We start from the raw sequence: 72,089 nt of genomic DNA on the forward strand, positions 1-72,089 counted from the left end.
CCATTCTTTACTAGGTTGGAAACTCCCCTCACTTAGTTCTGCAACAAATCGCTTCTCTGTGCAGCATTTGTGTTCAAGGTGCAGTATGACCGACAATATTCGATTGTTTTCAAGTAAAATTTTTCTATTAAGTCGTGAAATTAATTTGCATTTATGCTTCTCAGTGAAAGGGGAAAATATACTAATTATTTTTTGCAGAACATTAAAATAAATGTATTATTTTTTTCTATATAAATTACACAGTTGACTGTACTGGGAGATACGCATATTTCGAGACAAGAGACGGGAATCAGAAATGAACCAAAATTTATAACTCTTGGTGAGACTTAGATTTTGCTAAGCCTTGTCAATATTAATTTCATCTTTGTTTTGAATACGAGGGTTGCTCCGAAAGTAATGTCTCCAATTTTCCTATCATTGCAGGTGACAGTGTAGGTGGTTGTTGGTGATACAGTAGTGAAGATACATCCTGAAAATATACCTGGTAGTTCGTTTGAGGCATTACTTTCAGAGCAATCCTCGTATTTGCGAAATACACTTTAATTTTCTTGAATCGTCCCTATTTTGAAGTTGTTCTTTGTGAACTTAGCATGCCTTACATAAGTTAGAGTGTATGCAGTGACAACCCTATATTAAAGACGCTTATCATGTATCTAGCAACGAATGTTGTTGAATGTTTTATTTTTTATAAAAATTACATCGTTCTTCTGCTACTTTAGCTAATCGCAACGATGAGGATGAGTAATGCTTAGATTAAACTGGTGAAAGGACACTCACAATAAAACATCCATGATCCAAGCAATTTCTATAACTTACGATTGATTGATTGACTTGGTGTTTTAAGTCCACTTTATGCACAGTAAGGCTAATCGAGACTGTACCTACAGTTTAAAGTTGTATCCGAACCACTAACTGCCTCCACCGGGTATCGAACCTGAGACCACTTTATTACAAGGCGACGACAACAATAACTTACGAGCTCGACCACCGAGCCAGCAGTGTAATTGTCTGTCAGATGTTTTGAAGAGTATTTATGGAATAATTTGTAATTTCGTAAAGTTTGTTGGGTTTTATGTGCAGATAAGCCGATCGGCACAGACCTGCGGTTGAAAAAAGGGATCCAAACCAGAACCCACACACTACAAGGCGAGGAGAACCGAAGTTTTAATTATGCACATTAATTATTGCAAGAAATGCCAATGACAAGATGTGTACTGTTACAAAACTCTTTACATTTTAATCATAAATAATTTTAATGACAAAAGTGACAGTACTGCTGAAAAGTACTCTAGAATAGAAGACAAACTCAGTACACTTCAATGTGGTAGCCCTGTATGTCTAGGCATAGCGCCCACCTCTCTGCTCCAACATAGAGGGCGTGATATCCCCAATTGCTGTGTCAGTTGCTCTATGGTGTTGATATTTACTTGCTACACCTTAGAGTTAAAAAAACAATATTGGGGAGTCACATATGAGAGCGAGCCGACCAAAGTCTTGGTGAGCCACGGCCGATCAACCATTGGGGAAGGTGCCAGCAAGATAGTCCAGAACGATTCTGCCGAAATGGGGTGGTGCATCATCTTGCTGGAAAAGAACAGTGTATTTTATCCAATCCTGAATGCCATTCATTAGTGATAAAACGAAATTGTAAGGAGACTTTTCAATTACCCTGTATATGAATCACCAGGTCTTCAATAAATCGGTTACAAAGAGGAAAGACTTCACCTTGGAGACAAAAACGGGAAAAGTCTTTCGCGGTGCTTTTTATCCCGAGGGAACCTACTGTCCTTCCCAGCAACATTTAGGCACTTGCACTCGATTCCAACCGGTTGTCCTTGTTGAATTTTATTATTCCATTTTAATTTGCGTGGAGCTTTCCGTTTGATCCGGGACTTTCGGTTCCAGGAGGTTTTTTACCTTTCATCCTTCTCCTTTATACCTTTTCGTTGCGCACTTCTTCTGCTTTCAGCCCTCTTCCGTTTCTCCACGAACAGCGCCTTTGTTTTTTTTTTCTCTCAGCTGGATTAGGTTCTTCCCCTCGAGATTCTCAGTATTGGTTCTGGACAATCGACAAGTATAGGAATCAATTTAACATACAGGATGAGAGGGTCTTCTGTTGGTTTCCGAAAAAGAGCAACGCCCCGTGTAAGATAATGGTAGAGTCTGCGTTGGAAACCGGGTGGGGATGTATGATATGTAGGTATACACTTGCAATTTTTAAATTAGTTTTGGATGCAAGAGGCATGGGTGGAGTTGTTGCCATGCATCATTGTTCTCATCGTTGCTAAGAGTATTTCTCACCAACCTTCTTCCATTACCAAACACGCCCAATCGCCAACTTTGTATTTGGACTTATTAGTACACAGGTGAGTAGGCGGTGCGTCATGTAGTACTTTAACGTATAGGGATTTTCCAAACTTGTCGACTTCCGTGACAGAATGGTTACCACAGTGCGTTACGACTGCAGGAGTCTCGGGTTCGAATCCTGTCTGTGCAGGGATATTATTTTTGAGTGGCATCCACAATTTCATCATATTCAGTTTCATCTTTGCGATTAACGAAAAGTGGCAGAAAAGCGAAGTAAAGTAAATCAAACCAATAAACAATGTTTCAAAATTTATAATCCCAATTCAATTGTAACAATATACATGTTGAGATATTGAAGAGTGTTATTCCTCCTCATCCAAATTTGGTAATGCATCCTTAATAGTGGAATGGCAATCATGTGGTCTAAAGTTTAATCCCCAGTAGAGGTCACATTGAACAATGATTCGGATTCCACTTAGAATTGTAGGACCACTCCAGTTATCCTCTTTATAACTCATGAGACCACGGATTTTAGGGTTTTAACATATTTTATCCTTTTCAGGTAAATAAGAAATAACAAGTTATGTCGGCGTTTCATAAAGAAACGAAACAACTGACTAAGTTTTATAGTGCCTAAAATAACCTATTTTGCTTGTTAGAACCTATTTTAGGTTTATGTGCTTAAATTAAACCTTTCTTTAGGTTTTTATATATTTTTTAGGTTTTACAGGATTTACAGAGGTATTTACTAGGTTTGGTGGCGAAATAATTCAATGACTGGCGTGTTCGAAACATGTTTTCTGTTGATTTCCGTCTCTCCAAGTATATGATCTTTATCAAAGCTTTAAACAAAACAAAAATGTCTGACGTCACTGTTACCTGCAGACAGTGGCGGCGAAAGGAAACAGTTCCCCCCTATTTTTTACCTCTTAATGCTTGCCAACTAAGATAAATTAAACTTGCCCTCCTCCCCATTCTCAGTTTTGGCACCCAATCATCTCTACTGCCTGCACAGTCCCAATTGCAAACTTCTGATCTGCATGGCCTTGCTCACTTTCGCGTCAGTTTGGTCCTTTTTGGCATTCACACCTTGCGAAGTAATATTTCAGCATTCAAATTAGCACAACTGACTATGTTTCTGTTGAAAGATAACTTTCAGCACCTGAAATGATCCTCACAGACAAATGGTGGAGTTTGAGTGTGGATAACGCAAAGAGATTCATGGTGGTCACTAGGACCATGATAAAATTCAAGTATAATGTTTGGTTTTCAAGGTGAACATTCGAAAAATTCAAGGATACAAGCAGATGTTTTCTCTATTCCAACATTACGCATTACCGACTCTCACCCTCCCTTCCACACAAAAATATTGACAATATATAGGGTTTGTATGATTCCAATGTAACAAAAAATTTAAATAATCAACTTCAAGATATATTATTTTGTAATAACCTTCCGTTTGTCAGATAGATTGTTCTGTAAAAGACACTAACAAAGTAAACGGGTTGAGAAAATTTTGTTTCATTTTCTGTGTAGCTTTCTTTTTCATCCTCAAAAAAATGAAGAAAATAAAAGCTAAACTGAGAGAAACTTACCTCAGGGCATTTACAAACATGTTTAAATTTAATGCGATATCGATTAATAAAAGTTGCAATTTTCACGTCTACGGAGTAAAAATGGAATAGAGAAAACATACATACGTAATTCATTTTTCATATCAACGAGTGACTTTTTCTAACGGCACAAGTGCAGTATTATAATAATTTGTAGATAATTTTGAAAATGATATAAAGAAATGAAAATTAGTATTTGGTTATTACGGTTCTTGTGAAATTTTGTTTATAACGATTGTATCTAATCAGTATTTTTCAGGACTTTTGTGCCAAATTAACTCTTTTTGCAACCTACGTATTTCAGGATTTTTCGAGCCTAATTTAAGGTTTTTCGAACCTAATTTAAGGTTTGTAGAACCTAACTTCTGATTTTTAGGACCTATTTTCGGATATTTAGAGCCTATTTTAGGAACATAAAAGCATATTTTTAGAGCCTAAAAATCCGAGGTCTACTCATGATTCAATGTGCTAAACGCAAAAGTTGGTATTTTTAAACGTTCTCACAAAGATTACGTATAGAACCAATACTAATACTTAAATTAAATATGTATATCCATAGATGTGTGGTGATGTATATACAGTCGGATAGGCTCATACTGAAGTAAACCTCTATTCAATTCTATTTTATATGCTGATGCTTCTTTATTGATTGCTTGATTAGTTTTATTTTTCCTCGCTTTTTGTTCCACCTTTGGCTAATTTGCGAAGATGGGAATGAGAGATTATATGATGAAATTAATGGAAACATACAAACATCCATATCTAGGCCTGGATTCGAACCCGTGACCCCTGACGTCGTAGCGCGTTGTGCTGACCTCTCCTCCACGGGGGCCGGTTCTCTGGTGTTTCTTGAACTGAAAACAATCTGGTGAAGAATGCTTCTAGCAGATGGTTATTTCGATTGTGATATATGTGGGTTTTCTATTTAGTTTTCTGTGTTCATAAATTTATAAAATCGGCAAAGTTAGTATTTTGTACATTATAAACATATTTTGCACGTTACCCTATTTCGATACCCGCTAAAGTTGAAAAGCTTCTTTTTGTTACTTAAAGGCTTCTAAATGTTTAGGCAAGATTCTTTCAAATATAATTCCATAATCTATTTGCGAATAAAACAAAGTGCGATACAAATGAATTTCGGAATATGTAATCAGAGTGTGATTTATAACCCTCAGTAAGTCAAATTTTGATTGAATTATTATTTTCAGATTTTCCATTAAAAATATTTCTTTGTTTAAAGTTTTGCTAAAAATGTATTATAATTGGGGATTTTTGCCGAATCTTTTTAAAAAAATAATACAGTAAATATCTACAGTACAGGATCTAGAATCAGGTCATAAATTATATTGAATTGAATTGACGTTATTGTTAGGCGGTGTTCGGCTGTTGCTAATCTACAATCTAACCCGCAAAAGAGTACAACTTAATGATGATAAAATTAAAGATTACGAAGAAATTTAGGACAGGACAACATGATGAAGCAAAATGATAAGACAATAGAAACAATAAGAGCAGTAATTAGACAATAAGAGTACTTCAGGTGAAGAAAATGACATGGAAAACATTTGTTAATTGTCACGGAGATTTGAGGTTATTTATTTGTGGATTTATTTTGCTTCTCATTGTTCATTTATGATTCATGAAGCATGAAATCCGACGTCCTCTGAGATGCAAAGAGATGGTAATCGCTCGGATCAAGGTCCCGGTTGTATGGTGGATGTTCGAGATTATGCCACCGAAAACCCACCCGGACGTCACGTGTGTTGTGAGCCGTGTTGTCATGAAGCAGAACGACTCCTGTGGTGAGAAATCCGGGCCTCTTTTTCCGAATTGCTGTTCATACGCGCAGCCGGTTTCACTCGGATGATGTGCAGCACCAAGTAATGGTTGGGCTCCGACAACAGGGCCACGAGTTCTACGAGACAGACATTATGAACGAAATGAAGCGATGGAATAAATGCTTGATCTGGAGAGGAGGCTATGTTGAGAAGTAGGCATGAAGTATCCTTTCACGTGAGTACGTATCTATTCGTCTTATAAATATATACTGGAATTTATAGGCTTTGTATTATTATTTTTTGATCATCCCTCGTATATAACAACATCACATGTATGGTAAATAAAGTAATGAAGAGAGAGAGAGAGGGAGAGAGAGAAGATTAGCTAACACAAAAAAGTTACTGCCCAAGCTTATGAACATCAAGATAATTTTCTCCCTTCTGCCACTCAAGAAACATTATTTGCCGTTTAAGACATTCATCTTTTAATCTGTAGCTTCTAGATGTTCCCTTGGGAACCAAGTCCGTCATGGGACTCTGCGGGGAATGACAAGAGCGATTTTCCCCGTTTTAGTACCAAACCCAGGGCCCCCTAGGTCCGCACTCGGGACGTTGGCCTTCTCTGCCGTACAGAATCAACAAATGACTTCTACGCCTCCCCTGAGAGGTGATCTGCGAGCGAAAATCGTAAATATGTCAAAATTTTCCCCAGATACGAGATGTCCTGATTTGCTTTAAAAAATGAAACATAAAAGCATTGCGAGAGGAGCCGCATGTTGAGTCTTGCATCCCAATATTTGGCACTTTTTGGTACCTTGTAAATACCAAGCCATGGTGAAAAAAAGTACAACATATCAAATAGTAAGTTATTACACTGTTGTTTTATTGTGACGTTTTGGTGATTTATGAGGAAAGGCGAACAGATTTTGTTTCAGTTTGGGAATCATAAATACAGAATACTAAGAACGTAACTTTACGTTTACTAGTCATGATTCCAAGAGATAATATTTCGTTATAATTACTATAAATAATCATTACCACAAACCTAAAAGTAAACGTATTATTTAATGTAAAAATTGTATAAAACTGTAGCCTCTCGCAAACATATACATGTAACAAATATTCTACATGCACTAAAATTCATCTAATTTTATCAATATTATTGTTACGTGTGTCGCTAAAATGTATAAAATATTTTATAAAAGTTCTTCCCAAAAATCTAAATTATTCTGAAGTCTTAAAACATAATTGTACACAGAGGCGGTTCAAATCATGTTTATATTTTCAGAATGCGCGCGATAACACTTTAGATATAATGTTTAAGTAAATATTATTTAATTGTCAACCCGCTGTTTGAGAGAATATGTAGTCCAGATATTGAGTAACAAATTAACAATAATAATATTAATAAAAAATAATAAGAATTAACGTATGTGGAAAATTGAAGCAGCCATATAAACTAATGATGCGATGAAAGGCACAAGTGTAAGTAATTACATAAATTTTAATTAATGTCGATATAAACATTTCAGTTTATCCTCTTGAATCATTTTAACACCTCATTTGAAAGGTCAGGGAATTTTCTGTCGTAAGCGAGGTAATGGTGTCATTTCCTACCATCTGATGCTATGCTGTATTCAGCATATTTTCTTTCGTTTCATACATGTCAAACTTCCATTCTTACAATCATATGATTATTGTACATTTTCATTTACATGTTCAGTAATGTTTTGTAGGTACTTAAAATTTCACATTTGGAGTTTGATGAATGTTGAATTACCTGTTTTTTTCCCATTACCCTTAATTTTCTGTTGATGTCTATGAGATCATAAGTTTCGATAAACGTCAAACCTAGAATGCAGCAATGACACACATGGTTGAATCAATTCATGCATTGTGAGGCATAAATTAAATTTGATGCACTTTCCTTAACATTTTTAATTTACAAGAAGACAATATTTTCATTATCGTTTCACTGATATAGAATTTTATAATAAATCATAATATGTAATATATAATGTATATATAATATATATACAAAGAAGAATATATTTCCCTATATGTAAAATCTCTATAGCAAATTCGGTATATCTTGCAATCTATACAATCATATATTGTATTTTATAGCTTTCAGTATATAGCTTGACTAACAGATTTTACACTGGTCATAGAGTAGTTGGTTAGAGCACCGGATTTGTAGTAAACAACAATTTTGTCGTAGGTTCGATCCTCGTCACCGACAAAAAGAAATGTTCATCCGAAGAAGAGAAAAGAGGTGCTCTTTCGAAACGTAGTGTTAGAAAATTTTAAAGCGCTAGACAATGGATAATGTCCAATTAACATTGCATGCTAAAAACCTGTATAACGAGAAGATAACATGATGGAAGCTGATACATATTTCTTTTACATACAATTTAAAACTTTGAAATGTTGAAAATACATTCTTAAGCATATGTGACAGTGGCGAAAACATTAAGAAACATTAGAAAAGATAATTGAAATTAATCCAATGTCTGTAGTCAAAAAGTCATAAAGCAAGAAATACAAAATTTTATTTAGTGAATGTAGAATATTTCTACTTACAGAGTTATGCTTATTATTATTTTGTTTCGATGTTGTTCTTTTCTCTAGAAGATGTAAATCTAAGAGTTTATTCTTTCATGTCAACAGGTATCATAATGTAATAAAACGATAATAATACAAATATTTATTTCATGCTTATTACCATTTTAAAGCTGATAATTGTTCAATATACGATTTCATTCGTAGGTCGAAGACGAACTTACAAATGTAGAACTTCCGAGAACAAAGAAGGGGAAGGGAATACCCCTCTTCATTTCGATCACAATTCATTGTTCAATGAAATTTGTTAAATAAAAATAAATCTCATAGAAGATTTAGTGAAACATGCAATTCGTTTCTATGTTTTAACGGGTTGATTGTTTTCTTTACTTTAAAGTTTTCTGAAATGTGAAATTATGACTGGAATATACAGATAATTCTGATCCTTGCATAACTTTATAGCAAGCACATAGTTTGATTTGCTGTTTTAAGTCCACTTTATGCACAGTAAGGCTAATCGGGACTGGACCTGCAGTTTAAAGTGGGATCCGAACCACTTTTGGCTCCACCGGGTATCGAACCCGGGACCCCTTGATTACAAGGCAATGACGCTACCACTGCGCCATGGGAAGGCCCTCAAGCACATAGCTATAATTACAAACGTATTTCGCACATTCCACAATGCAATCTCCGCATACCTTTTATGGAACGTAATTGGTTCGTGCAGTCACTAATAACTGATTCTGTGAATACATTATGGGCTTGTTAGCATAATGTTGACAAATAGCGATTGACAGGACAAGGGTCAATATGCAAGGGTAATTAGGTGTTACAGGCTTATAACAATAGACACACGGGGGAGCTATTGTTCCTGTCACTATGCATTGACGCAGCAAGGTGTCTCCATAAATTGAGGCAACCTGTTGTATGTCGGTGGCGATTCCTCCACATATTTCAATAACAAATTCTTAAGATCTTCGTGGTTGCAGTTGTGTTGGCGGATCCTATACTTTCAAGACTCTTTTTACTTCGAATACTAATAGATTCGGATAACATAGGATTCCAGATATTGGATCCAGGATTCTGAATATGTCTCCTTCTTAAAAATAGTCATCAAATTAAAGATAGTTTTCTCCACCTTACTTCTAAGGATTAGAAGTGGAGATATGTAGATGTGTCTCCAGATAGAGTTCTTCGAAGGAGTACATATAAATAACATTGAAAACAGGATCATTGGAATTACATTCCTCTGGTTCTCATACGGCGATATACTGAATCAACATTCAGAATGTTCCTTTGCGTGGATTCTCGGAGCACCTAACTTCATATCTCAAGGAAATATATACTATTTACTGTCAGTGGATCCCACGTGGTTAACTTCTTTCTACTGTAGAATCATCACAGCTGGATGTCTTATTTCCGAAGGATAAGGGGGAAAAACTTTATTCATTTATGCATATATTTGCCAACATTGCTCTTGTATCAAATAATAATAAATGCTTTCGCGGTAATATCGAGCATTTATTCCTATTTGTTTTAATATAGTCTATGCTGTTCCTTGTCCCCATATCTGAGGCATGACTCTGTGCTTCTGTGTGCATTGCTCACTGTTATTAATACTGCGCACGTTTCATTACATGTCATTACACTAGTTGTCCTTCTTGCATGCCAGAACATTGTACAGGATGAAATGAACCACCTTCAATGGGATAAGAGAATTCAAGATCAGAATCCATTAATTAAAAATGAACCTCCAAGAACTCTTACAATATCCTATATATTCTCTTTGTTCCATAGCAGAATACAATTCCCCTCGGTACTGAATTTAAGCATGTCTTCTGTAAAATACCTCGAAAATTACTACAATCGTAATCGGATAATTTTAAGCAGTAAGAAATGTCTACAGAGCTTTAAGGAATTAGAGTCTCTTTGCTAAGGCGAAATGCTGAAATATTTCTATGTGTAGTAAGCTTAAGTTAATGAATGGCTTTCAGCGAGAGGACAAAGGTATTATGCAAGTAATTAAAAGATACAAGCGTATTGAAATATTTTACTCCAAAATTTAATTGCAGTCACAAAGGGCGAAGGTGGTAATTGGGCAATGAATTTAATGTACAGAGAAATAGGGGTTTTGGGGCGGGAGAGAAATTGCTAAATGATTCAAGATATTCATATAACTTCTCTAATTTTTCTTCATAAATTGGTCCTGTTTTGTCTCTTAACATCTTGCTATTTCATTAACGGGATTATATTGGAGCTAGGTGTGGAAGGGATTACAAGGTGCGTAAAAATAGTCGACAAACAATCATCATATATATGCTGACCAAGGCAGAAAATTTATTTTATTTTAAAACATAAACTAAACGTAACGTTTCAACCTTCTAGCAAGGTCTTCTTCAGACTCTGTACCCAGTACAAATGAAAAAGAGAAAAAATGTGATATTTAAACACAGGAGAGAAATAGGCCATGACACAGAGTGGGATGAGGCTAAGCAGATAGGAAGGGAGAAGAGAATGCTAGTAAGAAAATGGAAGGAGGCCAAGGAAATAGAGAAGAAAGGAGAAGAAGACACAATGAACTCGAATGGGGGACTGAAGATAAACAAAGAATAGAAGAAGGTGTTAGAAAGAGTGGAAAGGACCAGAGCGAAAGAGGAAAGAAGAAGGAAGAGGAATGAAGAAAGAAATAAGAACGTGAGATAACGAGTCCAACAACTTTCCAGATGAAAGGAAATGTTTATCCAAATCGCCTGTCAGGTGAAGGTACAGTTGACAAGGAAAGGCCACCTGCTGGAATGTTCTAGAGAGAAAACAACTTTCAAATAATCTTGTGTCGGGAGGGGAGTATTTTCTGTGTATATATATCTTCCTGTTTTGTACCTTTTTTCATTTGTAATGGGTACAGAGTATGAAGAAGACCTTGCTAGAAGGTTGAAACGTTACGTTTAGTTTTGTTTTAAAATAAAATAAATTTTCTGCCTTGGTCAGCATATTGAGTTTTTCATATCATGGAAACAAGGCTTAATGGTGTTAATATATATATATATATATATATATATATATATATATATATATATGTACATACACACACAGACACACACACATACACAGAGTTGTAGTCCCAAAATTTATGCAGGATATACGCTAGTTCATGTAACTTTAAGCGGTAACTATGTTTCCATTATCTTTAGTTTATGTATTTCCAGTAAACTGGACAAGCTTCGATACCCGGTGGAGGCATATAGTGGTTATGATCCCACTTTAAACTGTAGGTCCAGTCCCAATTAGCCTTTCTGTGCATAAAGTGGACTTAAACACCAACTCAATGAATCAATCAATCAGTGAACTGGATGGATATTTAGCTTATGGAAAAATAATATCATTGATGGTAGACTACTGAAGAAGAAGAAGATGATGATGATATAGCCATATTTGGCATAAAAGAGATATATTGCAATTGAGAAGACATTTTATAAATAAAAAAATATAAAACGCCTATTTTAATTATAGCATTTAAACAGTAGTATTTTATAGGCTACAGTACAGCATATTCTTGGTTTTCCGTTTTTGTTGACAACGCTTTTGTGAAATATCAGTTTGTATACTGTTCATAACTTTAAAAATACTGATAATCAAATGAAATATGAGAAAAACTGCAAAAGCCCTACCCTGTGGCCGAGTGGTTAGCACATCGTGCTGCGACGCCAAGGGTCCCGGGTTCGAATCCCGGTCGGGTTTGGTTGTTTGTGAATGTCCATTCATCAATTTCATCATTTCATCACTCATCCCCATCTTCGCAAATTAGCCAAGAGGCACAAAACGCGAAGTAAAATAAACTAAATCAATCAATCAATCAACCAAAAACTGCAAAAGATACAATTAATATAAAATAATCTTCTGCCACTCTGCTTGTAAACATTGCAAGGTGCTTCTTTTGATACTTCACCACAATTGTCCTCATTTAGTGGTGGACAAGGCTCCACATTGTCTAATAATATTGGCAGGAAGATCTGCTTCATTGTGTGAATCAAAGTGCAAAACGGAAAGTACAGTCACCTGAAATAGAAATGGACACCTAGATCCTGAAATGTACAATTCACTGTAAAGCGCTTTCGATGTTGCATAAATCTATGACGATGGTAGAAGTCGCCATACATTTAGGTCGTGACTGCTTTTATTTTAAAAAGCCAGCACGTGGAGGCACTTTAGTCCAAAATAGATCAGTCAAAGTGTTAAAGTACTCTAGTGCATTGTTTCTCAACCGCCGGACCTTAGTATCAACTTTACTGAGCCTCGAAAGGTTCTGATGAAAATGATTGACAAATAACACAATCCCAATATCATATTTGAGTTTTGAGTTCTCGCTTTTTAAGTTCATTTTTTGCAGAAATAGACTAATCAAGACAGGACCTAAAGTTTAAAGTGGGACCCGCGCCACTATGTGCCTCCACTGGGTATCAAACACGAGATCACTGAATTACAAGGAGAAGACGTTACCGCTTCGTCGTTCATATTTTTTATATTTGTCAACAATTCAACACGTAATCCAACTACGTATCTTTACTCTATTTGATTATGTCAAAATTTATTTATTAATATTTAATTTCATAGGTTATGTTAATGTATCCATAAAATCTTAAACACTGGAAAGGTATTTACGAGGAAAATTCTTTGGCTAAGGCCATTGACTTAGAAAACTACCGGGACATAGTTTCACAAAAGTAGAAAACCATTTCTCTAGTGTTTAGCTCTTTGCTTTATCCAAGCTGGTAAGTATAACGTATATAGTTTGAGGTCATTGCATATTATTTCTCCGTTTCTCATGCACAACATGCTTCTCCCGAGTTTCAATGGGGTTACAACAGTTGCCATCGTCAATAATTGTTGACTCAAACAATCATTTCAAACGTTTTATCAAATATCATCTCATGTAATTCGCTAAATTTAGTCCAATTTCATTTCTAAATCTCCGAAATGTTCTCTGCATACGTATTTTAGACATAGCTTTTAAGAAATCATAAGAATATGGAGTACTCACAAGAGTGAGAAAATCGGTTTTTCTTAACGGTTCGCCAATTTCCACAAAATATAATATGAAATCACCAGTTCTGAAAGGTATACAGTTCCTATATTGCACAGTATTAGAATATTTTAAATTTAGGACAATTATCGGGGCTTACATTTGATGACATGCCCCCTTGACCCTCTATCCTTCTAAATCAGGCACTATACTCGTGACGAAAGTAATGCACTAATGTAATTTAATTTCGTAAGGCTTGGCCTCCTCGATGGCGCAGTGGTAGCGTTGTTGCCTTGTAACCAAGGGGTCCCGGGTTTGATTTCCGGTGGAGGCACATAGTGGTTCGGATTCCACTTTAAACTGTAGGTCCAGTCTCGATTAGCCTTAATGTGCATAAAGTGGACTTAAAACACCAAATCAATCAATCAATTACCTAACATTAAGTGTTGAAATCGCACACACACACACACAAACACAAACAAAGATATATATATATATATATATATATATATATATATATATATATAAATCAAATAAGGTAAAAGGAAACACTCACCGGACAGTAGGAAAATTCAAAATTTTCGCTAATTTATAGCATCATCGCACCGATGAATTTTCCTACTGTCCGGTTAGTGTTTCCTTTTACCTTATTTGATTTTTACTTAGCCCTTTTGGCCCTCCTTGCTTTTATCCATTATATATATATATATATATATATATATATATATATATATATATATATATATATAGACAGTCTTGTTCCAGTCACTAAGAACAGACATGCGGGGTGGGGTGACCGTCCAGACTTGTACTCGCCATGGAACCAAGGAGCCTAGGAGGAGCCAGTCAGCCAGCGGCAGTTGGGTCAGGTAAGTACAGAGAGAGAGAGTGCTCACCTAGTTTTCCTCTTTCCCTTCGCCAGCAGCAATACGTACACCGCCGTTTCATTTTGAGCTACATTCCCGGTGATCTGCTATCCCTGGTGGCATCTTTGTGTCACGCAACAATATATATATATATATATATATATATATATATATATATATATATGGTGGACCAAAAGTCTCAATACATACGAAAATAAAATTTTGTTTTTAAGTTTCCATATTTATTTATTTTTAGCATGTTCTTTTCTAATGTGTGTTCATCAAGAGTGGGAGAAACGTATTGGAAACCAATGTTAACCACGTCGAGCATGTTATGTAAATACATTGTTTCTTATCACAACATATTTATTTTACCTAAGCCCCGCGACAGGTTAAGTTTGCAGCGGGTTTAATGTATTAATCCACACGATAACGGTGCTAAGAATCTTCCGTACCAGTCTTGCCTCAACCGCAGAGATGTTCATATCGTAGACAGTGAGAAAATGGACAGCATTGCAGCGGAACTATTTTCTGCTCGCAAGTTTGTGTCTATACATGCGAAAAGTTGCTGAAAACTTAACCTGACTAATCGGGACTGGACCTACAGTTTAAAGTGGGATCCGAATCACTGTGTCATGAGCCTCCACCAGGAGGCTCAATAACGTATTTTTGTTTGGTGCTGTAATAACAAATAGCTTTAATACAGTGCTGTTGTAATTAACATGCACAAGTATTTATAATATAGAAGTGTATAAAATATCTTTCACGAATAATGATACCATTATAAATATCATTGAGCATTTTTTCCATATTTCAAAATAATACTCATAACAAACTTACACACAGCTAAAGTAAATTTACTTCACAAACTTTTGCATTGGTAAAAGAGTATGAACTTGAATCTCGCTTTGTAGAAAATAAATAATCTGGATACTGCTTATTGAAAAAGAAATAAACAAAAATTTTCAATACTTTTTTTCAAAAACAAAGTGAATATTGTTACAAATATTTGTTCCTGATGATCAAGGACCCGCAGAATTTTTCTCAGGAGGGGCAGAGTCACAGAAACCTCAATTATTGTTGTTATTATTATTATTATTATTGCTATTATTACTGCTAATATTGTTTTTATTCTTGTTATTAAATGTAACTCTATTTTAATGATGATGATAATAATAATAATAATGGTAGAGGTTGTATAATAATAATAGTAGTAGTAGTTGCTGTAACTTACAACCTGTAAGTCACAGAAGACGATACCTGTTGTTTTAAAATATCTCTGCAATTTCACCATTCGAATTACATTAAATCTTTCCAGAATTCTCAAGGGGGCAAGTGACTTCCCTGCCACCCCCCCCCCCCCCACGGCGCGGGCGCCCATCATAATTTTATATTCGTGTCATTGATCTTGCTTTTATAGCTGGTATTGCATATTTTTAGCAGAGGCTTACGTTAATGAGATAAACTTTTAAATTAAAAATCTCGCATCTCGTTGGAAGAATTCTTCTCTTTATCTTCTTCCATAAATTTTGACGAACAAACACCAAATTGAAATTCGAGCTTCTCAGAGAGTGTTGGAGCTTAATTGGATAGAGAACGTTCATTAATTAGTTGAATAAAGTAGACTTAGCAATCAATACGTGCCATCGAAATTGGCTGCATCTACAATAATAAACTGTATGTAACTTCGTAACTTTGCTGCTTGCTTGTATTTTATGAAATTCTTAAATGATAATAATTGCCCTTGTCAATTAAAAGTAAAATCAATAGCGTTTTATCATACGATCTCCTTAACTTCATTTCCTTAATTGATTGATTGTTTAGTTTGGTGTATTAAGTTCACTTTATTCACAGTACCGCTAATCAGGACTGGACCTACAGTTTAAAGTGGGATCCGAGCCACTATGTGTCTCCACCGGTAACCGAACCCGGGACACCTTGATTACAAGGCGACGACACAACCACTGCGCCATCGGAGAGGACCTTCATTTCCTTCATTTCGATGCAATATCCTTATTGTGATAAAACTTTAATGCACGCGAGGAACTTAAATACAAATCCAACTCTATATCCAGGTACCTGCGTTATAGCTCTTGTAGTATAATCTTACGGCGAACTGCTCTCATGCTGGCAAGGGAAGTGGGGAGCGGGGAATACAAAGCAGACCAACCAGACAACAGCAGTGGTGCATAGAGTTGTCACCACCCTAGTATTATCTCATATAATTTAGATTTTGGTCTATAACACTAGTTCTCTACAATTATATATACTATGGGTTGACAATTTGACTACTTTACTTATTAAAATATTTTCGCAGAATCAGAGGCCTTTGTGGGAAGTACGAAAAATAAATGTTATTTTTATTAATTTATTGAGGAAACACAACGGCTATAAATTTTAGTTCTACAACATTTGCAACTTCAACAATATAAAATTTTCCAACAACAAATCTAGCGTAACATGTCATATATAAATCTGATTGACATTAATCATTCAACTTACAAATATAACCACATTTCAACTAGGCCAAGACAAATGTACCAGAATCAGATTGTGTTTCCAATTACGTATTAGGGTTGGTTCAATGTACTATATTATTCTTAAGTGGAAAATATCTTATCAATCAACAAATTGAAATAGGGCAATTCTAAATCTAATTGAATACTACTGGACATGATTAGTGGATATCGGTTAACTCTGAAACGACCATTTGCGTAATGATAGCATTAAACATAACATAAACAAAATAGTGCTCCAAAGAAACTAATTAACTAACTGAAGTAATATAAATCTTTAGATTAATCTTAAATATATTGATAATACTACCTGTTGGATCGAGAAATAAAAGACTCGCTGCTAATATCCTTTGGCTATATTCTCAAGAACATGTACAGAACACAGTAAAAAACATGACAATCTTCATACTTTTTCTGCGCGGGATGACAGTAATATAACACAGCATAGAACAAGCAAAATACTGCACAGGCTATTGCCCGGAAAACAGAGTAAACAATATTGCCAGGTGCCAACTCACATAATATCTAACATCCTCCCACCTGAGTTGGCATATCAAACAATAATAGTTTCTTAGGTAATTTTATCTCTTATAAATTTATGGAGATTTTTGTGATTGTCTACACTGGTGGCACAATTGTCCACATAAAAGGAACCTCGTAATTTTAAAATAGTATCTTCTGTATAAGCTAAGTCTTCCTTCCCAAAATGACAACTCTGCAATGCTTGATCCAAATGATGTTCAATAACAGCACCCAACAGAAATGGACTGCTCGTAACACCAAACACTACACGAGTATGTCTGAATTCTTGAACCGTTCCAGTATTAATATCATGCCACCAGAGAAATCTCAGGTAGTCTCTATCTTTAGGGTGTACAGCAATTTGTAAAAAAGCTCGTTTAATATCTGCTATAACTCCAATTTTTCCTTTCCGAAAATGTAGTAAAATATCAGCAATAAGAGCAATCAAGTTGGGTCCAGGTTCTAAACATTGGTTCAAAGACGGTTGTCCTTTTACTTTAGCAGAAGCATCAAACACTGGTCTAATTTTTGTCGTGTTACTGCTCTCTTTCACTACATGTCGATGGGGTAAGTAATGGCCAAAATTCTCTGTTTCCCCTCTGGAACTACCTCATTGACTCCCTTGGACAACCATTCTTGTAGCACTCCATCGTAACTCTGCAACAGATGTTCTTGTTTCAACTTCTGTGTAGTTGACCAAAGTCGTTTTTCTGCTAGATCTTTATTGGTGGGGAGAGGCGAACAATCTTCCTTCCATGGTAACTGTACTTCATATCTTCCTTCAGCATTGAATGTCAGTGTCTGCAAAAATTGTTCTTTGACAGCCCGTGTGTGTTCTTCCGCAGACTTCTTGGCAATGGGATCCTTGATTCCTATGGTATCCAGTTCCCACAGATCAGCTACGGCTTCACCGACATATAAATTCGATACCAACAAAGCTGTATCTGATTTTCTGTTTTCACCTGGAACTTTACCCATAAGTGTCCATCCCAGCTGATTTTCCACAGCCACTAAACCACACTTTAATTTCACAACATGGCCAGTCAGTAATTTACCACAAACATCCGCACCAATAAGAATTTCAACTGGACCTTTCATCTTACCAGTATCTGTTAACCTTATTTGACTTTTGTTCAGCTCATTTAACCAAACACCTGGTGTTACATAAGGAATCTCACCACATATTGTATCTTGATCAAGAACATCAAATGTGCACGAATATTCTCTCTCAATGCTACATACCATAACATTATAAACATTATGATTACAAGGACTAGACATGGTACCACCAAATAGCGAATGTATCAAACTTTGTTTGCCAATGGAGCTATAACCCATATCTGTTACAAGAGATTTGGATATATACGATTTTTGTGAACCTGTGTCAATAAGAATTCTCACATTCCTGCTCCTACTGTAGTTACCTTTCAAATCTACTACCAATGTCTGCATGAATACATGCGGATTTTCAAGTTGGTTTATCAGTGTATTGTTTACCTCAGCATTTGATTCTTTGCCTTCAGAATAATGGTCAGAATCATTATCTTTGTCTGAAATATTAGGACACATCAATACAACATGCTTTTTCTTGCAAACAATACATTTCAAATTGGCCTTGCACTTCTTCGAAAAATGACCAAATTTTAAACATGCAAAACAATGCTTTTTATCTTTTAGAACCTTCTGTCTTTCAGAGAGAGACATTTTCTGGGCTTTAAAGCAATCGTATGAACTGTGCTTACCACCACAGAACACACAACTTTCCTCCCTACCACCACTGACACTCAACAAATCTGTCGCACTGGGGATAATAGGCTGACGCCGTGGAGAACACCTTTTCTTCCGAACTTTCACTGCTGCACCATCCAATTCAAACCCAGCTGCTGCAAGGTTGATTCGTTCTTCTCCTTCCACTTCAGATCGCAGGAATGACATCAAGGACTGCAGTCTTCCGGTCGGTGTTGTCTCATTATTTTCCTCAGTAGCAGACAATGTTCTTCTCTGCCACACACGCATCAAATCCTCTGGGAGACTGGACTCCACCAATGGAAACAGCATTGCTGCATATTTGTCGCTGGTAACACCCATCGATTCTAATGCTCGAAGTTGGGACTCCAGTGTGTCATACAAAGTGCTCAAACAATTTTTTTCTTGACGGTTCAACACCTTTTGTAACACCAATTTTAGCAGTTCACGCACGTACACTTCCACGAGCATATCATCGCGACCAAAACGTGATTTCATGGACTGCACAACTTTCGGGTAATTTTCTTTTGTTGGTGGAAAACTGTTCACAAGCTGGCGTGCACGAGAACCTTCAATTGTCGCTTGTATCAAATACTGAAACTTGTCCTCTGCAGGAATTGTATCATATTCATCGATCTTCTTGAATTGTCCCCAAAAATGTAACCACTCTTTCAAGTCCCCTCCAAACTTCTTCAGTTCGATTTTAGGTAACTTGAATCTTCGATTCTTTACTTCCGAAAACGACTCGCCTTGACAGCAGTTTCCTTCCGACAACTTCAAAAAGTTCGACACTTCAATACGTCGCTTGTTGAACGAACACTGATAATCATCCGACACTGACTGTTCTTTCCCTAACTCATTTTCACTAGCACCAGATTCCAACATCAAATCAAAAACACTTGCCTTATTTTCAAGCAACTGGATATTTGCTTGAATAACATTCCTGTCCGGAGTTTGCATCGCTAACTCATTTGCAATCTTCTCCGAAACACGTGTAAAAGCTGACCTAGCCACTGCACGGCTTTTCTTGAGACGATCAATGTCCGTTGACATTTTTCCGATATTTGCACTTACTTCTTCTCCGGTCCAACACAGAAAGAAAGACAGGTCCTGTCACGGTCGCCAATAAATGTTGGATCGAGAAATAAAAGACTCGCTGCTAATATCCTTTGGCTATATTCTCAAGAACATGTACAGAACACAGTAAAAAACATGACAATCTTCATACTTTTTCTGCGCGGGATGACAGTAATATAACACAGCATAGAACAAGGAAAATACTGCACAGGCTATTGCCTGGAAAACAGAGTAAACAATATTGCCAGGTGCCAACTCACATAATATCTAACATCCTCCCACCTGAGTTGGCATATCAAACAATAATAGTTTCTTAGGTAATTTTATCTCTCTCCCACTACGTGTGGTACAAGGTTTGGTTTCAGTGGGAGGGAGAATGTTTTTCTGATGTTTCTTTTTGGTTTGTGGTTTAGGTAATGAACTCTTTATTGCTTCAGCTTTGTTGGTATCGAATTTATATGTTGGTGAAGCCGTAGCTGATCTGTGGGAACTGGATACCATAGGAATCAAGGATCCCATTGCCAAGAAGTCTGCGGAAGAACACACACGGGCTGTCAAAGAACAATTTTTGCAGACACTGACATTCAATGCTGAAGGAAGATATGAAGTACAGTTACCATGGAAGGAAGATTGTTCGCCTCTCCCCACCAATAAAGATCTAGCAGAAAAACGACTTTGGTCAACTACACAGAAGTTGAAACAAGAACATCTGTTGCAGAGTTACGATGGAGTGCTACAAGAATGGTTGTCCGAGGGAGTTATTGAGGTGGTTCCAGAGGATGAAACAGAGAATTTTGGCCATTACTTACCCCATCGACATGTAGTGAAAGAGAGCAGTAACACGACAAAAATTAGACCAGTGTTTGATGCTTCTGCTAAAGTAAAAGGACAACAGTCTTTGAACCAATGTTTAGAACCTGGACCCAACTTGATTGCTCTTATTGCTGATATTTTACTACATTTTCGGAAAGGAAAAATTGGAGTTATAGCAGATATTAAACGAGCTTTTTTACAAATTGCTGTACACCCTAAAGATAGAGACTACCTGAGATTTCTCTGGTGGCACGATATTAATACTGGAACGGTTCAAGAATTCAGACATACTCGTGTAGTGTTTGGTGTTACGAGCAGTCCATTTCTGTTGGGTGCTGTTATTGAACATCATTGGGATCAAGCATTGCAGAGTTGTCATTTTGGGAAGGAAGACTTAGCTTATACAGAAGATACTATTTTAAAATTACGAGGTTCCTTTTATGTGGACAATTGTGCCACCAGTGTAGACAATCACAAAAATCTCCATAAATTTATAAGAGAATCACGTGCAGTTATGGCTGAAGCAGGTTTTGACCTTAGAGGGTGGGAGTATTCAGTCCCTCAAAGGGTTGATGAGGACATTAGCCCTACTTCAGTGTTAGGACTCAGTTGGAATCCTCAAGCCGATACATTTACAGTTAATTTTGACATTGAAGATGTTGAGCTCAAGACAGTTTCGAAACGTGTGATATTATCTGCAGCACACCGTATATTTGATCCTATAGGTTTTACTTGTCCCGTGACTCTTCTACCAAAATTGTTACTTCAGCAGACTTGGGCAGAGGGGCTCGGATGGGATGAGCAAGTTAGTGAAGAAATAGAACACAGTTCTTAAACTGGGTACGAGAATTGCCGATGTTGAAAGAGGTAAGGATACCCAGAAGTTTCATGGGCTGGGATTATGAATCCAATGAACTTAACTCTATGAGCATTCACGTGTTCTGTGATGCTAGCAAAGTGGCATATGCATCAGCAGTTTTCATGAGGGTTGACACAAGGAGAGGTGTTAGCGTACAATTGATTGAGGCAAAGGCACGAGTGGCTCCAAAGAATAGTACAATTCCTCGGCTAGAATTGCTTGCCGCAATGGTGGGGGCAAGGCTAGCAACCAGGATTCGAGAACATTTGAATTTAAAAGATAACTCCATTATCTTTTGGACTGATTCTTCTACGGTGCTGACTTGGATTCGACGAGAAGGAGTTTGGGGAGTATTTGTTGGGAACAGAGTTAAAGAAATTAGAAAACTGTCTGATCCCAGTGCATGGAAATATGTACCCAGTGAAATGAATCCAGCTGATTTTCCTTCAAGAGGTTGTGATGCAAGGCAGTTGTTGAGATCCTTATGGTGGGAGGGACCTCATTGGTTGAAAGGAGATCCGTGTGAGTGGCCACCGATGGAGTTTCTTATCAACAAGGAGGAAATTGACAGAGAAAGAAGGAACGTGCTACCTTCATCAACGATGCTTAGTATGAAAGCTCAAGATGCTGAGTCTAGATGGTATTACAGATATTTCTCTAACTATAACCAAGTGATTAGACTCATTGGATGGATCAAAAGATTTTTGTATAATAGTAAAAATTCGAAGAATCATAGATCTGGAGATCTTGGTGTTCGCGAACTTCAGTAAGCAGAAAATGCAGTATTAAGACTAATACAACAAGAAGCATTCCGAGCAATGGATGACAAATCCCTTTCCTCTTTGTGCACATATGAGGGCAAGGACAAGATTATTCGTTTGAAAACCAAAATTATTGCCAGAGAAGATACTGAAAATTTCAGGCTTCCCATAGTTCTTCCAGCACAACATGCAGTCGTTAAATTGCTGATAATGTATTGGCACAAGAAAGCATGTCATGCAGGTGTAAACATATTACTAAGTATTTTAAGAGAGAACTTCTGGATCCTTCGTGGTAGAAGAGCTGTACGTTCAGTGCTCTCGAAATGTGTTACTTGCAGGAGACACACAGCCAAACCAATCCAAGCTCTTCCAGCACCATTGCCAGCTGATCGAGTTAGAGATGCTAATGTATTTGAAGTAACAGGTGTGGACTTTGCAGGACCTGTTTATCTTAAAGATGGCAAAAAGGCTTGGATATGCCTTTTTACATGTGCAGTATATAGAGCCATTCACTTAGAGTTAGTTACTTCTCTATCAACTGGGATTTTTATCCAGGCTTTTAGACGATTCGTGTCAAGGAGAGGCAGACCCTCTGTAATCTACAGTGATAATGGTACCAATTTCAGAGGAACTGAGAATGCATTTATGACACTCGATTGGAAGAAAGTTGAAGAATATTCCACAGCTCAGCGAATCCAGTGGAAGTTCATTCCACCCAGTGCAGCCTGGTGGGGTGGTTTTTGGGAGAGATTGGTTTGTGTCCTGAAGGGTGTGTTGAAACGAACACTCGGAAAATCAGTTTTGTACTACGAAGAAATGACAACAATCCTCTGTGACTGTGAAGCCATAATTAATTCACGTCCACTTACCTACATGTATGAAAGTGAGACAGAATTAGTTCCTCTAACACCTGCTATGTTTTTACAAGAAATCAGGGAGACGGGTGTACCTGATTGTGACCATGTGAATTCTTCAATGCTCAACAATCGTCTCCGTTACTGTCAGAAGTTGAGACAAGATATCAGGCATCGTTTCAGGAATGAGTATCTTGGACAGTTAACGCAAAAGGCCATAAACAAAGCATGTGGATCTGTCAGAGTAGGAGATATTGTGTTGATTGGTTTTGACAATATGAAAATATATAATTGGCCATTGGGTTGTGTAACTGAGATTCTTCCAGGTAAGGATCAAGTGACAACATTGGTACGTCTGAAAACTTGCCATGGTGAACTACTTCGTCCTGTCCAGAGATTGTATCCATTGGAGGTGACTGCAGTGGAGGGTGAAGCAATGAAGAGTTCATTACCTAAACCACAAACCAAAAAGAAACATCAGAAAGACATTCTCCCTCCCACTGAAACCAAACCTTGTACCACACGTAGTGGGAAAGAGATAAAATTACCTAAGAAACTATTATTGTTTGATATGCCAACTCACATAATATCTAACACTACCAGTATACAGATGATGACTTGAGAAGACCGATTCCATCAATTCAACGTAGAATTGCGAGATGCGAACCCAACCGCTGCCAGAGTAAGAGAGAGATCCCCCTTTCCCCGGACACATGAACTATGACGTATTGCTTCCCCCAAAAGAGAAACAAACGAATAGCGAATAGCACATAATCTTATTCATATTCCTTTGGCAAGAGAGGAATAAAGTTACAAAGTTACGACTCGGAGAGAGAAAGTGAACCTCATTCTACAGGCTGCTGCATTTCTTATGGCGCTGGATTGGTCGCTTCCCGCTCCTCACTTTCCTTGCCAGCATGTAGGGTGCTCGCCGTAAGACTGGACAAGAGCTATAGTCAGTTAAATGGTTTTGCAATTCTTCCAGCATAGCTTTGAGATGTAGAGAGAAAGAAAGGGTACTGTTCGTAATGTGTTACGTGAAAAGAAACATTTCCGTATTGCTGCATATTTCATTTTAATGGTTTGTGTTGAAGTTTATTTCGTTTACTCAATGGGTTGCGAGTGGTTTCTATTTAACATTGCGATACCGATTCAATACTGAATGCACAGGTGGAAATGAAAGGGAATTGATAGTATTGGTAAGAACTCGTAGTTACCTGACTCTAACGGGGAAAGTATTACGGATCTTATAAAATTCCGATAAAGTTCATTCAGAGTAAATATTGAATTTTTTTATGTTGACAGTATAAACAAGAGCAAATGGTATTAAATTGTCACTCTCGGTTAAATCGTTTGAAAGGGTTCGGATTGAAACTGCCTTTACATGTGTAACTTTATTTACACAGAATGAACGTTGAATGGAAGATAAAGAACGTTGTTTTGTTTCAAATCGAGATATTTACATTATATATTTCGAGTTATCGATTGTCTCGTTTGTTAGACGTATTTCTCAAGGTTTGTTTTAAGTCTGTTCTCTGCGCAGATAGGCTAACCAAGACTGAACCTTAAGTTTATAATTGGACCAATATGCAATGTGTCTTCACCAAAGATCGAAGCAGGGACACCTGAATAGAAAGTGCTCGTTTGACATATTTATAATCATATTCACATTTTTTAAGTGCAGAAACAAGTCACTATTGCTTCGAAATTTCTCTTTTTTTTAACTATAGTTGTTAGATCAGCGCATTTAATTAATTGTTAACGATTCATTAGATATATATGAATAGCTCAAGTTTGATTCGTACAACTGTGTAACAATCCCATGAAATTATACATATTTCCAAGTTTAATTTAGGAATACAATATTTTAATATTTGGATATCTTGAATATTTCTGCTAAGAACAACAATTTCAATAGGTAATATCGACTGGAAATAAATTCTGATCACATCTTTCTTATGTTTGTTTTGTTTTCTTAACAAAGGAGTAATACCTTTCTTATTGTGCACATGTAGTCTATCTTATTCCTATGTTATACTTAATATACGGCAAACGTAGCATAACTCTTAAAATAGTGAGAGTTTGATTGATTCCATTGAAGTTACGTACTTTCAACTCACCGTGGGGTCCTTTTGTTTAAGGGTTCATAGAATGTATTGGACATGTAAAAGTAGTCATCGATATTTTCAAACTCTTTAACGTATACAGTCTTAACTATAGGATATTACAACATTCCTAATTATGTAAATTATAAAATGCATGGAATTAGCAAGAATGGTTAAGTTGGTAATGTTTGTGTACATAATGGACACTCTTCTCCTCTCCTCTCATCTCCTCCCCTCTCCTCTCCTCTCATTTCCTATTCTCTACGATCCTATTTTTCCTTTTCCTTCCTCTCCTCTCCTCTCCTCTCCTCTCCTCTCCTCTCCTCTCCTATCCTCTCCTCTCCTCTCCTCTCCTCTCCTCCCTATCTCCACTCGTCTCCTCTCCTCTCCTCTCCTCTCTTCTCTTCTTCTCTCCTATCCTCTCGTCTCTTCTCCTAACCTCTTCTATCCTCTTCTCCCCTCTCCTCACCCCTCTCTCTCCAACCCTTTCTCCCTTTCTCTCTCTCCCTCTGTGTTACTTCCCATCTATCTTTCCCTATTAATATATATCCTCTCTCTTTCTACGTCTTTAAATCTCTATATCATTTTCATTTTCTCTCTCTTTATCTTTATTTCCTTCTACATCTCTCTCTCCAATATGTTCTCTTTCTATCTCTCCCTTTTACTCTTAGAGTATAGAAGATAGGAGAGAGCGTCAACCGAAGCCAAAATAGCTTGCGGCAACCATGATGGTTGGTGCGTCAACTTGTTAACATTGAACGAGAGGAAATTTCGTCGGGAACAATTAGGCTGGTTGTTATGCTTCTTAATGTTTAAATCGTCAGAAACAATAACCGAAAGTATTTAGTAACTAATTTTGACGAAACAAAAACAGATCTAGATCGTTATATATGCTGGGGTGTGTTCAAATACCGCATTAAGTAATGCTTTATTATATCTCGTTAGTACACCAGAATGAGTTTAATGAAATAACAATAGAATCAAAATAGCAGTAGCATTATAACTTCAGTAGTGTAATTGGCTATAATATAAACTCGAGAAATGATGAACCCCCCTCAGGCAGATTTGGCTACACTTAAAACTAGCTCAAGATGTGCATATGAGCTTATTGCTCAAGTGTGGTACTCTGTCTAGTAGGTGAAACCGGCGACTCTGGGCCGGTCTTTTGACCTACTTTCTCACCTTAATGGATTTCTCTCGTAAGGCACGAGCAGTGTTGCCAACTCCTCACTCGAAAAATCACCAAGGTTTTTGTTTTTGGGTATAACCTAACCTACAATGAGAGAAAAATGGATAGAAAAAGCTCTGGCGTTATTTTTTAAGCTACTTTTTATGCTAATCTCGTTTTTTGACCTACATTTGAAATGACTTACGATATTTTCCTATAAGGCCGCTTTTTTTTACTATAAACCCCCCCCCCTCAGTGTAATCTACTACGACCTGCTAATAGGCTTCTACTCTCGGCGTAATCCGTTTTACGGGGTAAACTAACCTACAATAAAAGAAAATTAGACAGAAGAAAAACTCTGGCATCAGTTTTTAAGCTATTTTTTTACCTTCTACAAATTTTGCTCTTATGCTACCTCGTTTTTTGACCTACATTTGAAATGACTTACGATATTTTCCTATAAGGCCGCCTCTTTTTTACTGTAAGGCCCCCCCCCCTCAGTGTAATCTACTACGACCTGCTAATAGGCTTCTACTCTCGGCGTAATCCGTTTTACGGGGTAAACTAACCTACAATAAAAGAAAATTAGAGGGGAGAAAAACTCCGGCATCAGTTTTTTAAGCTATTTTTTATGCTAAACTCGTTTTTTGACTTATATTTGAAATGACTTACGATATTTTCCTATAAGGCCGCTTTTTTTACTGTAAGGCCCCCCTCAGTGTAATCTACTACAACCTGCTAATAGGCTTCTGCTCTCAGCGTAATTTGTTTTACGGGGTAAACTAACCTACAATGAGAGAAAATTAGACAGAAGAAAAGCTCTGGCATCAGTTTTTTAAGCTATTTTTTTACCTTGTGCAAATTTTGCTAACATTGTTTTTTGACCTATATTTGAAATGACTTACGATATTTTCCTATAAGGCTGCCTCCTCTTACTGTAAGGTCCCTCAGTGTAATCTACCACGACCTTGTACTCTCAGCGTAATCTGCCACGATGTGTTTTTATTTTTTTAAAATTTTCAGGTGCGATCTTCTACGATGTGTGTGTGTGTGAGATAATCAAAATTTATTTTTGTTAAGGAAATCCCTGGCCCCTCAAAAAAAGAAAATATCCCGCCAGGGGTGCGTGGTGCCCAACACAGTTCTAATGGCCACGGCTAACAAAGCCATGCCTCTGTAGAGTTTCATGGTTTTTTTTTTTTAAACCCCCCCATGACTCCCTACAGAGGACCTCCGTGTGTAATGTGTGTGTTTTATGATTGAAGAGAAGAAAAACATTTGGTTAAGAATGGAATGTGTAAGAACTAAAAAAGTTTCCGTGGGGGTGCAGCATCTGAAAAAAATAAAAAAAATATACTCAAATAGTGTACATAATATGATAGAAAAATATAAAAAAAATGTGAATGCAAAAATAAGTGTGAATAATTGTTTTTTTTTTTAAAAAAAAAGTGGTGCAAGAAATAATACGTATTTTTTTGATGCGGAAGTCTAATGGTGCGAGCAGATTTCTTCCTCGTCATGGCATCCCCATTCTCGGGTGTGGATGTTGCAGTCCAGTAGCCTCAATTTGGTGTCGTGGGGATCAAGCGCCACTTTGTTGATTGCGGATGTACGCAACTGGTCGATGGTGCTTGTGATCCGATGTTCGGTCATGCGTTTGATTTTTTTGTCGAACAAGCACGACTTGTAATCTTCTACGGTTAGTTTGTTTGTGCTCGAACGCCCCACCCCCTTTGCCTTCTTTATTTCGGTCTTATCCTGAATTTTGATGGCATACATTTTCGCTCGAAGACTAGCAAACTCTGTGATGATGCGGCCGTTGACTTCATCCTTCATCTTCCCGATCGTCATTTTCTGGCTGTCGTCGAAGAGAGGGTGATCTTTCGGATAATTAGAGAAGTCGAAATGCTGCCTCATGTTTTTCAGATCTTCGTATAGATCATCGGTGTGGATGTTGTACACGAAGCTGTCCGTGTCGGTGTACGCCACCTCGATCGCCTCTCCATAGCGTGGTTTCATGATGTCGTAGTGAAACTTGTACATGGCCAGCTTCGACAACTCGAGGATCGCGACTCCCACGGCGATTGGTTTGTCGAATGTTATGTGGCGGAGAGCACGTTCGATCAATACCAACGTGTCGCTCAGTATCGTGAAGTTCTTGTACGTGGGCTGAGCGACGAGCTTGTTTATTTTCTTCGGGTCGGAGACCAAGTTGATATTTCTTCTTTTCCTGGCATCTTCCATGCTCTTGCCGTAGATGCTGTTGTTCATCAATTTGTATAGGTCTTTGTCTGCGGAAGAAGAAGCTGATGCTCGACGTTGAGTGTTGCCGTCGATATAGGGTGCTAGCCACCTGGTCTGTCTAAACTTCAATCCCGAGTGCACGCGCTTCAAAACCAATCCATGCCGGAGGTAGAATTGTAGGAGACGATAATGCACCACGTAATTCTTTTTGCTCTTGAAGGTGAGCATCAGCTTCTTCTCCGGACCCGATTCCATCACAGGTGCCATCGCAAATCCATGGTGTTTTCGATGAAGCGATGCAGGATATTCCAAATCTACTTTCAGGAAACATCCATTTTCATGATCTTCGCTCCATTCCAAACAATCTTGAAGTTCCTGCTCGCTCATCCATTCGTATTCTCCGATGGGCAGAGGCTCGGACATGGCATAACCATACAGGTTGTTCATGTCCCAGTATGCCAAGAAGTTTGTCGGTTTTTTTGCATCGAAATCGGCGACATATGGATTGTTGGCCTTGACGTATCGAAGAGGACACTGGACGATTCCACCACGTTTTGCCTCTTCGACAAACAAAAGTTGATTGACGTCCTTGATGAGTTCTATCTTCACCTTCGTGGATTTTAACATCGCCTGCCAAGAATAACCCGGTGTGGTGTAGCTGAAAGCGGGGTCCAAACCATATGCTGCCACTCCTCTCGAGCGATGGAGATGAAAACGATCGCTCAATAGCGTGACATCCAGCTTCAGATACAGATCGTGATAGTCGACCATGGTTTGACAAGAGAATGTAGACCAGACGAGCTGAGCATGATGGTAGTCCTCTTCGGTGCAACGGGTGTCGCTAAGACGATTGTAGAATACTTCTCTCGGTGGTAACGCTGTTTCTGAGAATTTGGAAGCATCCGTCATGTATTCGTATGGGTAAACACCCTTGCGTCTCAACAGTGCTAAATGTTGGTCGCCGAAACATTTCCTGGTGGCGATCAAATCATCGTCTGTGAGTTGAGACGCGAGTGTCGCCAAACTCGAAGACAGAAAGTTGTAGGAGTCCAAGAAGCGAATTTCTACGTAATTGCCATTTCCAACGTCCACCTTCTTGCTGAATGAAATGAATTTCTCGTTGGTGCGAGATATGACGCTAATGGGTTGAGCGTCGCATCCCATCTCCTTTATGAAGATTTTGGCGTCGTTGCCCTCCAAATTGTGAATGAATACAGGAATAAAATTTGGTTTTTTGATTTGAAGATTACAGTTGTTACACACGGGGGCCACATATTTTCCCGTGTGATGATTGTGGTGGCGAACTTTGACATTTTCGAGGGTGAAGTTACTTTCGCACACACCACACTGAGAGGCATGGTCGTATGCTTCCTTCTCTTCCTGGGTAAGAGACTCCATTGCTTTGTCTTCTCTTAGTAGAGGAGCGAATTGTATGGCCATCTCTTTCAAGGTTTGAACAAATTTTTGTGGAGCATCATTGCCGCGATGTAAAATAATATTGCCTGTGTTGTTGACCATCAATCCAAAAGCGCAGGCTTCGTGATGTAGAATTTCGGTGGTGCTCGATTCGCTGGGATTCGGTTCGCAGATGGCGAGTGGAAGTTGGAAACTTTCAAAGTCGGCGCATATCACCACGGGATGCCAGAGTAATGCCTTGTAGTTGGAAAATGTCATGTCTTGAGAAGGCATTTTGATAGCCGCGGCCGGATGTTTACTACACATTTCATGATGATCTCGGAGTTCTTCATCAGCCTTCTTTTTTCCTTGACCGTAGAATATACTCAGGCATCTGTCGCATACTTGAATTTTATGTTGATGTGTGGTAATTTGACTTCTTGTTAATTTTGGAAGATTCTGAATTAGACAGTAATGATAATTATCATTATTTTCGATCAGAAGTAATCTGATGACGCGATTACTTTTAATGTTGCTATGTCTGAGAACGTAGATGGTGTTGTTTTTGTCTAATCCGAATATGTGTACTGCTATACTTTCGTTTTTATCTGACTTGTACTGTGTCTCAAATTTACTAATGTCTCGTAGATTTACAGGGTAATTAATGCCAGCCATAGGTTTTTCAAATTCTGAGAGATATTCTGGCTTGTTGTAGTGGTATAAACGATGCTTATGATTATTGGCTGGGTGATGATCGGCAATGATGCACCACAAAAAGCATCTGTTATCTTCATTTTGAATGTTGATGACGGCTTTCTTAGCGGCTATTTCCCGAGGCAAATTTATGTAGCTGGATGCTCCCATCGGGTTGTATCGTGCCACCTTCAAAGTTAAAGCGTGAGGCGAACCGCAAAGTGTCCAACCCGATCCACGTTGTTCGAAAGTCTCGTGCTTGTTCAACAAAGCGTCAAACATCTGGTTGCAAATGGCATCCACCTCATCGACGTCGGCGGCGTGGAGGCTCTTTACACCAGTGTAATGATGGAAAGTTTCTCGCTCTTTTTTTACGTTTTCGTAAATGACGGAAACGATGAGGTGGATTTTCAACGAGCATTGCAACAAAGCTTCGGTGATAGACGAAATTAACTTGGTTTTGACCGAATGAAAAAAGTTGTTTAGATCAGATGTTTCTTCAGATTGGAAAGTCTTCTTGGTTAAAATATTTCTAATATTTTCGCCGGTACTTTTCTGCTTTTTTCGTGGCGCTTGATCGTCAACATCGAGCTCTCTCTTACTTGATCCTTCCCCATGCACATCCTTCCGATGTCTACTCAAGTGAGAGATGGATATATATTTCCCACATTGGTCGCATGCACGTTTCGCTTCCTTCTTCTCCATTTTTTTGCTAAGAAAAAAAAAGATGAAGTTGCTAAATTGCACTCATTTTTTGTGGTGTTATTTATATTAGACCCAGAAACCATAAATGATCTACCATAGATGAAGTTACTATTTGTGGTGTTATTTATATTAGGCCTCCAAGCATAAATAATCTACCATGGATGAAGTTACTATTTGTGGTGTTATTTATATTAAACCCCAAAACCATAAATAATCTACCATAGATAAAGTTACTAAAAATTGCACATTTTTTTGTGGTGTTATTTATATTAGATACGTTCTCAATTTTTTCTTAAATAACCAACATGAATCTTTTTGGTTTCCGAAAGCAAACAATGGAGACTGTACACCGCACGACGACAGATCATGAATTTCTACCTTCCGCGTTAACTAAACTCAACGGTCTGTTGATTATTCACCTCAACAGCATTTGGACGAAATTGGATGAGGACGTGGGCAAGATGTTTTATGTTTTTAACAACAATTTACATTTCTATGAAATTCCGATCGACGGGAAACTTCGGATCACTGTGAATCCGGAAAACGTGGGCGAAATCAAAATATCTACCGGCAAGAACATTTTTCGAATCAAGCACGACAAAATGCTTTCTAACATGGCATACGATGTTTCCGCAGGAGATTACCTGTACGTGGAACTCCTCGGAGATTACGACAAACTTATTCCTCTCTTTGTAGAATTACGAATCGTTTATCCTATTATAAATAACCGTTAACCAAAAATGCCTAACGACATTTTCGGCAACACCAAGCGTGTAGACCATGCAGAAGAGATTCTCATGTTGGACATTCGAGTTAAGAAGTTGAGGACTGATTTGATTGCTTTGCAGGAAACCTTAAACAAAAGTTTAGAGTCGGAAATCGCCACGCTCCAAACGCAATGTCTCGACCCTATTCTGAAAATCGATTCCGAACTGAAAACGCTCATAAAAAATTATGTCGACGTACCTTCTTACGACAACGTTCAAAATATACAGTTGAGCGTGGATTCGCTTCAAAATGATTTGGCCAAATTACAGCAATTTCAATCGAAAAATGAAGATTTGGAAAAATTGAAACTCGAAATCGAAGAACGAACTTCCGCAATCGAAAAAAATTTCTCCGAACTTCAAACCGTGGTGAACGATATTGATGTAGAACGCTTGCACGTCGTTGTTTCCAAATTACAAGAAGAATTCACCGGCACGTTGGAAGAAATTAAATCCAAGTTGCAGACTTTGGAAGATACAATGACGAACTTGCTTCGCTGGTGTCGATGCTCCCCACTTCGCAGAGCGTCGCCGATCTTCACATGCAGTTTACCGAGATGCGAAGCATCGTGAACGATCTTACCGAGAAGAGCTCGAAATTGAATCAAGTCGAGAACCTTCAGAACATTGTCGTCAACATCAGAGATCAAGTTGGAGTGCTGGAATCCACGCAGGAATCGACGCTGGCCTCTTTCGGTGCCAAGTTGCAAGAACTCAACGAAAACTACAAGCAGTTGAACGTGGAAGTGAAAATCAAACCGTCGTTTTCTACCGTAACAGATACCATAGTCGAGCATTTGGTGCCCGTACAAAACACACTGGGTCAGCTTCACAGCAACCTCGTTAGCATCGATACTAAATTCGCTAAACTGCATTCTCTGCAAGCCATCGAAATCAACAGCGTACCCAATCAACAGAGAATCTCCACGTTCGTCGAAGGTAACAAACTGTACATGTTGCATCCTTATCATCCGTACTACAAGTTTCTCCTCGATGGCACGATTCAGATAAACGAATTTTCGTACTGGTCTCACGGTAGAAAAGCTAGCGTTCCCACCATGACTTTGATATCGAATCGTGGTGTCCAGAAAGCAGGAAATATTCCTCTGGCACGTTGGAACGAAACGCGCAACATATATGAAATACACGAAGACGAAGATCTCACCGTTTTCGACGTGAGTGCCGGCGATAAGCTGATCATTCAAAACACGAGCGAAGTGCCGCCCTCCTTGAATCCCATCACGCTTGTGCTTCTCTTGAAACGTAATCTCTAAACAAAAAATGTCTAGGCAAGCCATCGTCGAAGAATTGCATAAACCTGCACGCCGTAACTACGAACGTTTGGCTGTGGTAACCAAGGGCATCGACGACCTCTGGCAAAGCGACCTCGTGGAGATGAGTAGCGGCAATTTGAAAAACATACATAAATGGAACAAGGGCAACAAGTACCTTCTCACCGTCATAGACACGTTTTCGAAATTCGCATGGGCTCTACCTTTGAAAGCCAAAACGGGAACGTGCGTCACGGAAGCATTCAAGACAATTTTTCGCGAAAGCGGCGGCAGACGACCACGGTTTCTGCAAACAGACAAGGGTAAAGAATTTTACAACGCCGTATTCCAAAAGTTTATTCAAAAACACAAGATTCGACATTATTCGACTTTCAGTCACATCAAAGCCAGCATCGTGGAAAGATTCAATCGAACCTTGAAAACACACATGTGGAAACGATTCACGCTTCGGGGAAATTACAAATGGGTCGACATCCTACCGGAACTCGTCGACACCTATAATGATACGGTACACAGAACGATAGGCATGAAGCCAGCCGACGTTACGAAATCCGACGAGCAGCGTTTAATTTCTACCGTTTACTGTCCAAAGTACACACCCACGACAAAAAAAGCTAAATACAAAATTGGAGACCAGGTGAGGGTCAGCAAATTCAAACGCACCTTCGAGAAGGGGTTCACAAAAAATTGGAGCACGGAACTCTTTACGGTGGTTCGAGTTTTACCTGGAAACCGACACACGTATATAATAAAAGATAGTGGCGGCGAGATTTTGAAAGGAAGATTTTACGAAGAGGAACTCTCTAAAACGAAACACCCCGACACGTACCTCATCGAGAAAGTATTGCGTAGGAAAGGTGACAAACTGTTTGTAAAATGGCTGGGACTTCCGGAAAAGAGTTGGATCGACGCGGACGAAGTGATCTTGTGAGTACGTGGAACGTGGTGAAGCGTCTACCGGATCCGGAAAGTCAAACGAAGAAAAAGAACGGCAAGTTGCTTCCCGACAGCATCCGCTGTCTGATCGTAGGTCCTTCAGGGTGTGGGAAAACGACACTGCTCGTGGACAATTTTCTCCTCGCACCGAATTGGTTAGATTGGAAGAACAGGCACCTGTACGTGTTCTCGAAAAGTTTGGAGCAATCCAAATACCAGCAACTGATGAAACTGTACGATGGTCTGAACATTGCAACGTTCGCCTCGGAAATAAAACCACTCGACGATTGTCGTGAAAATTCAGTCGTTGTGTTCGACGACGCCATCCTGGAAAATCAAAATGAAATTCGCAACTTTTTCACGCAAGGTCGTCACAAAGGAATGGATTGTTTTTACCTAGCTCAAACGTTTTCCAAAATTCCAAAACAGTTAGTGCGCGACAACGCCAATTTCATATGTTTGTTTCGTCAAGATCACACCAACCTCAAGCATGCGTACGATGACTACGTAGGCGGAGACATGAACTACAATCAATTTTCGGAAGGCTGCTCTACTTGCTGGAACGGTGACAATTTCGGATTCGCTACGATCGACATGACGAGGAAACCCAACGACGGAAAATACAGAAACAAAATCAACGACTTTCTAAACGTTGCAACGTTGTGAGAAACGACGTATATAAATAACGTCATGACGAAACGGAAAATCGAAGACGAAAATCTCAAGCTTCGCGATTACCTCGCGAAACGCTTCAAAGGTTGGAAATCCGAGAATCGCGGATTCTACGAAGAGAAGAAACGTCAGGATCAACCCGTGATCGATGCCATCAGCAGTCTAGGTAAAGAAATTAAAAGTGTCACGGAACAAAATAAAAATTTGATTAATGAACTCGTGCCGCTCGCAGCTAAAAGTTACGCCGTACCCACGCCCATTTCGAGCATTCCTTCGACGCCGTTCGAACTGAAGGATGCACCGGCACGACGTCGAGCCATAGGCAGCACGTCTTCGGATAAAATCGAGTTGGGACCTTTGGCACGAGACTACCTGAGCACGGGGAAATTCGACAAGGATGAAGTGTTCGGATTGTATCCCAGCATGGAAACCAGCGAAGGCGGCGGTGTGGTGTGGAAGATTGGGAAATCGAAGGTGACCTTCGAAGGCAACGACATTAAAGTCAATTTAGGCGACAAGGATAGTTGGAACAGGTATCCGGGTACAGTGGGACTGTGGGAACTCGTCGCCAAAAAGCAGCCGAAAGATTACACCGACGAAGATTACCAGAGTTACAAGGAAATTCTGATCATGACGGATGCCTTGTACCAGAACAACGACGCCTCGCAGAATAGGGTGAAATCGAGCAGCGGCGAGAAGTACAGGAATCTCATCAAACCGATTTGGAACCAGGTCAAAACAGGCAGCGGCGTCAAACGCTACAACGCGTTACCCAAAGAATTCGTTTGGGTGGACGATGTTAGGAAACTCGTGGACCGATTGTTGGTGATAGCCGGCGAAGAGAATGCAGGCAATCGTAATTTCTACAACGAGAAGGTTGGCATCGTGGACATGATCAGCACGAAACTTTCCAACTTCATCGTGAACGACGACAAGGGCATAGGTTACCTGATCAAAATCATCAACACGCTGCCTCCGAAATTTTGGAACGTGGCCGAAGGAAAGGGACTCGTGAACGACATCATCAACAAGTTACCTTTCGAGATGCATTTACCTGGCTACCAGTACTGCGGACCGGGTACCAAACTCGAGAAAAGATTGGAGAGAGGAGACAAGGGTGTGAATCCGTTGGACGCCGCATGCAAAGATCACGACATCGCCTACAACACCACGCAGACGGATCTGGATGCACGTCACGAAGCAGACAGAAAATTAGAGCACGCAGCTTTCGAAAGATTCGTAAGCAGAGACGCATCGTTGGGTGAACGGGTCGCCGCACTGGGTACCACCATCGCCATGAACACAAAACAAAAATTGGGGTGGGGTATATAAATAACATACAGTAAAAAAAAACAACATGTCTCGTATAACCGATTTGCCCCCTGAGCTACTATCTAAAATATTCAAACACGCAGTAAACGGCGATTGTGAGGATGTAGGAAAACTTGTAATCATAGCAAGAACGACGCCGGAATTTCGCATCCCTTGTGAAATGGTTCTCAAGGACCATCTTCGGGAGATCAGCGGCCTGAGGTGCGGTGATCTCAACATTCTGCTTTCGGCTGCAGGAGAAAAATTAAACGATAGGTTAGATGAATTGCACGAGGCAAGGCAATGAAGAAGGCGGTACACAGTAGATTGGTGCAAGTCTAAGCAGGAGACGGAAGATATCATTACGCACATCATCGCGTTTTCCGAAGCACGGACTTTCTTCCTCTGTTAAAAAATAATAATATATATACGTGTCAAAAAAAACTTGATATATAAATAACACACATCGTGAAAAAAATAACAATTAAATTTCTCTCTAACACTTTGAAATTTTTTTTGATATGACGACTGAAAAAATAAGTGATCTCCAAGCATTAAAACAAATGCTAAATTTGTCAGTCGAGTATGTAAAAATTCAGGAATTGGAAGTCGACAAACCTTACACGATAACTTCCGGTTCAATCGTTTCTACCCAGTATGGTCCCAAGGTACGCCTGTTGCTCAACGCACAATACAGTCTATTTTTACCAGATCGATACGCTAACATGTTATCTGACGAGAAGCTATCTATTTTAATCGAGAACAAAACTCGAATTGTGTACAAGGGGACAAAGGAACTTCTTGGCAAGAAAACGAAGCATGTAATAGAATTTGTGTAACGACTGCGAGGCCTTGAAAATATATAAATAACATACCGTAAAAAAACTACACAAGAAAAAATCTCAGAATATATATATAAATAACATACCGTGAAAATAACACATAGAGCATCAACATGAAGCCCAAGGGTGTCGTGTACCAGATACCATACTCCAATCTTAAAAATCTAGGTGCCCTCGATGGGTTACTTACCAAGAAACAACGTGAGAAGAAACGTTCTTGCTTGTCGAAAGGACACGGAATGAAATTGCTGCTCAGCACACCTCAATTGAGACGCTTGCAGCGTTCGCGGAAACAGCAAAAAGTCGGAGGTTTCATATTCAGCATCCCGGCCATCCTGGCAGCATTGGGGGCCGTTGGAAGTTTGGCCGGCGGAAGTGCCGCCATCGCGAAAACCGTCATCGACTCGAAGAAGAACAAGGCCGAGTTGGAAGAACAGAAACGTCACAACCTGGCCATGGAGAAGAAGGGGAAGGGCGTGATGAAAAAGTTTAAAAAAAAGAAACAGAAGCACTCACCAACCGAGACATTGAATCTCTGATCGAACCGTTACAAATCAAACACTTCAGAGGAGTTTTCATGTCCGACTCGTTACCTTCAAGCGTTAAAAAAAGAGAATGCGGAGTAGTCAATTTGGACGGTCAAGAAAATCCAGGCACGCATTGGATATGTTACCACAAAAACGACAATGATAAAGCATTTGTTTTCGATTCTTTCGGAGGTGTTCCACCTACAAATTTAATTCATTATCTGAAAACGAACAAAACCTCTATATACTACAACGACGAACGCATTCAAAATTTCGGAGACGTGAACTGCGGTCATCTCTGCCTCTCCGTGCTCGCGTTTCTCTCTAAAATAAATAACCCTACGGTCGAAGATTTCCAGAAAGCATTGTGGAACCTCAAACAGCATCACTAGGATGGGCGTCTTCCATCTCACGAGCGAATCTTCAATCTTGAAACTCACGCTGCACGACGACATCGTCTATCCTAAATCCGTGGCTCTGCGTGCATTCTACAGCATGTACCTCATACCCAATGTTACGCATCACAACAACAAAATTAGCGTCGGAAGCGAACACATCGTCGTCACGCCAGGACAATACAATCTTTCCACTTTGCAAGCTCAATTACCCAAAGGCACATACCTTTCTCAAAATTCGGTCACGCACAGAGTGGAAATCCTATCTGCGACGGAGACCGTGGACCTGGGCACCATGGGAGAACTTTTAGGTTTCGAGAACAACACCAAACTCGAAGCTGGCATCAAGCACATAGCAACCAACATTCCTAAATTCTTGGCCATAGAGACTCTGAACGTACACTGTAACGTAGCCGAAGGTATGATCACGAAATCTTCGGACGGATTGTTAGGAAGTCACAAGCAGACGGGGATCATAGCCACTTTCAAACCAAGTTCCGAGTTCATGGAACCGATCATCTACACGCCCTCTTCGCCGATCTATTTTCCAGTATGCCGCAACCGCATAGACGACATAGAGTTGGTGGTGACGAACGAGAAAGGAGACGTGGTGGATTTCGCAGGTGCCACTACGACGGCCATCGTGGAGATCAACGTATAATAAATAACCATACATGTAAAATGGAGCAAATCGAAAGTTACGAATTGCAATCTTTCCCTCCCAACCGTCGCACGTTCGCCAATCTGAACGAGGCGAACAGGGAGATCGAATACGACGTGGACGTAGGGGACGGGTTCGTTCATCCTCACAGAGCGGACCTCTACCTTCAATTCGACGTGGTGAAGAAGGAAAGCGGAGATGCGTTTCCCGCAGCAGCAAACTTGATACTCGTGGACAACTTCGTGCCTCACCTGTTCTTGCAGGTGGAGGTGAGGAAACACAACACCGTCATCGACAGAATAGATTATCCAGGCATCACGTCGACGGCAGTGGGAACATTGAAATTATCCAAAACGGACGCAGCGTACTACCAGGCCGGGGGATTCGAAGCCGGGACCAAAATATCGACGAGAAGTCACACGGTGCTTTTTCCCATGCGTCTGCTGCCTGGTTTCTTCTCGGACTACAAGGAGATCATGTGGAAGGGAGGACTGAGGATCACGTTTCGAAGAGCGGCCAACGACAACGACGCACTGATGCGATACGCTACTTTGGGTCCGGACGGCACCACGCCGATAGCCAACACTTTACCCGAAGCAGCGAAATGCGTCGTCCGGAGCATGGAATTGAGAATGCCGGTGGTGGAATACGAAACAAACTACGCCCTCAAGTACAAAGCGGAGATCTTGAAAAGTCCGCAGGTGGCGATTCACTTTCACGGTTACCAGTGCGTGCAGAAGATGGCGTCGGGAAGTCACATGGAATTCGACGTGACGACGCAGTTCAACAACATACAGTTCGACATGCCAGATTTCGTCGTAGTGCTCTTTCAGACCGGGCGCGATAACAATCAGGAAAAAGATTCCAGCAAATTCGACGACTGCAAGATCAAGAACGTTTATCTCAAGAATGGACGCAACGAAGTGTTCCCGCGCGAGAATTACAACCTCGACGTGACCAAAAACGATTACCTCAAACTTTACGAAGCGTTCTCAGCTTACAAACGCGTGACCGAGGGAAGCGTGGACATGTACTACACGCCCAGCGAGTTCAAAGCACGGAGACCCATGACCGTCATCAACACATCTAAGAGAAAGAAGGTTGTGGTCAACGATCGAACCAACATCAAGTTCGTCTGCGAGTTCCACGATGCCATGCCCGAGGACACCGTGTGTAGCGTCATTCTGATTGCAGAGAAGTCTTTCGCGTACGACGTGAAGAACGAGAGGGTCACAGATCAGTTTTAAATATCCTCTTTCGTCGAGCAAGAATGGCTTTTCTACAATCCCAATTACAAAATTTTTAATCTAAAAACGTCCAAAGCACTCCAATAGGATGCAGGAACAAAACTAGAATTTTGTAAAAAAAAAAAAACCCATGAAACTCTACAGAGGCATGGCTTTGTTAGCCGTGGCCATTAGAACTGTGTTGGGCACCACGCACCCCTGGCGGGATATTTTCTTTTTTTGAGGGGCCAGGGATTTCCTTAACAAAAATAAATTTTGATTATCTCACACACACACACATCGTAGAAGATCGCACCTGAAAATTTAAAAAAAATAAAAACACATCGTGGCAGATTACGCTGAGAGTACAAGGTCGTGGTAGATTACACTGAGGGACCTTACAGTAAGAGGAGGCAGCCTTATAGGAAAATGTCGTAAGTCATTTCAAATATAGGTCAAAAAACAATGTTAGCAAAATTTGCACAAGGTAAAAAAATAGCTTAAAAAACTGATGCCAGAGCTTTTCTTCTGTCTAATTTTCTCTCATTGTAGGTTAGTTTACCCCGTAAAACAAATTACGCTGAGAGCAGAAGCCTATTAGCAGGTTGTAGTAGATTACACTGAGGGGGGCCTTACAGTAAAAAAAGCGGCCTTATAGGAAAATATCGTAAGTCATTTCAAATATAAGTCAAAAAACGAGTTTAGCATAAAAAATAGCTTAAAAAACTGATGCCGGAGTTTTTCTCCCCTCTAATTTTCTTTTATTGTAGGTTAGTTTACCCCGTAAAACGGATTACGCCGAGAGTAGAAGCCTATTAGCAGGTCGTAGTAGATTACACTGAGGGGGGGGGGGCCTTACAGTAAAAAAGAGGCGGCCTTATAGGAAAATATCGTAAGTCATTTCAAATGTAGGTCAAAAAACGAGGTAGCATAAGAGCAAAATTTGTAGAAGGTAAAAAAATAGCTTAAAAACTGATGCCAGAGTTTTTCTTCTGTCTAATTTTCTTTTATTGTAGGTTAGTTTACCCCGTAAAACGGATTACGCCGAGAGTAGAAGCCTATTAGCAGGTCGTAGTAGATTACACTGAGGGGGGGGGGTTTATAGTAAAAAAAAGCGGCCTTATAGGAAAATATCGTAAGTCATTTCAAATGTAGGTCAAAAAACGAGATTAGCATAAAAAGTAGCTTAAAAAATAACGCCAGAGCTTTTTCTATCCATTTTTCTCTCATTGTAGGTTAGGTTATACCCAAAAACAAAAACCTTGGTGATTTTTCGAGTGAGGAGTTGGCAACACTGCTCGTGCCTTACGAGAGAAATCCATTAAGGTGAGAAAGTAGGTCAAAAGACCGGCCCAGAGTCGCCGGTTTCACCTACTCTGTCTAATCCAAGATTTTTGTAAAAATGCCCTCGGGAATTTCCCGTGAAATGATGAGCCCCCTCAGATTGATTTGGCTACACTTACAAAAGCCACATCTGTGAGATTGTTGTCCATAAGCTTGTCAAAAATATGCCCCTCTTGATATTGTTTTGGCCACACTTAAAACTAAGCCACCTACACCCACCTACACCCACCCACACCCACCCACACCCACCCATATTTACTTCTGGTTTAAGTTCAATTGAACACCAGCCTCAACTTGCATATCTAGTACTAAGACAATGTAATATGCAGAGATCCTCTAGAATTGCTCTGTGACTCTATCATTTCTTACATCATAAATATATGATTTTTCACCTATAAGAATAACACTACATATGGTGTCATCAGGAAGTGTATCATGGAATTCACAGATAATTTTAATGTCTGTCCTGTCATTAACCACAACTTGTTTCCTTTTTGAAGTGTTGATGACAAACATGGGTCTCTGTGCTTTGAATTCATCTGGTGTGTAATACATGTCAGTATTGCCAGTAGTGACCCTTTTGTATGCTTTAAATGCCTCATATAATTTCAGAAAATCATCCTTGGACATGTCTAAATTATAATTTTCTCTAGGAAACACCTCATTTCTGCCATTTTTAAGATATATGTTCTTGATGTTGCAGCTATCAAATTTACTTGAATTTTTTTCCTGATTATTGTGTCTTCCAGTCTGAAACAGTACCACCACAAAATCCGGCATGTCATAATGTATACTGGAGAATGAATTTGTAGCATCAAACTCATAATAGGTACCAGTGGCGGGCTTCTGTACACATTGATATGTATCTCCATAGTCTGAATAATGCATTTGCCCTCATCAGGTAGGGTATTAGGCAGAGCTTCCCCTGTAGAGTTTAATGTACTGTACCTCATCAAAGCATTATTATCATTGGCAGCTCTTCTAAATGTGATTCTTAAACCACCCTTCCACATAATATCTTTGTAATCTGAGAAGAATCCTGGCAACAGGCGCATAGGAAACAGCACTGTGTGGCTCTTAGATATAATTTTATCACCAGCCTCAAATCCACCTATTTTGTAGTATGATGCTTCGGTTTGGGATAATTTTAGTGTGGCCAAAGCTGTAGAGGTAATGCCAGGGTAATCCACTCTGTTTATAACAACACCATGTTTTCTGATCTCAATTTCAGAGAACAGATGTGGCACAAAATTGTCTACCAATCTTATATTTGAATTTGCCGGATAATCTGTACCATCGAGCTTTACAACATCAAATTTGATGTATAGATCTGCTCTGTGGGGGTGTATAAAGCCATCCCCTACATCAAGATCAACCTCAATCTCTGTGTTGGGTTGATTTAAATTTGCAAAGGTCCTCCTGTTTGGGGGGAATGATTGTAGCTCATAACTCTCAATATTTTCCATTTTTTTGTATGTATTTTTATTTAAATATTAATCTCTATGATAGCAGTTGTTGTGGCTCCAGCAAAATCAACTAATTCTTCTTTTTCATTAGTGACCATCAACTCAATGTAATCTATTCTATTATGGCACACAGGAAAATATAATGTTGGTGATGGAGTGTAGATGATCGGCTCCATGAATTCAAAGTTAGGTTTGAATGTTGCAATGATGCCAATTCGTTTGTGAGTGCCTATGCCATTTGATTTGGTGATCATACCCTCGGCCACATTACAGTGAATATTCAGAGTCTCTATGGCTAAGAATTTAGGTATATTAATAGCAGTGTGTTTGATGGCTGGTTCAAGTTTTGTGTTGTTCTCAAAGCCCAACAACTCTCCTATAGTACCCAGATCCACTGTCTCTGTAGCAGATACAATCTCTACTCTGTGAGTGACAGAATTTTGAGTTAAAACTATACCTCTGGGTAACTGAGCATTTAGAGTGGACAGATTATACTGCCCTGGAGTGATGACAATGTTTTGATCCCCAACTGCAATTGTGTTGTTGTGGTGTGTAATTTTAGGGATCAAGTACATGCCATAAAATGCTCTGAGAGCTATTGTTTTGGGATACACTAGATCATCATGTAATCTAAGTTTCAATTTTGAATTTTGGCTGGTGAGATGGAATACACCCATGATGTTTTAAATACCACAGGACTTTTTGAAAATCTTCAATTGATGGTTTATTTATTTGAGACAGATATCTAAGAACAGATAAACACAGATGTCCACAATTAACATCTTTGAAATTTTGAACACGGGCATTATTGTAATAAAGATTAGTTGATTTTAGATATTTTACTAAATTTTCAGGTGGAACACCTCCAAATGAATCAAACACAAATGCCTCATCTTTTAAATATTTAAGATAACAGATCCAGTGAGTACCCTGATATTTGTACTTATCCAAATTAACTATGCCACACTCTTTGTTGAGTGGTTGTTCTGGTAAAGAATCAGACATGTACACACCTCTAAAATTTTTGATGCCCAGTGGCTTGATTAAAGCTTCAATATCTTGGTTTGTAAGCGGCTCTTGTTTTTTTTAAACTTATTCATGACTCTCTTAACACCTTTGCCTTGTTTCTCCATAGCTAGATTATGGCGCTTCAATTCATCTAATTCTGCCTTATTCTTCTTGGCATCTATTACTGTTTTTGCTATAGTAGCTGATCCCCCAGCCAAGCTCCCCACAGCCCCAAGTGCTGCTAAGATGGCCGGGATAGTAAATATGAAGCCACCCACATGTGATTTTTTTCTAGATTGCTGTAATTTTTTTAATTGGGGGTGCTAAGTAATAATTTCATACCATGGCCCTTGGCAAGACAAGAGCTTTTTTTCTTGCGCTGCTTTTTGGTTAAAAGGCTATCAATAGTTTTAAGAGAATTAAGACCTGCATAAGGTATTTGATACATAACACCCTTGGCCTTCATCCTAGGTTTATTATATACATATTCACAGCCCCCACCCCAGTTTTTGTTTGGTGTCATAGCTATGGTGGTCCCCAATGCTGCTATTCTCTCACTTAAAGAAGCATCTTTGCTTACAAATCTACCAAATGCAGCCTCTTCTAATTTTTTGTCTGCAACATGTATCTTGTCAAGATCAGAATGTGTGTTGTATGCTATGTCATGGTCTCTACAAGCAGCATCTAGGGGATTAACACCAGGATCACCTCTGTTTAATCTATGATCTAGTTTTGTACCGGGACCACAATACTGATAGCCTGGAATGTGTAGTTCAAATGGCAGCTTGTTTATGATGTCATTAACCAGCCCCCGACCCTCAGAGATATTCCAAAATTTAGGTGGTAGAGTATTAATAATTTTTATAAGATATCCAATCCCCTTAGTGTCATTCACTATAAAATTAGACAATTTTGTGCTTATCATGTCCATAATTCCAACCTTTTCATTGTAAAAATTGTGGTTGCCAGCACTTTCCTCCCCAGCTATCACCAGCAACCTATCTACAAGTTTCCTGACATCATCAACCCACACAAATTCTTTAGGCAGGGTGTTGTATTGTTTGATTCCACTACCTGTCTTGATCTGTGACCATATGGACTTGATTAAGTTGTTGTATTTTGCTCCACTGCTAGACTTGACTCTTTTTTGTGTGGGATCATTGTTCTGGTATAGAGCATCTGATTTTATTAATATTTCTTTGTAATGCTCATAATCTTGATCTGTATAGCTGCCAGGCCTTTTCCGAGTCATCAGTTCCCACAATCCAGGTGTTCCAGGATATTTAACAAAACCGCCTTTTTCTCCAAGATGAGATTCAGAATAGGCAATCAGATCATCTCCCATAAATGTTACTCTGAAATTGCCAATTCTATGTATGATGCTACCATCACGCTCTGTGTCAGCATATAAGCCAAAGACCTCATCCTTGTTGTCTTTAGGTGTGCTTAAATATTTTTGAGCAAGAAGACCCAATTCAATAGGATCCTGAGTAGCTTCAATTCTTCGAGGAGCAACAGGACTAGGTGCATGAATACTAGAAATTGGGGTGATTGGATAATCTAATATGTTCCTTGCAGCTACAGGTATAAGCTCTGTGATCAAATTTTGATTTTGCTCTGTAACAGTTTTGATATTTTTACCTAATTCACTAATACCATCAATAATAGGCTGTTCTGTTTGCTTGTGTTGTTCATAGATTCCTCGGTTCTCTGATTTCCATCCCTTAAATCTTTTTACAAGATAATCTCTTAATTTAAGATCATCAATGATTGGCCTTTTCATGGTTATTTATATATGTTTCAATGTCTAGAAAATTGTTAATTTTATTTCTATATTTCCCACTATTGGGTTTCCTTTTCATATCAATTGTGACAAACCCATAACTGTCTTGATTCCAGCACCTACTGCAAAACTTGGAAAAATCATTGTAGCTCAAGTCCCCACCTACATATTCATCATGTATGTGTTTGAGGTTGGTATGATCTTGATGAAACACACATATAAAATTGCTGTTGTCTCGGATCAGCTGCTTCGGTATTTTAGAAAAAGTCTGTGCCAGGTAGAAGCAATCAATGTTTTTGTGCCGCCCCTGTGTAAAAAAATTTCTAACCTTGTTTTGATTATCCAGTATAATGTCATCAAACACAACAACAGAATTATCGATACAGTCATGGAGTGGCTTAACATCTGGTTCAAAAGTGGCTATATCCAGTCCATCATATAGCTTCATCAGCTGCTGATATTTTAATTGTTCCAAGCTCTTAGAGAAGACATACAAGTGCCTGTTTTCTCAGTCTAACCAGTAGGGTGCCAATAAAAAGTTATCAATCATTAGTGTAGTTTTACCACAAGCTGATGGCCCAACAATAAGACATCTAATATTATCAGGTAGCAACTTGCCATTTCTCTTAATCTGCTGTTCAGGCTCTGGCAGCCTCTTTATAACATCCCAGGTGCTCATAGTATCACTTTGTCTGCATCGGTCCAGCTGTGTTCTGGGAGTCCTAGCCAATTGACAAGTATCTTGTTGCCTTTTCTGCCGATGATTTTTTCTATGAGATATGTGTCAGGCTGTTTAGTTTTGCTGAGTTCTTCTTCATAGAACCTGCCTTTGAGAATTTCTCCTCGGTGATCTTTTATTATATATGTGTTAAGGGTCCCAGGTTTAACTTGAACCACTGTAAATAATTCAGTGCTCCAGTTTCTTGTAAAGCCTCTTTTGAATAAGTGCTTATATTTGCTGATTCTTACTTGATCACCAACCTTGTATTTAGCTTTTTTGTTGATCTTGTCTAAGTTTTTCAACTGTCCACTTGCCATTTCAACCAAGTCACACTGCCATAAATCATCTATGCCTTTTGTGACCACTGGCAGTCTCTTATAATTATGTCTGGCTTGTCTGTGTAATTCATCAACAATAATTTGTCTAGACATATTATGTAAACAAGAATATTGCAACTATAGGGTGTTCAGCAGCTGATACTACAGGATTTTCTAAATACAGTTTGTCTCCTATTTGTATATTAAATTCCAGAGAGCCATCATCTTCAGCATAAGATGTTTCTAATGTATTGGGGTCTGTAAAATCCTCTAACTCTACACTGGTGATTTTTGCTTTGTTATCAGCATTTGTTATTGATAAGGTAGGGTAGTGGTGTGCCTGTGGTTGAAGCCAATATTTGATCTTGATTGGTCTGAGTGTGCCTCCAACAAAAAACTGGTAATAAAATTGTGCAGGGGACAGCATATATATTTTGTCACCTGGTGTAAATGGAGAATCATATTCTTTGTTGGGGATACTGTACAATTCAAGAATTACTGTATGTTTAGGATTCTCAATTATGCCAGTTATTTCTTTTTCTGCTGTAAGCAATCTACTTGTTACAGATTCAAGGTGCTCATTGATAGTCCTAACAACATCATCATGGCCTGGCTTGATCTTTATGTCCACAACAAGTTTCTTGTATTGTTGCACAATCTCTTGTAGCTGGGTGGCAAAAACAGACAAAGCATTTGCTTGATTGGATTCCATGGTCCCTAGCTGTTGCTTGATATTAGCTACAATTTGCTGTAAATTTTCAACAACTGCCGATTTTGAATTTTGAGCAGTAAGATCATGGACTTGTCTTCTGATATCCTCAAATAGGGCATGCAGTTCATTAATATGTTGATTAGTTGGTAGAGTGGCCACTGTCTGAGTAAGTTGTTTGATCTCTGTCTGGATATTCTTGATATCTTCTGATTTCAATATGCGATTCACAGCTCTCTTAATATTTTTAAGTTCCTGTGAGGTAGGCAGATTTGATACAGTATTCTGCAAAGATTCAAGTGCCAATTTCACATCATTTAATTCAGAAGCATCAACCACACCACGCATAGCATCTTGGAGCAGGGCTATATCTGCCTGAGTAGGTGTTGATTGTTGTAAAATTTCAAGCTTTGTTTGGATATCATCAATCAAATGATGAAAATGAGATAGCTCAGATTCAGTGTTGAGGTTTTCAAGTTTTGTGATCTGTTGCTGGACACTGACAAGGGTATCTACAATACCAGGCAGGCGGGATTCTAGAGATTCTTGTACATTTGTCAAATCACTTTGCACTGCTGCAATTGTACCCTCAAGATGGGTTATGGTACTTTGGATTTTTCCAAAATCTTCATATGTTTCAAGTTGCAGCTTAATGTTGGCAACACTCCGAGTTATTGCACTCAAAGCATCAGAAGATGGCAAGTTGTTCATAACATTTTCAAGTGTCTCAATTTTTTCTTTAACCTCGGCTATGGCATTTGTCAGAGTGTCTAGATTAGGTATCTCCAGTGATTGAATCTGTTCCTTTAGAGTGGAAATCACTAGATCAAAATCTTCTTGTGATTTTATGCTTTTGACAATTGTTTGGAGCTGTGTCTGGACATTATTAATCTGCTCTTCCAATTGTTGTTTCAATTGCTCAGAGTTGGTGGCCTGGGTCTTAAATTTGGCTTGAAGAGCTGCTACAGCCTCCTCTAAATTTTGAAGATTATGCAATGTGGCCAAGTCAGTATATTTCTGAAGCAGCAATTTGAGTTCAGAATCAATTTTAAGAAGAGGGTCCATGCATTGTGATTGTAAATTTGTAATTTCTAGTTGAAGACTGGCATTGAGTGTGGTTTGTAAAGCTTGTAAATCACTTCTTAATTTTTTGACTCTGACATCAAGCATCAGATTCTCATCACTGGGATCTTCATGTCTTGTATGGCCAAATATATCATTAGTTATTTTGATTTAGTGGTTATTTATTATTGAATATCTAATTCTCAATTATATATAAAAAGGTATAAGCTTGTCATAGGATCCCGGGACCTCAATATATAAACAGTCACCAGCAGAAACAGTATATACAGTGCCAGAAATCATGTTTGAGTGCTTAATTCTATAAATATTTCTCCCTATTGAAATCTTGACATTACCCTCAGGGGTTGTAATAAATTGTAATTGACCACCTACAGGTAATTGGTAATGATTTAAATTATTGTTAAATATGTACAATGTTTTACCTGTTTCATCATCAACATCTGTAAGTATGCTGTTCAGATGAATAATTAACAAAGCACTTAGTTTAGATATTATATCAGAAGAGGGTTGTGGTGTTGGCAGGTTCATAATAGCCTGTTTTTTGAACCCAAATAAGTTCATAGGCATGTTTATTTATTTCAAATCATGCTTTGTAATTGGGCATTGTTTGCCATTTTTCAAATCACAATGACCCCATGGTAGAGTATGTATGCCACATGATAAAATGCATCTCTTATCATCATGTGGGTCCAGAGCCACTTTTCTTACAACATTTGTAGTCAACAAGTGATCCACACTCTGAATTCTATTATCTGATGTTCTGATTGTGCTACATGATTTGAGACAATTTTCATAATCTTCAAATTGGAGCTCTTTGTCAACAGTTACTCTGCCAATGCCCTTGGCCTTTTTGGCAACAACACCACTACATGTTTCAAAACTGTACATCTTGGATTGCAAATCCTACAATAACATCACCAAGTGTCTCATCTTTTAACTTGCCAGGCACCTTTTTGTTGTGGGGTTGAATCTTTGTATGTTCACTGGTATCAAAATATTCAAGCAATTCAGGCTGTGACATATCTTGATAAACATCTTCTGTCTGAATATCAAGAATAAAACTATCTGTGTCCATGTACATCAGTTTTACACGATCCTTATAAAAAGGCTTGAGCACATCATAATACAATTTTAACATGTGTAATTTGGCCAATTCCAATATCACAGCCCCTACATAAATAGGCTTATCAAACTTAATCTTTGTTTTTTTTTTCATGTTGAAAAGTGCCATATTGTCATCATAAATTCTTCTATAATTGAAATTAGGCTTTGCAATCAATTTTTTGCTCAGGCTGGGGTCAGTAATTATTTAAACATCAGTATGTTTTCTGACATTTTCTATGGTTTTGCCATACACAGAATTGACCATCAATTTAAACAAAGTTTTATCAAATTGGCTCATTGCAGATGTTCGAAGCTCTGTGTTTGTATCAATATATGGCTTCAACCATCTTGAGTGCCTGAACCTCAAAACTTTGCCAATTTTGGTCACTTGAACACCATGATTCATCAGGAACTGGAGGTTTTTTGTAATATATGACATAATGATATAATATATGGCATTCATTTTCTATTCTATGTGCAAATTCTTTGATGGCATCTGCTCCCATGTATAAATATTCTTTACTAACCACACCATCGTGTACAACAACATAATAAAAACTAGAAGGTTCATGTAACTGGTATGATGTAATTGAAGATTCATCAGGATCTGGGCTGCAGAATGCAAGGGGTTTGAGATTTGATTCAAAATCATAGACTTTATATGCTGGGTGTTCCAACAAGGCTTCAAATTTTTTGAATTTGGCATTTTCACTTGGATCACCATATGAACAGGTTTATGGTTGCCACAGTATTTTAAATGTTCAATTAACTTGTTTTTAGCAATTTCTGTATTCACTTCCCGAACCCCATTCACCATTTTCTACCATCAAATACAGTTAAACATCTTCTACACAACTTGAATATTGTCTTAGATTTGTCTAGTTGTGTTCTAATTAAAGCTTCAAGATTATGTATCAGAGTGTAATGGTGTGTGTCATCCCCTTCAATTAAGAGCAGATCAATCGGAACAGCAGAATCATCATCAAGTGTACTGATTCTGAGGGGATCTATCAAGCAATTGCCACGGCCAGTAGAACAAATAAATACATTAATAAATAATTGTTTACCATTGATATCCCTGGCCTTTTTTTCAAATTTATCAATATTCTGAACAGACATTGGATATTCTAAGCCCTCCATTGCTTCATCAAAATTGTGTTCATATTGTTTATAATAAGTTATTCTCTGAGGGTTCCTTCAAACTGGATACAAAGCAGCTAAAATACACCACAAAAAGCATTTCTCATCATTATTTTCTATGTTAACCACGGCTCTTTTGTTTTTAATATTGGCAGGTAATGGCAGATATGTAGATCCTTGTAATGGGCTGAATTCAGAAATATTAACATAGAGCTTGTGTGGAGTTCCGCATAGGCTCCATCCTGATTCTTTTGCTGCAAATTCAGAGTGTTTAATATTCAATTGATCTATCAAACTGCTTATTATTTTGTCTGAATTTGTATTTGAATATAGAGCCACAGTTTCTGTTATGTGGGGCTGTGTAAATTTTGTGCCATTTGGTTTCTTATATTGTGTAAACAATTTGAGGGACAGCTTATAAGAGCCATTTTGTGCATTTAGAATTGCCTGCACATCAGAATTTACACTGTTCAAAAAATTCTTTATGTCACATCTTGGCTCTGATACAAAACGGTGATCCCTAAGTTGGCCATTAAAACTGCTATGGATAGGTGGTGCATAGCGTGGCTGCTTTGCTGCTCTAGCATTAACAGGTGCTTCATGCTTCCTTTTCAGACCAGATGAAGATGGTTGTGGGGGCAATGTTGATGTCTGTGTAGAACAAGTATCTTTATGTTTATATGTGAAGTATTCCATGCTATATTTTCTATGGCATTTTGGGCATATTTTTGTGGGAGTTCTGCATTTGTCTGGATCACAATTCCTTTGGTGCTTGGCCCAATTGGGGCTGGATATATTCTTATTGCATTGATTACAATATTTTTGATTTGGCATTTTTGTTGTTGGTTTATTATATAAAATTTCTTGGGATTCAAATCAAAATTCTATACTTAATAAAAAATATCAGTTGGGTTCAGCAGTGTGCTTTGTATATTTAGTGTGTGTGTGTGTATGTGTGTTAATATTTTTGGCTTTGGTATTTATATAAAATTTCTTGGGGTTCAAATCAAAACTCTATACTTAATAAATCTATGACAGGTTGTAAAGCTGATAGCCTACATGCACAAAGGTAGAATAAGTACAGAAGCACTGCCCTAGCACAAATGCATGTCTACACAGGCATGTCCTAAAAAAACCATAACCTAATACCATGTGTCATGTATAACAAACTGGGGCAGATATAAACCTGACTCTAAATATGAGTGGATTACAAGAAACAAGCAAAATGTGTCAAATATCAGACCTGTATGAGGAGCAATGCAACAACACATCTGTACTCCTCAGCCACTCTCACAATACTAACTGATATGTAATGCAAAAGCTCTTGCATCATAATTTGTTGCATAATATTGGGTAATAATTTGTTGCACAACATGATGCAAGAGCTTTTGCATCATAATTTGTTGCATAATATTGGGTAATAATTTGTTGCACAACATGATGCAAGAGCTTTTGCATCCTAATTTGTTGCATAATATTGGGTAATAATTTGTTGCACAACATGATGCAAGAGCTTTTGCATCATAATTTGTTGCATAATATTGGGTAATAATTTGTTGCACAACATGATGCAATGGAAATAAACCAGAAGAAGGCCACAAATGGACCGGAAATGAACCGGAAGTGGACCGGAAGTGACCGGAAATAAGCCGGAAATGGGCCGGAAATGGGCCGGAAGTGGACCGGTAAAAAATTATCCATTTTTTCAAAAACTTGCAAAACTGCTTGCAGAGTTCAAATATCAGACCCCTGCACTTGTAATATGCACCATTCTTGACTTATTCAAGAATCTAGGCAATTACAAATTTTTTGAAAAAATTATAGAGAGCAAAAATCTGCATTTTAACATGCCCATGTCAAATCACCAAATCCCATGTCTCCAGCATTCATAATTCCAGAGATAATCAGAAAACAAAAAATTATTGATTTTTTCAAAATTTAAGTATGTTGTTCAGTGGGGCACCACAAGTTCATATTTCCATGTTGAAATGATTCAACATGCATAGTTTTCAAAATATTAACAACTTTGTTAATATTGCACTTTTCCTAAAATTCTATTTATAGAACAGACATAAATTGGACATTTGCAGCTTAAATATGGCTTCTATCAAAAAAATTATAGAGACCTAAAATATAGAGAATCATGAATAGAACACACCTGAACAAATTCCAAGTCTCTAGCTCTTGTAGTTTTTGAGAAATCACAAAATCAAAAAATTATCGTTTTTTTAACAAAACTTCTAAACAACATACAGAATTGAAATACACAACTCCCATGCCTCTATCTTGCAAAATAGGCAAGTTATTCAAGATCTAGAGAACAACAATATTTTTTTTGAAAAATTATAGAGAGCAAAAAGTTGCATTTTGGCGGGCCTATGTCAAAACACCAAGCCCCATGTCTCTAGCATTCACAGTTTCCGAGATATCCAAGAAACAAAATTATTGATTTTTTTCAAAATTTGAGTATGTTGCTCTATGGGACATGCCAAGGCACTTGGCAAGGCTATTTAAGTAAATATGTGTGGGTGTGGGTGGGTGTAGGTGGGTGTAGGTGGCTTAGTTTTAAGTGTGGCCAAAACAATATCAAGAGGGGCATATTTTTGACAAGCTTATGGACAACAATCTCACAGATGTGGCTTTTGTAAGTGTAGCCAAATCAATCTGAGGGGGCTCATCATTTCAAGGGAAATTCCCGAGGGCATTTTTACAAAAATCTTGGATTAGACAGAGTACCACACTTGAGCAATAAGCTCATATGCACATCTTGAGCTAGTTTTAAGTGTAGCCAAATCTGCCTGAGGGGGGTTCATCATTTCTCGAGTTTATATTATAGCCAATTACACTACTAACTTCTACACTCGTAAATGCATCATAAAACATTATTATATAAAAATATGAGCTATGTACAAAAGTTTAACACGATTAAATAACACAATTTACGCCACCTCAATAAGTAATCGTAAGTCGAGATTATAGGAAGATGTCGGACCGAAACATCAGGCGATAAGTGACTCTCGATAGCCGACACACGACAAAATACATTCAGTTAATGGAAGCTTTCAGACCGAATCGACAGGCGACAAGCGATAAGCGACACGTGTCTCTTGACAACCGACTCTCAGAAAAGAGTGCAATTTTTTAAACCGAAGAAACACGACAACTGCACGTGTCGCTTGTCGCTCGCGTGTCACTTGGACTAGGTCCTTTTCCCAATGCCAAGCATGTTGTCGCTTCGGTGTCTTGTTCGCGCATGTGCTGAAGGAGCCCATGTTGCTTATCGCTTGCCACTCCTGTGTGAATTCTCAGGGGCTCGCGCGACACGTGCCGCTTGGGAACGAGTCAATCAAAAGCAACGTTTCACACCGTAGAGGCATGACAGGTCGCACAAGCCAGCCTTCGATTGATCAAATCCTCAAACTGCATATGTCGAATGTCTCTTTGGTTTAAAATCTCCCTAAATTCAAAACATTCACCGTGCATGCGCCACTAACTGACCGGGGCGACACGATGGACGGTTTTGAGAAAACGGCCCAATCCGAGCGACACGTGTCGCTTCGGTTCGGAAGGTCTAATTTATTTCTGATGGTTGGTTTCCAATGGTTCGTTCAATGAATTTAGATAATAAAATCACAACAGAAATGCGTGCAATGTCAGTAAACATAAATATGTTGTAAGCATGTTTACCTGGTGAAAGTAATCTTCTTGGATCTCTTAATTCTATTTTTAAACATTTCTTGCCACTTCTGTTGTTGCATCCGAAAGCTGCGCACAGAGGCATAGCTTCCAATTTATTGTCTACTCGCAGTGTCACTGAAATGTAGAGATACTATGCACTATACACGAACATTCCGCGCTCAAATTCCTACATCCAGCATTGTATCAGCTGTAACTGTTGCCCTTCCCAAGATGGCATTTTTAACTCATCCCCTTCCCCTCACGGCTTCATTCCCCATAGCCCAGAAAGCAATCTTAGGCTCTCTCTTCCTTACCCTAAGCTTTTTCTACTTTGTACTCTACATATGTCATTCTATCCCTCCTTTACTGTCTTTCCTTGTGTGTCTCCCATTCTTACTTTATCCCTTTCTTTCTGCTTTTCTTCTTGTACATGTCTCTCCCTCTTCTCTTTATCTCTCTCTTTTACACAATTTTGCTTCCATTTTTCATTTGATTCTATTTCTCCATCTCTTCTCTTTACGTTCTTTGTTTCACTTTCTTCTTGGGGTTCCAGCAGGGGCCCGGGCGCCCTGGGCGACTGCATGAAACACCGCCCTCAAGGGGGCGCCAAATCGAGGCGTCCCCCTTTAATCAGCGCCAAAACCTTACATCCGACTTGTTTGTTTGTTTGAGTTTTTTTGAAGTTCACGTTATGCACAGAAGGGCTAATCCGGACTGGAAGTACAGCTTAAAGTAGGATCCGAACCACCATGTGCCTCCACCGGGTGTGTGGCTATTTGTTTGAAAAATAATTGGATTTATTGTTGACAGGAACTGAAGTTAATGCTGCAGAACATATTACAAAATCATGTAGAAATTTAAGTCAAGAGATTACTGTTATCTTGATGTCATTAGGTAGGTATTAAATAAATACATACCTACAATAAACATGTTCTTTAACAGTAACACAAGGTATTTAAAAAATAGGGATATTATTTTTCGTCATAAAGACATGATCAAGGTTATTATTTGGGGATGGTGGAAAATAGGGTAGGGAGATCAAGGTAAGAAGATTGGTGGGGGAGGAGGCAAGGTGGAAGGAGGAGGTGCACTAATAATCCATCTATCCAGGATGAACATTTTATGTTAAGTCAACCCTGGATCGAGAATTCGAATCCCGGCTGGGCATGCGCGTCCTTTGTGAGTGCCTCTTCATTAATTTCATCATATCATTACTCATCGTCATCTTTCGAATTAGCCAAAGAGAGGCAGAAAAGCAAAGTAAATTAAAACCAAATCATTTAATCTCTCTCATCTCTTTTTGTCTTTTTTCTCTGATCTTCTTTCTCTATTTTTAGCTCTCCCGCTCTCTCTCTTTCTCCCTTTCAACTTTGCTGTATCTTTTCTCGCTCCTCCTCTCTCTCGTTTTTCTATCTTTCTTCTGTCTCTCGTTCTCTCTCTCTCCATCGATCGCTCCCCCGCAGAAGCAGTCGTAATCCTCTTTTCTTTATTTGGCCCTCTTTGTACTCTGCGCACGACGCTGCCAGCCACCGAGCTTCCGAGTATCTTTGAGAAACAAAAGTGTTGAGAGGCGAGAAACGTGTACGACAATGCCAAGCAACGGGCTTTGAATCCATTCACAAACTCCTGCGTGTGCCCTGACGACAGAGAGGCATGGAACAAAAGTCATGATTCTAAAGTCAAGTCCTAATGTAATGTGAAATCACCCACTCGCACATCCACACATACAATACTACACGCACTAGATAAGATTTAAAAGAAAATAATCATTGATTTGGATAGTCTTTCTTTTTGTACTTCAAGTACAAAATATTGAAGTAAATTGACCTTAAAGTTATTAAAATATAAGAATTATAATGAATAAAAGCTTTACATAAAGATGGAAAATTCCAAATAAATAGAGAATATTTTTTTATCGAGAGGGTGTTTTGTTACAGAGAATCAGCAAATTAACCGATACAATCAAAAGTGGATTTCAACTAACTAAGATATTCTTACTTTCAACAGTTTTTCTGTCACGTTTGTCTAATTATGACGATAATGATCATTAGATAAAACTTATAAACAATCTCGAAATGGACAGGAACGGAACCTGCTACGGCGTTTCCGCTGGGATTTCCTCGACCATCCTCCCTACAGCCCCGTTCTCTCGCACTGTAACTACCACATCTTCGGGCCACTAAAATATATCTGAAGTGTCGCCGGTTTGCCAACGATGCTGAGGTCCGTGACGCCGTTGAAGATTGGTTCCGCAGTCAACCACGGACGTTCTTCGCTCAGGGTATCCATAACCTTGTGACACGCTGGGACAATTGCTTGAACAGACAAAGTGACTATGTGTAGAGGATATGTCATCCATGGATCACTTTTACTTTCTGTATGTTCATATATTCCAAACAATAAATCATTACAGAATTAATTATATGTAAATAAAAATGAAAATTTATTTAACTGCTGTTGCTGGCGCTGTTAGGTAAACCCCAAGAATCTATTTTAGGTTATTCCAAACTTTTCGCCCTGTGAACAGTATTTTCGGTTCTTAAAAAGGGGTGCTGAAGGTGGTGATTAAGGGGTGAGCAAGCACCTCTTCGCACCCCCCCCCCCTGGTGCCGCCCCTTATTAAGTGCAAGCGTGTTCCAAGGGTTGCTGTCTTAAAACAACGGTACGTCGAATTCAAAAGACTCTTATACTTATTTATTACGGCAAGTTTAGTAACCATATACCATACAGTACAATTTGGAGAAAATTTGAGATTGGTGTTTTTGAGAAAATGATTTCTTAAAAAGGTCAAAATGGATACTTTTCACTTTTTACAAAGAAGTTTCTACATAACGTTAGAAGTTATTGCCGAAATGGATTGCAAATAGTTAGTCCAGCTTTCATACTCTATTATACCATCAAAATTCATGTCCTGTGGTTCTTGACTTTAAAAAAGAAATAATTAAAACTTTCGAAAAATATTCAAGTTTTTGTATTTTGATTCTTAATTTTAGAGTGTAAGAGGGTTTCATAAATATGTTCCTTCATAAGGGTTTGGATATACTTTGAACAAGATTTCAAATAAAGGAAACCTTAAGCCTCTGCCATTTTTTGTTTTTGATTTATAATGGTTTGAATATTGCACTATTTCCCTTCCGTATTTTTTTTAGCAAATAGTGTCTTTGTAAGCTTGTAACACTGTAAAAAATCAACAAAATAGGAAAATATTTTATTTTCGGACATGTATCATGTGGTCCTTTAACCTATATTTCTTTCAACTGATTTTGTAATTCGAAGGTGACATATTTGTTACTTATCTGTATGATTTGAGATGAATTGACCCACAAACAATGTGTGTACTGTAATGTACTATTCAGGGTATTATGAGGCAAGGGACAAAAATGTTTAAAAATACGTGGATATAAGTAGTAGTAAAACAAGTTCTCCTACGATTGGGTTTATCTACACACCAGATACACACGTAATGATTGGCAACTGTGAACATGGCAGTTAGTATATCGCTGCTGATTCGTTATTAAGTTGTTACTGGACCAATCCATCCTAAACGGTCCAGTACTGGCTTCTCGACTATTTTTAAAAACTGTCATACCTTTGTTCTTGTATATTTAATTCTATTTTTAAATGCTCTATAATTTGGTAAGTACGGAAAGTGGCCGAAGAACATCGACTACATTTACCCTTCTACGTTAGAGATAAATGGACTAGAACTGATGTTTGTTTATCTGCGGTAAATTTATCTAGTCGCGACTAAAATTACATCTTGGAATTTATGAATAAGATATCTGAGACATACAAACAATATGTCAACATGACTGTCAGGGATCTGGAAGTGATGAATTGTTATTTAGTCGGTAACATTTATGTTACTTACAAATTGGTGAGGGTGACCCTCCGTACACCCGCGAGTAACTCGCGGACGGAGATGCGTCTTAACGAATAATTAGCAATTTAATGTGGTATGATTTGGTTTGGTTCTTAGGTTTGGTTCTCTTAGAATAAATATCGTTGAGGTGAACGTCACGAGTTGAAAGTTTGCTACAAAACATGTTGTCATGTTCTTCTACGATATTTCAAATTTACGATTTCTTCAATAAAGATCCTGCCGTGTATATTCCTGAGTTGTAGGCGGAAGGTTCAGTGGCCAGAACAAGAAATGTCTAAAGTGTAGCAGATGTTATTTTAAAAAAATATATATCCCATTCTTTTCATCCATGTAATTCTATGACTGAAATTATATTTTAATAATAACATATGTTATTGTACGTAATGATTAGGGCTGAGCCGATACCAGTTTGAACCGATACCGATGCCGATAATCTCAACGATTCCCTCCGATACCGATACTTGAAAATTGCAATAACCAAAATTTGTTCAAAACATTGATCAATGTTGGTGTTCATTTTGTACAGTTTAAATTTTGTGAATATTAATCAATTTTTATTTACTCAGACCTCCCATTGCCCATTACCGGAGTAACACACTGCTCTATAGTACCAACAGAGGGAACAGCACATCCTCAAAACACATTAGTAGGTATCGGTGGAAATCGGTGAGAGTATTGGCATTGGTATCGGTTCAAACTGGTATAAATATCTCGCTCCATTGTGGTTTCAACTTGTTAAAATCACTTTCAGGCACCTTAAAACATCGAATTGTGCAGATTGGAAAGGAAAAAGTTGGAATTCAACGATTTATTCCTCTCAAACTAAACCTCCACTCCCGAAAAATTTACAACTTTACAGTTCACTTTAATTTGGGGTTTATATTTTTACAATTCTCTCTGCTCTTCGTGTCTTTTCGTATACTTCTAACTTTCAGAAAGTTTCCTTGAATACTTTATGCGTAACTCGAGCATCAGTCTAATAATGTAGAAGATATGACTTCACTCGAGGAATATATCAAGTGTTTCGTGAAAGCGGAGAGGTACACCATAGCACTTAGCGTTTTGGCCTTCGTTTGTTTTACGACTGCAAAGGGGAAAGCTAATGAGTTGGAAGCAGAGGAAAAGTTTCCATTGTTTGGAAAGTAGTTCCATATTCAAATTTCTTCCTGGAAGGAATTTGCCCGGAAAGTTGTAGCCAGTTCTTTTATTCTCATAAAATACCATCTTTATTCTTAGATGGCGCGCATTGCAGTATTCGGCTGAAAACTAAGAAGTGTATGGAAACATTGCCGGCAAATTGATTTTTCGTGTCCAAATTTGGCTTTCTATTAACAGCCATAAACTTATATTATTCCTAACTCCCTCACTGGTACTGGCTTTCTTAATAATGAGTCCTGCTTGTCGAGCTAAATGTGACAACCATGTTTTGATGAGAACATATAGTTCACTGCACAGCATGTTTAAATAATCTTTTTTTAAGAATAGGGAAAAATAATTATAAAGGAAATTATTAATAACACAGCTGAAAATTGGTACATAACTTCTTTACAACAGTAATAATATTAAATGTAAAAGACATGGTCAATCAACTTGCTGGTAAGTCCGCGATTTTGAAAAGATTGCAGACAAATTAATGTTTTCACAAAATATCAGTACTACATAATTACCAACATCTTGAAATATATATTTCCTACAACACTAGTAACACCAAACAACATATAACATATTTTTGCTGATTATTCACACTACAAGGCCGCCATATTGGAAGAATGGCGAATAATTTGAATTTCAGTGGAAGTGAATCAGAACAGAATGAAATCTGTCAAATATATTTTTGTACATATATGCTATGACAACGTAATATAACACTTACACGTAAACCACCATATTGAAAAATTTCGAACGATATAATCGATATATAAGTTTGGTCTTTTCAGGTGATCTCTGCTCTAAGAGCAAATGTACATGCTATTAGTTCAAATATAAGTTATTTAGTAACGTAATAAAGTAATTAAGATCGTAATATTTGTACAATTGATTACAAACAAATAAATATAAAATGAAAGGGAATATAAATTATAAATACACTTTAGCAAGTCATAACAGGAAAGGAAGTAGCATTTAACAAGTTGTCTTGCAAGAAAATATTACAGTTTCATTTACTAATACAATTGTAATTTTAAAGCACTGAATAAGGTAGTAAAATGATGTGTCTGTAAATATATAATTTGCTGACTAATAAGGGGGGTTATTGTTTTGAGTGTCTCGTTATGTTCTCAACTATATCAGATTGGTCACTATCATAATGTCATACTAACTCCTCACATTACTAGGCACGTATTTAGAAATATGTAATTTAGGGAATAGGTCCGAGCCAAGTGTCTCAGAAATATAATAATAAACGTGTGTCTATTTTACACGTTAATATAATTATTTGTAATAATATGAAAATTAAGTAATTAGTACTTAATTTATCTGATGCGTATGGAGTATTATTGTATGTAACTACACTAAGAAACGGAGGAAAGACAACGTTAATATTATTTTGTTCTTTCTATCTTGTCTAAAAAAAATTGTTATTACATAAATAGTAAAAAGACGCTGTAAAATCAGAGATAAAACAGCAAATATTCATCAAATGGCTTACCTGTAGTTAGGACCGCTAAAATGTGTGTAAAATAACAGTAATGGCAAGGAGATTTATGTGATAGAAGTAAAAAATTGAATATTTATTGAATAACAAAAATAATGATGATACGTCAATTTGATGAAAAGTAAAGTTCCTGATAAATATTTTATGTAGATTATTGTAAGTAGTGGTGTACATAAATCTTTAGAGGGGCCTCTACGATTGTGTCGCCGTCGCCTTGTAATCAATAGATCGCTGGTTCGATACTCAGTGGAGACACATAGTGGTTCGGGTCCCACTTTAAACTGTAGGTCCAGTCCCGATTAGCTTATCTTTCTTAGTACTGTCATTCAAAGCCGTATATTCCCAATTTAATTTCGGCGGAAATTATTGATTGACTGATTTTTTTTATTTTACTTCGCTTTTTGTGCCACTTTGGCTAATTTGCGAAGATGGGGATGAGTGATGATGTGATGAATATTGATGAATGGACACTCCCAAACATCCATGCCCAGGCCGTTATTCGAACCCTAGCGTCGTAGTGCGATGTGCTAACCACTCCGTCACGGGGGCCGGCTTTCGACGGAAATAAATAGCCATTTAGGCCGATACCGGTAATCACGCGAAAGACAGAAGTGAAGAGGATAAGTATAAATTGCTGATTCCCCTTTCCGCTTGAACGTAGATAAAACAAAGCTAATTTCACAGTGACCTTCATCCCACTTTTCCAAGAACTCCGCAACTACCTTACCCGGCATTAGTGCGGCGGGGAGTTAAAAACATCCTTACCACCACAAGCTTCAAGCAAGAATTCGCAATGAATGGTTTATTTCCCACAGCGTTAACTAAGCAGTTACACGTCTTCATAGTCACGTGTGAATTCAGCATTCACTTACCCATACCTTTGATCTTGTCATATTCTTCCCAGGAGGGTGGGGTTTTATCCAGTTTTTGTAGGAAAATCTATGGAACTTCCTGTGATAGTCTTCCAATCTATCACAAGGAAGGGTGAACGAACTTTTGAAAAGGACAAATGTTTCTAGCCACTGAAAAGCTTTGGTATAGGATGGTATCGTTATTGACTCAGCCCTAATATTTACATATGTAACGTATTGTTTATGAAGATCTTGCCCTCCCCCAAAAATATCTTAATTTGGCGCCTCTGGTACATCCTGCTCTAAACGAACTATTAAATTTAATTTCATGTTGCAAGGGCACGCAAGTGTTCGACGCGACACACCTCACCAGAACAAAATTATATTAAAAATACACTCATTGTGCAGTGCAACATTTTAGAAGTTAAATACATGTTGTTTTAGCTCAAAGTGTAGGCCAAACTTGCTATTTAATAGTTGCTGTTGAAATTAAAGCACTTATTTGCCGTGAATTTAAGCAACACAGCAGGGGAGCCAATATGCCAGAATATGTTTCCAATTATTATTGGCGGTGAGTGTTCGTTCATTGCAGAAGAACTAATTCTTTATAAAGGGCAAGTATCAACGATTTTGCATTCAGTAATGTTGAACAATGTTTTACAGAAGACCATATTCATGTTACTAATCACAAAATTCTAGAAAATTGCAACCTGTCAATAACTTAGAAATCGGGATTTACAAGACGATTTTGGCGAATTGATATACCAACTAACTAACTAAGTACGTGTGTATACATACATACGTGTGTGTGTGTGTGTGTGTGTGTGTGTGTGTGTGCATGATTGATTGATTTGTATTATTTTACTCCGTTCTGTCACGTTTGGCTAATCTCGAGCGTGAGGATGAATGATGATACGATGAAGATGATGAAGGGACACTCATAAAGGACATCCATGTCCTGGCAGGGAATCGAACCCTGGATCCCTGTATTGCGGGCACCCGCTAAACCACTGGGATTCGAGGAAAGTTAGTGTGACTGAAATGCATTCTACCATCGCTCCCTCCGTAATCATAATGGATTCTCCTGTGAACACCGAGGTAATAGCGAGAACAGACGGCTCTGGCGCGGGGCACACCCAATTTGCAACATATTCTAAAACTAAATGCTAAGAGCTCTAAACCTCCTAACCTAACCAGATATGCATTATTGGACTTAAGAAAAATTGTAGGTGAGGAATTATTAGGTTAGGAGGCCAGGTTTAGGTTTCATTGCATTTGGTTTTGGTGTTTGTTGCATGCTGTGTGTGTCCCGCTCCAAACCCGAGAACAGACACGTTCTTCTATTGTTAGTTGCGTCACTGATGCGAAGTGAAAAACGTGGATACTCAAGATCAAACCGTGAACATTAAATTTTGTCAGCGTTTGAAAGAAACGCCATCGGAAACTTACACTATGCTAAGGACAGTGTACGGTGAGTCTACAGTGCGGCGCTCAAAAGTTTTCGACTGTTCAACAAGGGCCAAGAATCCGTCGGTGATAATGAATGCTCTGCTCTGGAATTCTCCAATCGGAACTCATTCCGGACGGCAGAACAGTAAACAAGGAGCTCTATGTGGAAGGTTTACGTTGTTTGTCATCATCTCCCTGACCACCGACCAGTCCATTACCTCAAGTCATTCAACCCTATTACCTCCCTTCAGTCATTCTCCTCTCATAATCCGGTGACTCGACTCTGGCTTGAGGAAAGCCTTGATTTACACATTCCTTGTATTTCCTGTGTACAACCTAACGGCAGATATGCTCAACACTTTGAGTTACTTTATGCTACATTCTTTCTTCCCCCTTTAAAAAGACATCTTCCTTGGTTCCTTTATTTACAAGATATCAAACATTTTGTACGACTGTCTTTTCCCTGAACAAAACATTCAACAATTAATTATTTACTTTATTTATTTGTCTCTTATTTATTTGTGGCGGAGATTAAAGCTCATGCCTTTTCTTACACTCAACCACATACAAAAAGTTCATATTATAGAACATATTCATAAATTGATTCATATATAAACATTGCAAATAACGATCACACACATACCTTTCATGTCAAACCAACAGCGGTAAAAATATGTAATTCAAAGAAATACATAAAACGTATATACATGTACAAACACTCATACATAGGTTTATATACATAACAGGCCACTATAAATATTTATTAAACATGTACAAATTTGACAAACCACCAAAAAAATTACTTTATGAAACTTTCTCTTAATCTTCTTTGAAGATACCTATGGAAATTGATTTTCTCATTTCATGTGAAAGTGTATTCCAGTCCCTAACCACTGATACAGTAAAAGAGTTACTAAAACATTCAGTTTTGTGAGTTTTAATTGTCAGAAGATTGGAACTTTGAGATCTTGTGTATGATAACTCTGGGTTTCCTAAGGGAAGCAACCTGTCTGTGAGATATAAAGGACTTCCTGCATAAAGTAACTTACATAGCAACACTAGTTTTCTGTACCTCCGTCTATCTTTCATTTTAATCCAGCCTAATTTATTATAATATTCAGTTAAGTGGTCATACTTCTTAAGGTTAAATATATATCTCATGCATGAGTTCTGAACTTTTTGAATTCTCATTGCCAGCATTTCATTGCAATAAGCATATACACTATCGCAATAGTCAAGATGTGAGAGGACCAAAGCTTGTACAAGTCGTTCTTTAATAACAGGCGGAAGAATTTTTTTTTATTTGTATAATATATGTAAGGAGGCATAGGCTTTCTTACATATATTATTAATGTGTTCAGACCAGGTAAGGTTTGTATCTATAATCACCCCTAGATTATTATTTACAGATTTAGAAAATGATATGCATGCACCGTTTAGTTGTACAGTTGGCATATTAGCTGAATTTATACGTGCCAAAAGCTGACGTGATCCAATTAATATGCATTTTGATTTATTGGAATTTATATATAACCCATGACGGGCAGCCAAATTATTAATATTTGACAGTTCCATGTTCATCAGCTCAATTCCACTTGATAAATACGACAAGGAACTTGATATATAACATTGTCTATTTGATGCAGCTTAGAGGAAAGAATGAACACGCACCTTCCCTCCATGAGTGCTGGGAGTATGTTGCAGACATTGTTGCAACAATTGGATGTGAGTTTAAGCAGTAACAAACGCATTGTAAGTGTCACACCTGTTGAGTTGAAAGTGTACTTAACTGCAGGATTTTGACTTTTATCGTGAAGTTATTTAGAATAGTTTTAACTTTACTGTGGGACAGTGACGACGGTATTGAGTGTCAGTGAAATGATGAAACCAGGTATAAGTCGCAACAAACTATGGGATGCGGTAAGCTGTTGCAAGAATTATTTCGTCGAAACGCATGGTAAGATTATTCGCCGTACTTTACCTTCAAGAAAAGGAAGTGGAAACGGACTGTAGTTTGTTTTTGCACTCCACTAAAATATTATTTTAAATTAAAGGATAATACGTAACATTCATATGCAAAGGGATACATTAATACGAAATTTAATATATTTTTATACAGTGCCTTTCACGGTCAAATCGTCAGCGGGACGACGAAAAGCGCACCTGGCAGCGAGAACTCGTCTGGCGGCAATCGTGGTGCAACATCTGCGTAACTGAAAACGCTAGCTATATAACGAAATAAGCTGGTACAATTAGATAAACAGTTACAATTAGAATAAACACGTACGTTGTTACAAGAGGCGTTGAAAATGTTCTCCTCCTGCATACAAGCATTTACGGTGATGGAAATGTTAATCCAAAGTTTTCAAAAGTTTGGAATTTTCGAGGAGAACTTGGCTGTTGATGAAATGATCGTACGATATTATGGTCACCATGGGTTAAGACAGTTTATAAGGGGAAAACCCATACCGTTTGGTTTGCAGCTCTTGGCTTTATGTGGTGTTTCTGGATTTTGTTACAATTTTTATTTGTACACAGATAAATCACGTAATGAATCTGAAGTTGATGAAAAGGTAAATCTAGGTACAAGTGTGGTTGAACAATTCCTTTCTGTAATCTCTGACCCATTGAGTCATTCAGCGTATTTTGATAATTTGTTTACAACTTATTCCCTGATGGTAGAGTTGAAGAAAATAGGATTTCGTGCTATAGCACGAAATATATCAGAGAAAACCGCACTAAGAGGTGCTCTTTGCCTGCCAATAAAGCAATGAAGAAACAAACGAAGGGTGACTATGTTTTTCGTTTTGATAAACACAATGAAATTTTGATTTTGAAATGGCACGACAATAGTGTTGTAACTATGGCAAGTAACCATGATTTTCTTGAGCCACTGAGTAGTGTAAGCGGCTTTAGCAGAAAAGGCAGAAAGAGAGTCCTTGTTCCACAGCCGCATGTAGTCAAGAACTACAGTAACATCCCATACAGCACAACATGGTTTCAGATATGTTACGGATACGTAACTCGTGATACATTGTAACATTGCAGCAACATTGCGAAACATTACTGTGATGTTTCAGGTATGTTTCAGCAATGTAAAAATGTCCGCGAATCTAACATAACATTCGTAATGTTACAGAAACATATCAGTGCAACATTACAGAAACATGTCAATGTAACATTGCAGAAACATGGCAGTGTAACATTGCAAATACATTTCCGTAAGGTTTTGTGATATTTCAGCTCCATTACAGTGATATAATTTTACATTACGGTTATATTGAATGGAATCAGTACTGTATTCACGAGTGAAATATTTAAGGGGGCCTATTGGGGTTATGCCCCTTTATTTCAATATTTATTTGTAAATCATTTCCTGAAAATAAAATTCACAATGTTTGATACCTAATTAGGAATGATATTTAATTATATTTATTTTACCTCTCCTCAAATGACCACGTATCTCAATTGCTACAATTATTCTCGAGGAGGGAAAAAGTGCATAAAAGTACGAAATACACATTCATTCACACCAGACAACAGTTACAACTAAAAAAAGAAAAATACTCGTATTCGCCCACAAATCCTAAACTACCTTCAAATGTGTGTAAAGTTTTACATGCAATAATAAGCTCTCCGTGGTTTGTTGCACCCTGTCACAAAGAAGGTGGTATTTGAGTGATGTGATCAGCATAATGCTCCCGTCCCATCTACTAATAGATGAGAGGCTGGAAGCATTTTAGTGTTGTATGAAATTCATTCATGATTCTATGAGTCACGGTCATCTGAAAATTCTACTCTAATGTCTCTGTATGAATGAAAAAATTTTTCCTGGACAGACATGTATGGTTTTCAACCTATATGGTGCTCGAACTTTCAGAATTACACAGCAATATTCCAAATTAATTTCAAACATCACAAATTGAGCACATGTCTTCAAATATAACTTTCGGATACTAAAATTTACTATGTGACATTCTCACCTTTTACGTATCTCAAATAAAAATTCAAAATGAATGTAATAATATTCTATATACTTACATAATTCGAGAAATGTAGATACACTTTGACCACAAAATAAATTCAGTAAATGAACCAGTAACCACAACTGGGAAATAAATATCAATTCACAAGTGCAAAGTGGAGACAACCTAAACTTTAGCAATTTTTAGGCAGTAACAATACGAATAATATAATTGAATAATAACTAAAAATTTATAAATCAATGAAAAGTTTTGACATTCTCTATAATATTAAATGTGCAGTGTGTATTAGAGGTTGTGGTTACTAGTTAGAAACATTAATTCTCTTAATGTTACTTGTGAGCAATTTCCATTGAATTATTACTTCAAAGATATATTTATATGTTCTCATTTCTATTATTTTTTAATCATTTATATTTCACCCATGTTTGACTTTCAACATTGTTATGGTGGTTAGGATGGGTTGGTCAGTTTCAGAATACACTGAGAAATTGAATTAAGCCTTGTAATGAAGGGATTTCTGGTTCGAAACTCTGGTAGAGGCACATTGCAGTGATACGGATCCCATTTGCAATTGTAGGTCCAGTCCCGATTAGCGTATTTGTGCATAAAGTGGACTTAAAACATCAATTCAAAGAACCAAATAAATATAAATAAGCATATTTAGATACATTTTTTTACACCAGCGAGTGATCAGACACTATCCATGTCACCATTGAACATGCATCACTTCAAAGAAAAATTATTATACGTAAAAATAATATTTTTTCATAAAATATATTCTTTATTTGTCTAAATTTGTTAAAATACAATTACTTCTGTTCTGTTAAGAAGTATTTCATTGCAGGTTCTCCGCTTTAACCTCTTGTTGGAGTGCAGTAACATTCATTTTTTCCTGAAAGGAAATAATGTCATAATATCAATTCTAGGCAAAATTTTCATTTCAAAAAACAACATTTTGCACAAGTAAAATAAACATCTTAGCCTTGAAGAAAATTGCAAAGCAACATCAAGAATTTACATTCTTCATGTCAGCACTATTCAGTTTTTTTATAAAAGTAACCTCGCAGAATGCCGTAAAACCCATGCAATTTTGGCAAGAAAAATTGCTTTTACTTCATATTATTTGCTCAGAACTAGCATAAAGATTTTTGTGAATGCTCAATATGTTATGTAACATCAAAGTCGTTAATATTAGTGAAAATCAGTGTTTCCATCTACTTTTTTAGAAAATTCCTCGGAATTCCGCAGAAAAAATTTCATGTTTCATCTTTCTTTTAACATGCCAAGTTAAATACAACATCTGCAACTTGTGCAGTCGTCCAGTATCATAATTTAATTTTAACCTTTTATTTTATTTTTGTCAATAATCCATAATTCTACCTACCTAATTACGAAGAAATGATGATTGAATGGATTTTTAGCATAAAAACAACTAAATGTTACCAATTTTTACCTCTTGAAACTTAATAATAACAATTGAAACACAAATTATCTAAATCTAGTATATTAAACTTGTATTGTTTCATAGTTTTGAATTACTGTAACTTGAAATCCAAATTTTGTCCAAAATGATCATTCTTGCGAAAGAAACTAATCTTAAATCAGCCATAAAATACTCAATTACTGCTAAAACTGCATAAAAACTAACTGTTGGAGTCATAAACATCATAGCTTTGATGAAAATTGCAAAGCAACATCAAGAATTTACATTCTTTATGTCAGCACCATTCAGTTTTTTTATAAAGGTAACCTCGGAGAATGCCGTAAAACCCATTCAATTTTGGCAAGAAAAATTGCTTTTACTTCATATTATTTGCTCAGAACTAGCATAAAGATTTTTGTGAATGCTCAATATGTCATGTAACATCCAAATCGTTAATATTAGTGAAAATCAGTGTTTCCATCTACTTTTTTAGAAAATCCCTCGGAATCCCGCAGAAAAAAATATCATGTTTCATCTTTCTTTTAACATACCAAGTTAAATACAACATCTGCAACTTGTGCAATCGTGCAGCATCATAATTACATTTTAACCTTTTATTTTATTTTTGTCAATAATCAATAATTCTATCTACCTAATTACAAAAAAAATATCAATATAGTATATGGAGGGCATCACAAGTCTCATAAGAAACAAAACTATACAAGACTACATGAGAGAGAAAGAGAGAGATGATTAACATAAGTGAGTAACCTAATAAGTGATTAAGAGAGAAATATAATTGGGAATTTAGTTTTGTCACACAAAAAAATACCCATGTGGTGATTGATGGCTGGAAATATTGGAAAAGCTAGCTTTGCACATTATCTACCTAACCTGATAAGCAGCATGAAAAAATGAAAGTATTTACCCATATGGTGATTGATGACTGGAAATATAGGAAAAGCTATTTAGGTCTAGGAATTAATTCGTGCGGTTGTTACGCACACATTGAAGCTGTAGTTCAAACACAAAATAAATAAATACCTTAAGAAAAATATTGTCCATCCCGAGCCACCACTTTCGCCCATCTGTCAGGCAAGTTACGGATTCCGTGGCGAAAGAAGTCCTCATCCTTTGAAGCGATCCAGTCAGAGACCCATTTTTCGATATCTTCTGAAGAAGTGAACCGCTGTCCAATCAAATCGTTATTCATGCAATCGAACAAGTAGTAGTCCGAAGGAGCAACGTCTGGTGAATATGGCGGGCGGGGTAAAACTTCCCATCCGACATTTTCTAAAAAGTTTTTGACCGGTTTTGCGACATGTGGGCCAGCGTTATCATGTTGAAAAACAGTTTATCATGTCTGTTCTCCCATTCAGGTCGTTTCCTGGCCAGAGCTTGCTTCAAATCCATTAATTGTCGTCGATAACGTTCTCCATTAATAGTTTCAGCCGGTTGCAGCAGCTCATAGTACACCACACCTTTCATATCCCACCATATGCACAGCATAACCTTTGCACAGTGAATATCTCGTTTCGGTTGTGATGGACCTGGTTCACCTGACTTCACCCAGGCTTTCTTTCGTTTCGGGTTCTCGTAATGGATCCACTTCTCATCGCCAGTAACAATGCGATGCAAAAACCCCTTTATTTTCTGTCTATGAAGCAGCAATTCGCAAATGGTTTTTCGTCTTTCAACGTCTCTGTCTTTCAATTCATGTGGAACCCAATGTGACATCTTTTGAATCATTCCCATGGCTTTGAGGCGTTTGGAAACTGTTGTTTGATCAACGCCTAATGCTTCAGCAAGTTCTTCCTGCGTTTGACACGAATCCTGATCGAGCAATGCTCTCAATTCTTCGTCTTCAAATTTTTTTGGCTGTCCAGGTCGCTCTTGGTCTTCAGGGCCGAAATCACCACTTCTAAAGCGTGCAAACCACTTCTGACACGTTCGCTCAGCTAGCGCATGGTCACCATACACTTCCACCAAAATACGATGACTTTCGGTAGCACTTTTCTGCATGTTAAAGTAATGAAGCAGAACACCCAGCAAAAACACTTTATCTGGCACGAACTGCGCCATGTTCAGTTGACTACAAAATGCTGTTGTTGACGCGTCAATCAACTGCCCTATACTACGAACAATGCGCGCTGACAGGAGTTTTCAACGCATGTGTGGATACAGGGAACTGTGGGACGATACGCTCGTTACGCCATCTCTTGTCCAGGCGCACTAATTAATTCCTAGACCAAATAGCTTTGCATATTATCTACCTAACCTGATAAGTAGCATGAAAAAATGAAAGTATACAACAAAATCTCTTCTGATTTTACATGTATTTCATAACAAGAATTTCTCACATTATAGTGGATAATGAGACAGGTCAAAATACCTATATAAACACTAGCTTGATAGCCTGGCATAGCTAGCCATTTTTTTTATAATATACACTGTCTAGTCATGACACTGTGACACTACTAGTAGTCATGGCATACTGTCACTTTCAGAGGACTGTGTTTTTTTTAAAGCCAGTATCATGTTTGTTTTGTTTATAATTGCACTTCATTGTAAACATAATTTTGATTATGACTGCTATGTTCATTTGAGCTATTATTAAAGATTTTTTCATAGGATAATTTTATTCTTGATAGCTTGTGCAACCAATCGAGAGCTGATCTAACAAGTATGACCGTGGCTGTGGTGCTGCCGTAGACTTACATTACGTAACGATGTCACAGAACAAATTAGTTGATTCGTAATTTGTATTAGATAGAGGCTCTGAACGTAACAACTTACGTGGTATTCTACGTCTCTTCACTAAGCACAGGGAAGTGAGAAACAACATTTTTTAAAAAGAAGAGGACAAATTTTGTGCAAAATTTAGGAGGGGGGTAATATACCTTAAACGAAAACTATATAGCTATTTTCAACAGTAAAAACATGCAGGGAAATACTTTGCGTCTCGACCATTTACTTTTTCACTACACACAACCCAGGCAACTTATTTCTCGCGATTATAGTTTCATGCGGTGGAGAAGTTCAGTGCTTCTTTACGTCCACATATTTTAATTAAAGAAACAAAACAAAATACTTCTTTAAACACTGGCTTGAACTGCCTTGTTACCACTCACTTTTTCACACACGTTACACAACACAGATCAAATATATATCGTGCATACGTATAACACAATTAAACACACTTTGGCATTAATAATATTCAACTTACCACTCAATAAACAACATTATTCTTCATAAGAT

The 72,089-nt window shown here is 38.0% G+C and overlaps 3 protein-coding genes across 3 annotated transcripts; 2 read left to right on the forward strand and 1 right to left on the reverse strand.

Moving 5' to 3' along the window:
- Positions 1 to 17,736: 17,736 nt before the first annotated feature.
- Positions 17,737 to 19,983, reverse strand: LOC145992311 (uncharacterized). The gene has a single exon (XM_083128694.1). The coding sequence runs from the start codon at positions 19,981 to 19,983 to the stop codon at positions 17,737 to 17,739; it is 2,247 nt and encodes a 748-aa protein (XP_082984820.1).
- A 76-nt stretch (positions 19,984 to 20,059) lies between these two features.
- On the forward strand, positions 20,060 to 21,655 carry LOC145992312 (uncharacterized). Its single transcript, XM_083128695.1, has 2 exons — positions 20,060 to 20,102; positions 20,421 to 21,655. Exons 1-2 carry the CDS (start codon positions 20,060 to 20,062, stop codon positions 21,653 to 21,655), a joined length of 1,278 nt encoding a protein of 425 aa, XP_082984821.1.
- Positions 21,656 to 21,675: 20 nt separating this feature from the next.
- Positions 21,676 to 22,449, forward strand: LOC145992313 (uncharacterized). The gene has a single exon (XM_083128697.1). It carries the CDS (start codon positions 21,676 to 21,678, stop codon positions 22,447 to 22,449), a length of 774 nt encoding a protein of 257 aa, XP_082984823.1.
- The last annotated feature ends 49,640 nt before the right edge of the window (positions 22,450 to 72,089 follow it).

This window comes from Lepisma saccharinum, chromosome 9 (assembly GCF_977018435.1).
Source record: "Lepisma saccharinum chromosome 9, izLepSacc3.1, whole genome shotgun sequence".
NCBI classification, from domain to species: domain Eukaryota; kingdom Metazoa; phylum Arthropoda; class Insecta; order Zygentoma; family Lepismatidae; genus Lepisma; species Lepisma saccharinum.

Bases quoted from the DNA above. Each gene is read 5' to 3' on its own strand.
- LOC145992311 (XM_083128694.1), bottom strand. From the start codon at position 19,983: ATGTCAACGGACATTGATCGTCTCAAGAAAAGCCGTGCAGTGGCTAGG.
- LOC145992312 (XM_083128695.1), top strand. From the start codon at position 20,060: ATGTTGGATCGAGAAATAAAAGACTCGCTGCTAATATCCTTTG. The intron at 20,103-20,420 runs GCTATATTCTCA...TTTGTGGTTTAG, and splicing joins CTCGCTGCTAATATCCTTTG to GTAATGAACTCTTTATTGCT.
- LOC145992313 (XM_083128697.1), top strand. From the start codon at position 21,676: ATGTTGAAAGAGGTAAGGATACCCAGAAGTTTCATGGGCTGGGATTAT.